The sequence below is a fragment of the Ursus arctos genome, unplaced genomic scaffold (genome assembly GCF_023065955.2).
Source record: "Ursus arctos isolate Adak ecotype North America unplaced genomic scaffold, UrsArc2.0 scaffold_27, whole genome shotgun sequence".
NCBI lineage: Eukaryota > Metazoa > Chordata > Mammalia > Carnivora > Ursidae > Ursus > Ursus arctos.
In genome coordinates, this window is record NW_026622952.1 from 27,653,032 (window position 1) to 27,725,120 (window position 72,089).

The 72,089-nt window shown below is 41.3% G+C and overlaps 4 protein-coding genes across 4 annotated transcripts; 3 read left to right on the forward strand and 1 right to left on the reverse strand.

The window, feature by feature from the left end:
* Positions 1-10,233: 10,233 nt before the first annotated feature.
* On the forward strand, positions 10,234-11,181 carry LOC113262044 (olfactory receptor 11A1). Its single transcript, XM_026508283.3, has one exon. The coding sequence runs from the start codon at positions 10,234-10,236 to the stop codon at positions 11,179-11,181; it is 948 nt and encodes a 315-aa protein (XP_026364068.2).
* An 8,353-nt stretch (positions 11,182-19,534) lies between these two features.
* Positions 19,535-20,497, reverse strand: LOC113262045 (olfactory receptor 12D2-like). Its single transcript, XM_026508284.3, has one exon. It carries the CDS (start codon positions 20,495-20,497, stop codon positions 19,535-19,537), a length of 963 nt encoding a protein of 320 aa, XP_026364069.2.
* Positions 20,498-30,150: 9,653 nt separating this feature from the next.
* On the forward strand, positions 30,151-31,080 carry LOC113262013 (olfactory receptor 12D3-like). The gene has a single exon (XM_026508268.1). The coding sequence runs from the start codon at positions 30,151-30,153 to the stop codon at positions 31,078-31,080; it is 930 nt and encodes a 309-aa protein (XP_026364053.1).
* Positions 31,081-48,580: 17,500 nt separating this feature from the next.
* Positions 48,581-49,579, forward strand: LOC113262046 (olfactory receptor 12D3-like). Its single transcript, XM_026508286.3, has one exon. It carries the CDS (start codon positions 48,581-48,583, stop codon positions 49,577-49,579), a length of 999 nt encoding a protein of 332 aa, XP_026364071.2.
* The last annotated feature ends 22,510 nt before the right edge of the window (positions 49,580-72,089 follow it).

The window sequence follows — 72,089 nt, forward strand, 5'->3', positions numbered from 1 at the left end:
AGAATAATATAGTGTCCTTCTGTATTTCTAACTACAGTCTTTAGTTTATAATCTAATCTGTCTGATATGAGAATTGCTACTTCAGCTTCTTTTGCAGTCCATTGGCATGAGAAATGGTTTTCCATCCCTTTACTCTCAGTCTGGATGTATCTTTATGTTCAAAATGAGTCTCTTGTAGACAGCATATGGATGGGTCATGTCTTTTTATCCAATTTGCAACCCTGTGACATTTTATGGGAGCATTTAGGACACTCATATTGAGAGTGATTATTGAGAGGTATGATTTTAATGATGTCATGTTGCCTGTGAAGTCTTTGTTTCTATAGATTGTAAATTTCTGTTCTGTATCACTCTTGGGGTCTTTTTACTTTTATAGAACCCCCCCCCCAATATTTCTTATAGGGCTGGCTTGGTGGTCACATATTCTTTCAGTTTCTGCTGGTCTTCGAAGGTCCTTGTCTCTCCATCCATTCTGAATGACAGCCTTGCTGGGTAAAGGATCCTTGGCTGCATGTTCTTCTCAGAGCTCTGAATATGCCTTGCCAACCTTTCCTGACTTGCCAGGTCTCTGTAGACAGGTCTGACGTTATTCTGATGTTCTTCCCTCTGTAGGTTAGGATTTTGTTCCCCCTGGCTGCTTTCGAGATTGTATCCTTGGATCTAATATTTGCGAATTACGCTATCATGTGACGTGGTGTAGGTCTGTTCTCATTGATCTTGGGAGGGATCCTCTCTGCCTCTTGGACACGCATGCTTGTTTTCTTTGCCAGATTAGGGAAGTTCTCAGCTACAATTTGTTCGAATATCTCTTCTAGACCTCTCTCATTCTCCATTCCCTCGGGGATGCCGATGATTCTGGCATTGGAACGTTTCATTGAGTCAGTAATCTCCTGTAATCTACATTCTTGAGATTGGATTTTTTTGAGCGAAGTTTCTGTTTTTTTCCTTCTTTTCTATCATCCCATCTTCCAATTCACTAATTTGTTCTTCTGCCTCATTTACCCTGGCCGTCAGAGCAACAAGTTTAGAGTGCATTTGATTCATAGCATTTTTAATTTCTGCCACATTCATTCTCATTTCCACCCTTAGAGATTCTATATTCTTGTTAATATTTTCATTACTATTTTTTTCAAGCCTACACATCATCTTAACCATTGTTACTCTGAACTCCATTTCTGACAATTTGATTACATCCATATCCATCAGTTCTGTGGCAGAGGCCACAGTCTCTGTGTCCTTTCTTTGCCGAGGGTTCCTCCTTATCATCATTCTGATGAGAAGAGGTTGCAGGGATGCCCAGAGCCGAAATTATTGACCAGGACCCAGGCAGTGTGCACTTGTTTTATAGGGACCTTAGGGATGTGGGCTTCTTGATTTTTCAGCCTGCCTTCTGGGGGAGGGGCCTGCCACACTGATACTCAGGCAACCCTGTTTGGGTAGAGTCTCCCTGTCCCCTACGAGGGGGTGGGGTGGAGATGGGCACACTGTGAGCTGGTATTTCCAGGGTTTTGTTCTCTGGCGGCTTTCCCTGGTGGTTTTCTGTGCCTCTTCTGAGAGTCAGAACAGCAGTGGCTGAATCCTAGCCTCTGTCTCAGAACAGAGAGATCGCAGTCCACTCTCCGCTGAGCTCTCCTGGCCACTTTAACTCTGTTTCTGTCGGTGCTGCTAAAAACCCCACAGCGTCCCGGGTTGTGTGCCCCACAGCTGGTGTCGCAGCCCTCACTTCCAGGGTGGGCACGTCTCTGTCCTTTGTGCTTCTAACACCGCCAGCCACCCCTGGTTCCTGCATGCGCTCCCGAGCTCCTGTTTCAGTGTGGTTCTCGCATGCTCCGGAGAGCTGGTTTTCAGTCTGGTTGCGCACGCGCTCCCGAGCTCCCGGTATCAGTCTGCTTTCCCACGAGTCAGCCCGCTCCCCAGTGCAGGTGGCTAGTTCTTCCCGGCGCCCAAGCTCGGCAGCTCCCTCCCCCTTCCATTTATCTTCCAATATCTGTGCACAGATTCACAGCTCACTGCTTTGTACCTCAATACTCAGATCCGGAGATGTTCGTTTGTAGAGATCCGGATGTATCTTCCTACGTCTTGGGCTGATTCCGTGGGTGTTCAGGATGGTCTGGTAGATATCCAGCTCAGTTCAGGGGACCAGCTGTAAAAAGGTCCCCTACTCCTCTGCCATCTTTTTCCGACCCTTGGGGTCATTTTAAACTGTGGTGTTTTATTTCCATTTGATACTGTTTAATACATTTTGAGAAGGCCGGGGATTATGAATCAAATGATGATTTTTATTCATTCATTCATGTCTTCATGTATTTCTATTATGTTTTCACTAAGCTTTCATGAAACAGCTATAATGTGCATGGGAAGGAAAGGTGAACAACATATACTACCTGCCCTGGCCACTATTTACTTCCAGCCTGTGGTCTAGTAAAGAAGAAATCTAAACGCAAGACGGTGTAAATCCTTAAATAGAAACCATAAAGGCTATGATTTATCTTGATACATCTTGCTGGATAGAATCCCATCTCTTTTGTAGGAAAATGAATTGCTAATCCTCAAGAAACCTTGGAAGATATGGGGTAAGACAATATTTTGAATTAGGTCCAAGAGACACTGTTGTTAAAGGCTCCTTGGATGAAAGTTGTGTAAGGTGCCCCAGACAGGTTTGGAAGCTAACACTCAGCTAATGACACTGCACTCTCGCTTGTGAAGTATCCTAACAACATGAGAGCCTGTGGGAATGTGTGCTTCTCTTTCAAGTGGAATTACTGATACAAAGTGGGGCGTATATGTGACCCAAACAACAATGATATAGATGGTCATCAGGCTTGAGCTTGACATTAGTCCCCCTGAACTGTCCCATAGTCAGTTCTGAGAATTGGCAAGGTGCGTTCAAGAATGGGCTTCCCTGGTCCTTCCTGCCCAGTGTCCTCCTTGTGCCTTCATGATCCTGCTCTGTGACAGTGCCAACTGCTTCCCTCTGCTTCGCCATTGTTTGCATGGTTGTCACCTCTTTCCCTACCTTGGCTGTGAGGAAGGTGACTGCTGGCCCCCGTAACTGCTTTTTGTAAGCAAGGGAACAGGCCATTCCAGAATCCCACTTTGTGCCACTTAGATCAAGTTGTAGTTTATGGGCGAATCTGCTGTAGCCTTAGTTTAATGGGAGATAAAGACGATGCAGATTACTATGTGCTCTCATACTGTCCCCCATGTACCTGAATGTCTTTGCCCGTGGTAATTTGCCTGGTCACGTAATTTGCCTTATATACCCATCTCATCTGGGACTGCTCATGATCTTTTCACACCTCCCAGTCTAGGCCAAACTGACCCCAGCACACCAAGGAAGGTAGAAATATATTTTTCCTGCTAATACCACACCGTATTTTGGAGGCCTCATTTTCTGGCCCAAGATTAATCGCTTTCCAGGATGATTAGCAGTATATCTACTGCCCACAAATGATCTTTGCTTCCCACCATGGAGTTTTAGTCTGGACCTGTGGCTTCAACAAGACAATAAAAACTATTTTTTTTAAAAGATTTTCTTTATTTATTTGACAGAGAGAGAGAGACAGCCAGCGAGAGAGGGAACACAAGCAGGGGGAGTGGAAGAGGAAGAAGCAGGCTCATAGCAGAGGTGTCTGATGTGGGGCTCGATCCCAGAACACCGGGATCACGCCCTGAGCTGAAGGCAGATGCTTAATGACTGAGCCACCCAGGCGCCCCAATAAAAACTATTTTGACAAAAATGTTTGTCAAATATCTCTCAAAGTTAAGGAGATTAAGACTTTCTATGGTAAACTTGACTCATCTCTGAAGTGGTGTGTCCCCATCAGTTTCATGTCTGGAACAACCTTGCTGCAAGTCAGGGTCATGAAATGAGTGTCAGCAATCTTGAACTTCCTTTGGTTTGGATGATGTCCAAGTTGTTTTGCTCAAGACGGTTAGTGTCCCTTATGTCAACCACAAAACAGTTGTGAGAAAAAACAGAATATGTGAAATTGATGAGAGAGTACAAAATATCCAAACATGTGTTCCCCAACCCAGATGTTGACGAGACTCCTCATCAGTGTGTTGTGTGGGGGTAAGGTGGAGTCTTGCTCACCTTAGGCTTGTGGGGAAGCCCACCCTCCAGGTTCTCAGATGTGGAGAATTCTCCTAGGTGCTGAAATTTTAACATGGTAGCTTGCATGTCCCAAATTGCTTCTCTGCTATTCCCAAATATACCCATTTTAGCTGGTGAAAATAACTTTAATTTTAAGGTTAACAACATTTATTATACATCTTGGGTGTGTACTACTTACAAAGCAGTAGATGCACTGGGCAGACGTCCCACTCAGAGAATATTGAAAGGCCATATAACCATTTATATTATGGACAGACAACCATTTCCCAACTCAGGTTCAACTGCTCGCCACTTGAAAATCAATACTCAGAGACAAGTATCCGTGGGAAAGGAAAGCCAGCAATCTGGGAATATGGTGACTAATGTCTCAAAGACCATCTTTCCTGTCCAGGTGAGGCCAGGAGCTATAAAGGGGAAGCCATGGAGAAAGGGAGGGGGCTATATGAGGGAGGAGCAGGTGCCCAGCCCATGACTCATATGTGGACATGACCCTGAACAGATTTGCTGGACTCTGTGGCAGCTGTTTTCAAATGCAGTCAGGCCTTATCTTCTGGGAAAGCCTGGTTCTTCGCTCCTAAAAGGCAGGTGATCTGCAAATCTCAAGGAAAGTAGGTTATTTCTGCTACAGACTTCGGTCAGCAAGCAAGAAGCACATAAGCTTGAAGCCAGTTAACCCTTAAGACAGGTTGTATTGCTGTGACATTTGGACATTGTAGCAACATGCCAGCTTTCCTCCCCTAAAAGCAGGCCCAGTGCTGGCAAGCTCTGACCATCCACATAAAACGTTGTCTCTATAGAAATACAGTTAACTCTTGATGGAGCCACTTACATGCAGACTTTTTTTTTTGACAAATACAGTCCAGTACTGTAAATGTGTTTTCTCTTCCTTATGACTTTCTTAAAATTTTTCTTTCCTCTAGCTTACTTTATTATAAGAAAACAGTGTATAATACACATAACATGCAGAATATGTGCTGATAAACTGTTTATGTTACCAGTAAAGCTTCCAGTAGCAGTAGGCTATTAGTAGTTAAGTTTCTGGGGAGTCAAAGTTATACATGGGTTTTCGGCTACATGGGGGTTGGTGCTCCTAACCCCCACATCGTCCAAGGGTCAGCTGTATTGTCTGGCATGGTGATTGAGCATAGAGGCAGCATGATAGGGAGTGAGGGTTCAAAGCAGTCTTCTGGGAGGACCACTTTCAATGGTGGTGGAGGGATACTTCAGATAACTCTGGGGAGTTTTGTGATGAGTTCTGTGGAAGAGACTGGGGATTGCGGATGAGCTGCTGTGGGCAGTGCATCAGTCCCTGTGTGGATGGAAAGGCAGGTTCCCATTTGATTCTTGGTTTCTGCTTCATTTCTGGTCAAGCCAACAGCTCAGAAACCTCCTCTGGAAAGAGACAAGTGTCTCAGGAGGCTGGTTTTTCTTATGTATTTAGGGCTTCTCTCCAGAAAATCTATAATTGGCTCTCAGGGGCTTGCCTCTCTCCTTTGGGCAATTGTCAGCTTCCCTGTGATAAAGGAAGGGCCTACAAGAAAAGGACACAGGAGTTCAGGTGCTAACAGAGGAGATGGAGAGTGGAGGAGAGAATGGATCTGGGGCACTGAGAGTCACTGGCGAGCTGTTGCTAATCAGTGCCCTGCATGATTTCAGCTTGAGCTCCCAGACGGAGGGCACTGAAGGCAGGAAATGTCAATATTCTGAAGCCCTCAGCCCACCTTAGCACATATTCACCTCCTTACGGTTTTCCTTTAGAATTGCTATTTCAGGTGAGTTTCCTGTTTTTGTATAATTCTTTGCAGCTTAGTTCACAGATCCTTTTAGAATGGTAAAGAATTGGTCTTTGCAGAGTTTTCTTTGCTAATCAGTAACACATTTCCTTTAACTCAGAGTCAAAAAGTCTCTTTTTTCAAAGACCTTTAAGGATATTCTACAGTCTTCCTCCAGAATCCTGTTGTTGCCACTTCTATCACTGAGACCTCAAGAAGCTGGTTTTCAATCTCCTTCTGCATCCTGCTCATTTCCTTTTCTCCTGGAGGTGAACCATAGATCTTCCTGAGGACAGCCTCAGTTGGAGTACAACACCTTCACGCCAATTTCCTTCAGAATGGAGATTTATCCTCTTTCTCATGGGATAACAGATCTGGGATATGCCAATGTCATGATGTTATTTTAAAAAATTTTAGTATATTTTCTACTTTATTACAGAGTAAATGCCAAAGAGGACCAAAGAGAGTTAAATTAAGAATTCAAAATAAAAGAAAATTTATTTACTGTTTGTTTTCTGTTTATAAAAATAACAGGTTTACCATATATTGCAAAATATATGGGAATAAATTTTCTTCATTTTCCAAAGAAAAATTAAAATTCACAGTTTGCATTTCCATAAATGGCAATAGTTTTAACTGAGGACCCTCTGCTATGAATTTTACCTGTACAGGATTGAGCCTGTGATTGGGTGTTTTTCAGAAAATGGATATTTTGCACTATTTTCATTTCCTTCACTGTTAGAATGGAATCATCAAGCACAAAATTCCGCTCCTTCCCTACTCAATGGCCCCTCTCTGCTTCTAGGGGATGGTGGCCTCTCCTCCAGTGGCCCTGCACACACACCATACCTCTTTGCTTTCCTTTTGCCCCTCACTTCTTGAGAAACAGGTCTGGGGTGCAGTGGTCTGAAAAGGTCAGGGTTATCTTACAATATAAGACTAGTTTTCATAAGAATGAACTTTTTAAAAACTCCCAAGAACAATCTGATTTGGGAGATAGAATACAACCATATTTCCAGAAATTCTGCTAGTGGATTCTGCGACCACATGCACACTTATTGAAGTTACATATTCCACTGGGGATGGAAAGTGAGGTTGACTAGCTCATGAATAGGTGGATTACACCACCTTGGCCTTTTGGAAATGGCTTAATACTCCAGGCTCCCCTAACATTTTATTTCACCCTTTGTTTCTATTCTTGTCTCTTGTTTTCTGACCACATCCGTGGATAGGTCGGCATTGTTTAGCATTTATTCAGTGGCATAATGAAGGTCAATGGTGTCAGGGACATCGTAATGTGTTTGTTCTCCTCATATTGTGTGTGTGCTGGGGGGGGGGCTGGGTTTTGCTAAGACCCAGGTATTAATGGTGCCCTAGAGATTGCCATCCAGGGACATATGCCTCTGATGGCTGATGCTCTTGCACTTGGAGGTCAATGGGACTTCCTTTCCTTTGGTTCCCCTGACTTGCTCTCATTCTCACTCTGTGTTCCCCAAAACATGTTCCCTGAAATCCTGGTTCCTCTCCAGGATAGTTGGAGTGAGGGAAATAAAACATTGCTCCTTTGAACAAAGTCATGAAATGGATTTCAATAGGCACACATGAATTTCACAACAAAATCACTGAATTTATGTTCATCCTCATCATGCTTTTCTCCACTGCACCTCTTTCTGGTTTCAGCCAGCTGAGTGCTGCCACAGGAAAGAAGGATCCCCCTTCATTTATGACCTGGAGAGTGAATGAGTAGAATCTATAGGGATGAAAATCTTGGTTCACTACAGGGATAAATGGCTGTGTTGTTATGATCCACTTTTGAAAACTGATTCCTGGGGTGGTTGTGAGCTATTTATGACCAGAGGTTCTAGACTGGTTTGAATGCTTACCTTTCCTGGGAGAGCAATGGTGTAGAAAGGACCCAATCCTCAGATTGGGTTTGGGTTGCATAAATGATCTAGGGGCTACAGGAGGTCCTCAGAGGAAAGCCAAATTCATACCACAAGGAAGAACACCGAAGTATAGGACATGGAATAAGACAGTAACAGAACTTCTGGGATTTCTAGGTCCATGGAGTGCATAATCCCCACTGATCATTTCACATGGGCTTTGGTCGTGGGACAGGTGGTTTTAAACCAAATCAGTGTTCATTGAGGCTTCATCTTTGTTTAGAACTTTATTGAGTGTGGTAGATATAAATTGTAATCTCTGTGATAGAGAAACTAGCAGTCTTTCCAAGGAGTAGAAAGTGCAAACAACAGAATAATGAATGATCACTTCAAGGCAGTGCACCTGTTCCCCAGGTTCCAGCCAGGTGGAATCTTCCTTCTTCCATTCTGGTTACTTTAGGCCCAGCTTCCTCAATACCATCCAAGTGCAAGTGGACCCCATCACCCCAGTTTCTAAAAGCCTCAGGATAGAGTTCCAGTTCCTCCTTGTGACAGGACAGGACCCCTATGCTCTGGTCCTGGACCACCTCTCCATCCTTACCTTCCATGTCCTTTGCCTCAATCCTAATGCTTCTCCAGAAGTGAAATTCTTTTAACTGTCCTTGGCTACCTTCCCCCTGACACCCTGTTCCCCTCATCACATTCTATGTAGTTTCTGGTCTCAGTTTCTGCTGCTCATTTTCCTTTTACCTGAAATGTCCTCACCTCCATACCTTCTGTTCTCCACAGCCATCACATCAGTCCAGGATCACTTTCTCCCATGAGTGATTCTTACAGGTTAGATTCATGAACTCTCTTTTAGTGTATTGCAATTATTTGTTGATGTGTCCATATTCTGCATAAGATAGTAAGCTCCCTGAGCATATGGACTGGTTTCATTTGACCTAGAATACTCAGTGCCTGGCATAATATCTTCTATACACTATATACTTAGTGCAGGATTGCTCAAGAAATAAAGGGCTCCACTAGTCAAGGAGGTTTTATGGAGGAGATGAAACATAAACTTTTGACCTTCGAATATTTAATAGTCAGAGAAGGCAGGAGAATGGGGCACTGGATTCTATGCAAAAGGCAGATATGGCCTTGGGCATGAAGTACAAAATAGCATGAAGTGAAGTCTCCCACCCACCCTTGGCTCTCAGCCATCCAGGTCCACCTCTTAGGCAACTGATGTTTTAGCCTCACTGTATTAAAGAGAACTTATATTTTGTGTGATAATAAACAGAATATATGCCTATTAATCCTGCAGCCTAAAAAATAACATTGTTAGGATTTGGTATGCATATATGCATGTGTGTGTGAATGTAAATGAATATTTGGGGTTTGTTTCTGTATCTTTCCATTATGCTCCCAATCATTTGATGTACTTTCTTTGTTTTCAATATAAAACCCCACACATCCCTTTGCATAGCATAGGAGATTTTCCTTGTATGTACACAGACCCATTTTTAGATCTTCAAACCTCAATGACATATCTTTGCTTTCGTGGATGCCTCCCTTGCTTGGAATGCTCTGCCCACTCTCCTGCCTGTTGCCTGGCCAGCTCTTCCCTGTCCTGCAAAACTGAGCCTACAGATTCCCTTCCCTGACAAGATTCTCACACCTCCTCCACTCCTCTGTATTTGGTCTCTGTGTTCCCACAGCACCAATACTTCCTGCACTGTCGATCACATTTCCACTATAAAATCTTGAATGATTTGATGAAACCAGCATTTAAAGAAGATTGTCTTGCTAAGGGAGAGGGAAAACTGGGTACTAGCACGTCACACAGAGGTAAATGTGCTGAGATGGTCATGAAGGGGCTGTAAGGTCAGTGGTGTGTAGTGAGGAGAGAATGTGTGAGGGATGTCACTGATTGGGGGTGGGGAACGGGAGAGGACATTCAGATGAAAATGACTATTATATGGTAAGCTCAGTATCAAGGCAGAATTTTGTACCACTCACCTGTTTGGTTGTGGTTGGGAAGGATAGAGGAATTTGTGTTTGATCATGCGGATTTGGAGCTGAGGGTGGGGCGTGTCTAGCAGGCATTTGGAGGGTGTTGTTCAGGGGGAGGACTGTGTGGCTGGTTCTACAGATTAGGATCATGGACTCACTGTGTCAAGAAACACTGGGTTGAATTAGTAGGGTGGAGGGCTCTGAAGACTGCACTGGTGTTTGGATGAACTCTCTGGAGCCATGGCAAACATGCACAGTTAGGGACAGCCTCAGGAACAGGAGTTGGACAAGGGGTAAGCCACTACAAAGAGGGAAAGGTGAAGAAGTGCAAGGGACTTTTGTTTTGGAGACTCACACTCATTGTTTTCATTTTAGCCCTACTTATCTAGGAGCTGGTGTAGGAGAAGAGATGCACTAGAATTTCTCCGTTAATCTCTGCCAGAGATCAGCTTGGATGATCCCCATGGAAGCGGTCACTCTAGAAAACCAAACTATCACAGAATTTGTCCTCCTTGGTTTCCATGACGTAGCTGAGCTGCGTCTCCTTTTCTTTATCGTGTTCACTGTCATCTATGTCTCCACTGTCGCGGGGAATGTGCTAATCATTGTGGCGGTGGTTAGCTCACAGAGGCTCCACACACCCATGTATTTCTTCCTGGCTAACCTGTCCTTCCTGGAGATCCTCTACACCTCCACAGTGGTCCCAAAAATGCTGCAGGGCTTCTTGCAGGAGGCAGCCATCTCTGTGGCCGGATGCCTGCTCCAGTTCTTTATCTTCGGCTCTCTAGCCACGGCTGAATGCTTCATGCTGGCCATCATGGCCTATGATCGCTACCTGGCAATCTGCTATCCACTCTGCTACCCTCTCCTGATGGGGCCCAGAGGATGCTTGGGGCTGGTGCTCATTGCTTGGCTCTCTGGCTTTATGGTAGATGGACTGGTTGTAGCCCTAATGGGCCAACTGACATTCTGTGGCCCCAGCCACATTGACCACTTCTACTGTGACTTCACGCCTTTGATGGGCCTGGTCTGCTCTGATCCCCGCGTCACTCAGATGACAACATTCATTCTCTCTGTGGTCTGCCTCACTGTCCCCTTTGGACTGATTCTGACATCCTATGCCCGGATCGTGGTAGTTGTGCTCAGAGTCCCTGCGGGGGCCCAGAGGCGAAAGGCTTTCTCCACCTGCTCCTCCCACCTGGCAGTAGTGTCCACCTTCTATGGAACCCTCATGGTCTTGTACATTGCACCCTCTGCTGTCCACTCCCAGCTCCTCTCCAAGGTCTTTGCCCTGCTCTACACTGTGGTCACCCCTCTTCTCAATCCTGTGATCTACACCCTGAGGAATAAGGAGGTTCATTATGCATTGCAGAGGCTTCTGTATATTAAGCACACTGAAACATGTGATTGAAGGAGGATGGTGATTAAGATTTTATTTGGACTTTGGATGTCTCCATTAGGGTGTCTTTCAGGACTGGCTGGGGAGGAAGAACTTTGTTCTATTTTGACATTTCCCTTTGTAAAATGTTCTACAGTTACTCTAAAAAAGATCAACAATTTTCAAGTGCTAACTTAAAATTTACTTTTATCTTTTATTATTCTTTTTAAAAAGGCTATGCATATTTAATAGAGAAAATAGATACACAAAAGTAGCAACAGAAAGCAGACCTGGAAATATTGGCTACTAGTATTGTGTGTGGATTGTGAAAATTGGTAATCTGGTTTTCCACTGGGCCCTGTGTCTTAAACATCTTTCTATTTCAATAAGTATGTACTTATATATTCTTCTGGGTTTTTTAGAATGGCTAAACATGATTTACATCCAGACTTTACTATAATAAATCTTTAGAACTTCAATTGCCTGTTCTAAGAATTTACAATATTTTTTAAAACTTAAAGATGAATGCATTTTATTTATTTCTTTTTAATTTTTTTATTGTAGACAATTTCAAACATATGAAAGTGGAGATCAGAAGGGGGAATGAAACATGAAAGACTATGGACTATGAGAAACAAACTGAGGGCCTCAGAGGGGAGGGGGGTGGGGGAATGGGATAGACTGGTGATGGGTAGTAAGGAGGGCACGTATTGCATGGTGCACTGGGTGTTATACGCAACTAATGAATCATCGAACTTTACATCGAAAACCGGGGATGTACTGTATGATGATTAACATAATATAATAAAAAATCATTAAAAAATTAAAATAAAATTGTATTAAGGATCAAGCAAAAAAAAAAAAAAAAAGAAAAGAAAAGAAAATTTAGCAACCCCATGTAGCAATCACACAGCATCAGTATCTGCATTTGCCAACCCTGTTTCAATGACCTATACCTCCTTTTATTCTGCAAAATTTTAGGGCAGATTAAGATGTGTACATTGTGTAAGTACATATTCCACATGCAAATATTTGCTGTGCTCTATGACTGGTAAAGACATTTTTAATTAAGTTTTAATTTTAATACCAGTATAGTTAACATATGGTGTAATATTAGTTTCAGGTGTACAATATAGTGATTCATCACTTCCGTAGATCACCCTGTGCTCCTCATGACCAAGGGCACTCCTTAATCCCCATCACCTGGTCCACCCATTCCCCCCCCCCCCCCCGTGACCATCAGTTTGTTCTCTATAGTTATGAGTCTGTTTCACGCGCACCTGAGTGGCTCAGTTTGTTAAGCATCTGCCTTAGGCTCAGGTCATAATCCCGGAGTCTGGGGATGGAGCCCCGTGTCAGGCTCCCTGCTCAGCTGGGAGTCTGTTTCTTCCTCTCCCCCTGCTCCTCCCCCCACTAGCACGCACTCTCTTGATCACTCTCTCAAATAAATGAATAAAATCTTTAAAAAAGAGTCTGTTTCTTGTTTGTTTCTTTTTCCCTTTGGCTTACTCCTTTTGTTTCTTAAACTCCACATATGAGTGAAATCATATGGTATTCGTCTTTCTCTGACTTATTTCACTTAGCATAATACCTTCTAGTTCCATCCATGTCATTGCAAATGGCAAGGTTTCATTTTTTTGATGGTTGAGTAATATTCCATTGTATATATACACTACAGATTCTTGATCCATTCGTCTGTTGATGGACAATTAGTCTGTTCCCATCTTGGCTATTGTAGATAATGCTGCTATAAACATCAGGATGCATGAATTCTTTGAATTAGTGTTTTTGTATTTTTTAGGTAAATACCCACTAGTGTGATTACTGGATCATAAGGTAGTTCTATTTTTAATGTCTTGAGGAACCTCTATACTGTTTTCCAGAGTGGCTGACCTAGTTTGCATTCCCACCAACAGTGTAAGAGGGCTTCCCTTTCTCTGCATCTTTGCTAACATCTGTTGTTTCCTGAGTTTTTAAATTTAGCCATTCTGACCAGTGTGAGGTAATATATCATTGTGGTTTTGTTTTTTATTTTTATAATAATGTTTTTTTATTATATTATGTTAGTCACCATACAGTACAACCCTGGTTTCTGATGTAAAGTTCGATGATTCATTAGTTGCGTGTAACACCCAGTGCACCATGCAATACGTGCCCTCCTTACTACCCATCACCAGCCTATCCCATTCCCCCAACCCCCTCCCCTCTGAAGCCCTCAGTTTGTTTCTCAGAGTCCATAGTCTCTCATGCTTCATTCCCCCTTCTGATTACCCCCCCTTTCTTTATCCCTTTCTTCTCCTACCGATCTTCCTAGTTCTTATGTTCCATAGATGAGAGAAACCATATGAGAATTGTCTTTCTCTGCTTGACTTATTTCACTTAGCATTATCTCCTCCAGTGCCGTCCATGTTGCTGCAAATGTTGAGAAATAGTTCTTTTTGATAGCTGAGTAATATTCCATTGTATATATGGACCACAACTTCTTAATCCAGTCATCTGTTGAAGGTCATCTCGTCTCCTTCTACGATTTAGCTATTGTGGACAATGCTGCTATGAACATTGGGGTGCATATGGCCCTTCTCTTCACTACGTCTGTCTCTTTGGGGTAAATACCCAGTAGTGCAATGGCTGGATAGCTCAATTTTTAACTTTCAATTTTAATTTTTAACTTCTTAAGGGACCTCCACACTGTTTTCCAGAGTGGCTGTACCAACTTGCATTCCCACCAACAATGTAGGGGGGATCCCCTTCCTCCACATCCTCTCCAACAATTGTTGTTCCTTGCCTTGTCAATTTTTGCCATTCTAACTGGTGTAAGGTGATATCTCAGTGTGGTTTTGATTTGAATTTCCCTAATGGCTAGTGATGTTGAACACTTTTTTGTGTGCCTGTTAGCCATTTGTTTGTCTTCTTTGGAGAACTATCTGTTCATGTCTTCTGTCCATTTCTTGACTTGATTATTTGTTTTTTGGGTGTTGAATTTGAGATGTTCTTTATAGATCTTGGATACCAGCCCTTTATTTGTAGTGTCATTTGCAAATATCTTCTCCCATTCCGTGGGTTGCCTCTTAGTTTTGTTGACTGTTTCCTTTGCTGTACAGAAGCCTTTTATCTTGATGAAGTCCCAAAGTTCATTTTTGCTTTTGTTTCCCTTGCCTCTGGAGACGTGTCATGAAAGAAGTTGCTGTGGCAGATGTCGAAGAGGTTCTTTTCTGTGATTTTGATGGATCCCTGTTTCACATTGAGGTCTTTCATCCATTTTGAGTTTATCTTTGTGTGTGGTGTAAGAGAATGGTCCAGCTTCATTCTTCTGCATGTGGCTGTCCAGTTTCCCTGACAGCATTTATTGAAGAGACTTTTTTTCCATTGGATGTTCTTTCCTGCTTTGTTGAAGATAGTTGACCATACATTTAAGGGTCCATTTCTGGACTCTCTATTCTGTTCCATTGATCTATGTGTCTGTTTTTGTGCCAGTACCATGCTGTCTTGATGATCACATTTGTAATGTAGCTTGAAGTCAGACATTGTGATGCCCTAGCTTTGATTTTCTTTTTCAACATTCCCCTGGTGATTCAGGATCTTTTCTGGTTCCAAGCAAATTTTAGGATTGTCTGTTCCAGCTCTCTGAAAAATGTCCTTAGAATTTTGATAGGGATGGCATTGAAAGTGTAGATTGCTCTGGGCAGCATAGACATTTTCACAATGTTTATTCTTCCAATCCATGAGCATGGAATGTTTTTCCATCTCTTTGTGTCTTCCTCCAATTCTTTCATCAGTGTTCTCCAGTTTCTAGAGTATAGATCCTTTACCTCTTTGGTTAGGTTTATTCCTAGGTATCTTATGGTTTTTGGTTCTATTATAAATGGAATTGATTCCTTAATTTCTCTTTCTACAGTTACATTGTTAGTGTATAGAAATGGAACTGGTTTCTGTGCATTGATTTTGTATCCTGCCATGTTGTGGAATTTCTGTATGAAGTCTAGTAATTTGGGGGTGGTCTTTGGGTTTTCCACATGAAGTATCATGTCATCTGCGAAGAGAGAGCGCTTGACTTCTTCTTTGCCAATTTGAATGCATTTATTTCTTTTTGTTGTCTGATTGCTGAGGCTGAGACTTGTAGTACTATGTTGAACACTAACAGTGAGAGTGGGCATCCCTGTTGTGTCCTGACCTTAAGGGAAAGGGTCTCAGCTTTCCCCCATTGAGAATGATATTTGCTGTGTGCTTTTCATTGATGGTTTTCATTATATTGAGGAATGTTCCTTCTATCACTATATTTTGAGGAATTTTAAACAAGAAAGGATGTTGTATTTTGTTCAATGCTTTTTCTGCATCAATCGAGAGGATCATATTATTCTTGTCTTCTCTTTTATTAATGTGCTCTGTCAGGCTGATTGATTTCTGAATGTTGAATCACTCTTGCACCCGAGGAAGAAATCCCACCTGGTCATGGTGAATTATCCTTTTAATGTGCTGTTGGCTTCTATTGGCTAGAATCCTGTTGAGTATTTTGGCATCCATATTCATCAGGGATAATGGTCTGTAATTCTCCTTTTGGATGGGGTATTTGCCTGGTTTTGGGATCAGGGTAATACTGGCCTCATAGAACGAGTTTGGAAGTTTCCCTTCTATTTCTATTTTGTGAACCAGCTTCAGTGGAATAGGTATTATTTCTTTCTTAAATGTTTGGTATGATTCCCCTGGGAAGCTATCTGGCCATAGACTTTTGTTTTTTGGGAGGTTTTTGATTACTGCTTCAATTTCCTAAATGCATCTTGTTTTAATGTTTCTTAGTCTCTTATTTCATAGCAGTCCCCTCCTCTCTGATTACATGTCCTGTGGATGGTCCATTTTCTGAACCAGACTTACTGCTTATGCATGGTTTTGTGTAACTTCTATTCCCATATCCTATGTAGACTTGTTTTGGTAAGTCTCAGCCTATTGAATGTGATGCTGGGGGCTAGGGATGGCTGGGATGCTCTCGTGGGTCTGCACACACAGTTTCCTGATGGGAGTCAATGTTGTGGCTAAACTGCTCCTTGTGGTTCTTATTATGATTGCAAGACACACCCCAGCAATAACCATCAGGTAAATTTGAGAAGACAAGTTTTATTACTCATAGTCCTGGGGGTACACAGCACACCTGGGGCCACATGGTTTTGGGTGAAGAGAGAGAGAGAGCATGGCCTGGGGCTCTGCCTTAATTGGGATCAAGGGCGGAGTGTCTAGGGCATTGTGGGTTCACTCTTCATTGTTGAATTTAAAGCATAAGAACAGGAATTAAAGCACAAGAAGGGCAAAGAAGGGTCACTCAAGTGGCCAGCTATTTATGTAACCAGGTCTTTCTAAAAGGGGAACTTTGTGGGTGGGGTGGCCTGCTCCTTATGTAGTTGTGTGGTTGGCAGTACATTTATTGCAGGAGGCTATCTTTGAAATGGATGTCTCAGCAATGAAAAGGTTAATGTCAGGCACCTACTTTACAATAAAAAAAGCTAATTGTTAGGCACTTACACTATAAAACTGATAGTGAGATACAAGCTCGATTAGATCTTTGTTAACTTTCAGGCAGAGTATCTCAAAGTTGCTGTTATTTCTGTTGTATCATCTCATGAGACTGTGTTTGTTGTCCCACTTACAGTGACGCTATTTCTGCTTTTGACCAGTGGGTTCAGGTGGTGTCAGTATGCTCCACATATTATTCAATTTCCAATCAACCTTTCACCTAATAATTTTCACATCCATTCATGATTTTTTTTTTTTTTTGAGAGAGAGAGAGCATGAACGGGGTGGGGGGAGGGACAGAAGGAAAAAGAGAAAGAGAATCACAAGCAGGTCCACACTCAGCATGGAGTCTAATGTGGAGGCTCGATCTCATGACCCTGAGATCATGACCTGAGCCAAAATTGAGAGTTGGACACTTCACCAGCTGAGCCACCCGGGTGCCTCATATTTTCCTTTATAAAAATTAAGAATAATTAACACACAGTGTTATATTAGTCTCAAGGGTACAATATAGTGATTCAACAGTTCTATACATTTCTCAGTGTTCATCAGATAAGTGTCCTCTTAATCCTCTTCACCCACATCCCCCATCGCCCGCTCACCTCCTCTTTGACTATGACCAGTGTGTTCTCTGTAAGTAAGAGTTGTTTTTTCTTTTCTTTTTTCTCTTTTTATTCATTTGTATTGTTTCTTAAATTTCAAATATAAGTGAAATAATTTGTCTTCTCTGTCTGACTTATTTCATTTAGTATTATACCCTCAAGGTTCATCCACATTGTCACAAATGGCAAGATTTTCTTTTTTTTCATGAGTAAAAAGTACTCCGTTATATACCTAATTCTATGTTTATATCTACCTATGGTGATAACTTGACCATTTAGTTCAGTAAGAAACCATACTCGAGGAATCATACCCAACAAACCCATCTGTACTTTGATCTGATGTGGGAGAAAAGATGTAGACTTTGAACTGATGCTATAATGGGTTGAGATATTGGGACTATTTGGAAGGAGAGTAAGTGTGCTTTGTATGTGGGAACAGTGTTAATTATTAGTAGTCATAGTTGCAACTATGATGGATTGAGGATGTCCACAAAAGTTTTGATGTTCTTTCCAGTGAAAAGTAGGGATTTCCTCTCTGTGACGTTTGGTTGGCCTGTGACTATTTTGACCAAGAGAGTACGGTAACAGTGATGTTAATACTAGTCCTTGTGTTTGTCCCTGAGACGACCGGCAGATGTTGCCCTGGTCTGTTGGCTCCCATGTGGAGAGTCAACCCTGAGACATCTGTGCTACAAAAGCACAGGACAGCCACAAGGAGAAACTGGAGAGAGAGAGGCACAGAGTTTGCGAGCTCTTGGCTATCCACACCGAGATGCTCAAGTGGGCCCAGCCTCAGCCTGAGGCATTATCACGCAGAACCAACACTTCCCCGCTGTGTTCTTCCCAATTTCTGAGCCTCGGGATAATGCAGGTTAGTTAAAGAAGTGTTCGAAGCTTCTGTGTTTGGGGATGCTAGTGTGTGGGTGCAGCACTAGATACCCAGATAATGCTGTGCTCCTCTCTGGTTCACAGCCTCCGTGTAGGCTGGATTATGTAAAAAAATTCTGATCAAGAGAAATGATGGCTTGAGAGAGTTCAGGGTAGAAGGTGTCTTCTGTCTGTCTGTCTGTCTCTCTCTCTCTATATATACACAGACACAGACACATACACACTAGAATTAAGGGACCAGAAAGAGTAAAAGGGGAAGATAAAACCAGCATAGGAGTGAGATCCGAACCACATTGTTTTGGATTCATGAAGGTGAAAGTGGAGAATTTGAACAATCAGCTCATGAAAGCCTGTCACCGTCTTTATCTGGTCTCTAAATAGTCATAAATGCTGGCCCCCACCATCCTGCAAGCCCAGCAGCTGCTCCCTGGCACTTAGAAAGTAAGGCACATAGTGCCTCTTGCAATGAGCTCCCGAAATGCCTCAGGCATTATGCTGTAGTAGCTTCACCTCCATGTGAGTCAGTGACAAGTAAGGAAAACAAGACAGGATTTTGTCAAATTCTGCACATTCGCCAGTATTACATCGTATTACATCACATTACAATTTGTGAAATAAGTATAGAAATAAGAAAACAAAACAAAAATTAGGAAGGGTTTTGAAACTCGTCATTTTCTGTGACCAAAGCCTGAGGGGAAAATGATGTACTAATGAGCTTGAGAGGGATTCCTGAGATTTTTTCCCCCAGTTTCCTTCCACTTTCAATGATATTTCATAGTAATCCTTTACAGTTTGTCAGGTTGGCATTAAAACATTTCTGGGGATAGAGTTTCCAGAACTCTCTAGATAAACCATTGGCTATTTTATCCCTGTTCATTAGTGCTTAAATTATTTGTTTTAATTATTTACTTTCCTCCCTGCCTTGAGAAAAAGAAGTCATGACACACGGCTTAAAAATTCCTCTTAACTCATTTGTGAATTACCATTTCGTATCCAATTGAGTAACTGTGGCTCAAAATTCAAATCCTGAGACTATAAAGCATATTAATTATATTGCTCACATTAAAATATGTTAACTTAGGAGGACCACACAGATCAGCAGCCCCAAGTACTATTCAACTACGCAATAGCTGGGTAATACAGGCATATTTCTATACCTGGTTTCATTAAAGAATACATAACCAATCAATTTGATCAGCTGATATCCCAGAAACAAATTCAACATTCCGACGCCATGGCTGGCATCTCGTGTTCACACTTCCCTTATGCTACCTCGAATGCGATCAGGCTGGCCCTTCCCATTTACCTTTCCTTAGCTGCTTCCCTCTATTATACATATTGTACACGATCTGAGAAGCAATATAACCTCATACCTCAACTTTTTCATTGCCTGGTTATTTATGTCTTAAAAGAGCTCTAGATTTGTTCAGGTCGCCCCTCCTTCTGAGCACAGTACTCAAGGCCCCCTTCACGTCCTTGTTCCTCAAAGTATAGATCAGCGGGTTTAGGACAGGAGTGACTGCACTGTACATGATAGCAGTGACCAGGTCCTGTTGCATGGCGCTGCGTGAGGCAGGGCGGGTGTAAGTGTAGAGAACAGGAACATAGAAAAGAATGACCACTGTGAAGTGAGAGGCACATGTGGACAGTGCTTTGTGGAGCGCGCTGCAAGAATGGCACTTGGAGAAAAGAGAAATGATAATGTAGAAGTAGGAGACAAGTGTTAGGAAGAAGGGGCCCGTGGCAATGGTCCCTGTAACTGTATTGAGAAGCCACTGGTTGAGCTCAGTGTTCCCACAGGCCAACTCCAGCAAAGGTTTGACATCACAGAAGAAGTGTTGGATCTGATTAGAACGACAGAAGTTCAAGCGAGAGGTCATTATGGAGTGCAGCAGGGCGTGGAAAAAACCAATGGTCCAGACGGTGACAGCCATCTGGGTACAGAGCTGATAATTCATGACGACAGAGTAATGCAGTGGCCTGCAGATAGCCACAAAGCGGTCAAAGGCCATCACGGCCAACAGCAGGGACTCTGTGGTGCCCAGGAAGTGGAAGAAGTGAAGTTGGCTTATGCATCCCAAGAAGGAAATTGCCTTGTGTGTAGAGAAGAAGTTCTCCAGCATCTTTGGCAGTGTCACCGTGGAGTAGCAGATGTCTAGACATGACAGATTTCCCAGGAAGAAATACATGGGTAAATGAAGTCTTGGATCAGAGATGACAAGCGTCAGGACAGCTCCATTCCCAACCACACTGACAGCGTAGATTGCAAGGAAAAGCACGAAGAGATAAGGCTGCAGTGCTCGGATGTCTGTTATTCCCAGGAGGAGAAATTCAGTGACTGAGGTTTGATTCAGCATTGCTTAAAAGAGAAGATGAAATATTATATAGAATGCTACCTGTGATGAGATCAGAGTCTTTGCAGCTGAGGATTTGCCCACCTACACAACAAATTTTGAGGGAAAGCATTGCTGTTTTACATAGTTCTAAGATCAGACAATGTACAAGATTTGGACCATTAGACTATTGAGTATTAAGGTGACATGTTGGTTATGGGCCATGACTGAACTGTTTTTTTCCTTATTAGATTTGTCATTAATACTTTTCTTTCTCCAGAGACTCAGAGCATATTGCCAGCCTACCATCTTCTCTGGTTCTGAATATCTACTTTCTTTAAAAAAATTTTTTTTAAAGATTTTATTTATTCATTTGATGCAGAGAGAGAGTGAGCACAAGCAGGGGGAGTGGCAGACAGAGGGAGAGGGAGGAGCAGACTCCCTGCTGAGGAGGGAGCTGATGTGGGGCTCGATCCCAGGACTCTGGGACCACGAGCTGAGCTGAAGGCAGACACTTAACCAACTGAGCTACCCAGGTGTCCTGAACGTCTACTTTCTGATACAACTTTCCTTTAATCTTCCTAAGTCAGCTCTAACAGGGACAAATTTCTAAGTGTTCCCCCACAGTGCTACCTCTGAGCCTAGTATAAAACCAGCTGACAGGTTTTTACTTAAGAAAAACAGACAAAGAGGGGCGCCTGGGTGGCACAGCGGTTAAGCGCCTGCCTTCGGCTCAGGGCGTGATCCTGGCGTTCCGGGATCGAGCCCCACATCAGGCTCCTCCGCTATGAGCCTGCTTCTTCCTCTCCCACTCCCCCTGCTTGTGTTCCCTCTCTCGCTGGCTGTCTCTATCTCTGTCAAATAAATAAATAAAATCTTTAAAAAAAAAAAAAAAAAGAAAAACTGACAAAGATACAGACATAGTGAAGAGAAGGACCATATGCACCCCAATGTTCATAGCAGCATTGTCCACAATAGCTAAATAGTGGAAGGAGCCTAGATGCCCTTCAACAGATGACTGGATTAAGAAGTTGTGGTCCATGTATACAATGGAATATTACTCAGCTATCAGAAAGAACAATTTCTCAACATTTGCAGCAACATGGATGGGACTGGAGGAGATTATGCTAAGTGAAATAAATCAAGCAGAGAAAGACAATTATCAGATGGTTTCACTCATTTATGGAACATAAGGAGTATGAAGATCGGTAGGAGAAGAAAGGGAAGAAGAAAGGGGGGGTGAACAGAAGGCGGAATGAAGCATGAGAGACTACGGACTCTGGGAAACAAACTGAGGGCTTCAGAGGGGAGGGGGCTGGGGGGATGGGCTGGCCCGGTGATGGGTAGTAAGGAGGGCACGTATTGCATGGAGCACTGGGTGTTATACGCAAGTGATGAATCATCGAACTTTACATCAAAAACTAGGGATGTACTGTATGGTGACTAACACAATATAATAAACAATTATTAAAAAAAAAAGAAATGCAAATGCTCGCATCAAAAAAAAAAAAAAAAAGAAAAGAAAAACAGACAAGGAGAGAATGCTAAGAATGATAAGGAAGTCCGAATCAAGATTGCAGACACTGGAGTGCCTCCTGAAAAAGAGGACTCTTTCTACGTTTGGGAAATCCCCGAGAGGAGAATAGAAAGATTTGATGTGAATGGAATAAAGAGCGGGTTGATGAGGGAACACTTTTCGGTGACCCATGGGATTCTTGGCGATATAGCTGGAAGAGATTTTGAGCAATTATCCAGTCTATGCTGTAGATGCATGAAAGGCTGGCTTCAGGCGGTTCAGAATAGCTTTCTTTGAGAGCCACGTGTGTTTTACACACTGGTAAAACCTACCACTCCTGTTTAACATAAAATGATATGCCAAGTATCAGTTTTGGTTCTCTGATTCATAAAAGTAAATTGTATCAAAAATTTATTTGGGGGAAGAAATCATTTTCTAACATTTAAAGAAAATTAGCAATCAGACTCATCTGTACTGAATGATTTATTTCATTGCAATTTTAAGACTCAGAGATTACACACTTACTTGAGAGAGTAATAGAGAAGCAGGCATGCTGAACTGAGAATGAGATAGGGCAATGGAAATGTATAAAGAGCCTTCACAATCCACAGATGCAAAGAGGAATCCATCATGAGCTAGGAAACCAGCTCTGAATCCTGGGCATTTGACTTGAATATGAGCCAGCCCACAGAAAATACAGGCCCCTCTCCAGCCTGTCTCCTGTGGCATTCTCTTACCTGATCGAGTGCTCCAATTCACAGTCTGGGAAGCTTTTCAGGTGTAGGCTCCCAGGGATTATAAAGAGTAGGAAGATATTTGAAGCGACTGTTCATATTGGGACGGCAGCATGAGCTCTTCATCATCAGAAACCTCTTCGTCTCTTTCTGAAATTTCTCCTTCCTCCGATAAGCCCCAGACTTTAGACATATAAATACGGAGACACTGTGTCTTCTGGGTCTGAGCAGGAGCCCTGTGAGAATAAACAGGATACTTCCCCACACCTGCAATTCAAGAAAATCCCTCTTGGGGAATTCCTATCTTGAGTTCCATTTTTTCCCCCTTACTATGTTTCTTCCTTAGTTGGAGAATTCTGGACGGATCTATTCCCAGTGTCCTCCTATATTTTCTTAGTGCAATTACCTTTTATTCCTTTCTCACCTTGGGGACTTCCCTGGAAAAACTTTGTGAAGAAAAGGAAAAATTTGGCAATGAGTGTTAATGAATGGGGGACAGTCATTGTCTGCTGATTCTGCCATCTGAGTTATCTTGGGCTGACCTCAGTTGGTCACTTTTTCCTTTTGAAGTGAATCATAGTTTCCCAGGATTTATATGTGACATAATTCTGAATTGTATTGGGCGTCCTGTGAGTGTGATGCGTGGAGACTGGTTTCTGTTATACTTCTTGCCCGTGTGTCTGTACGTCAGCATTAGCCAGAAAATAACTTGCTAGTGCTCCAGTTGCAAACTTGGTTTCTTAGGTGGCAACTCCAGTCCCATTTTGGTTCTTTTTATCAGAAACTGAGCTACTTTTCGAGCCTCCCCTCTGTCAGAAATTTGGACAGAGTTGTCCAAAGATTTAGGGTTTCCTAGATTTCTCCCTTGATTTTCTATGATTGGTGTCTCAAGCTCTGCCCTTTCATTCTCTGAGCCAGAAAATGTGTGGGTTTTCTATCAAGTCTTAGCATGTGGACCCAACAGTGTCCTTCTCTCTTCTTAGAAGCCATAAAAACTGGAAAACCATCCAACAGCTTCTTTTTCTAATCTATGACTCCCCCCTAAATCTGCCTACAGAGATCATTGTTCAGATTGTCCAGACTGTTCCCTTTTTCTTTGGTTTTGCATTCTATCTATTCCTTTAAGGTGGGTTGGCCTGGTAGGAACTTACATAACTCCCCTTTGTAAAGGATTCTGAAAGGGGAATAGGTTAATTTTTGAAAACTAAATTATCTAAAAGCCACTTACCTGAGAGTCCTTTTATTGAGTTTTATTCTGTAACTAATCTGTGTATTATACTGACAGTCTTTGACTGTTATCCTGAAATAACAAGGATCATTTTGAAACCAAAATTTTGGCCATGTTCCTAATAAATCATAAAATTGATCTTATTGGTTTTTAGTGAATTGACATAGCAACCAGGAAATATATCATTTTTCTCTTCACCTTCAGAAAGGGGGTTTATCATCATAATAAAACAGTGTCTTTAGATTCTTTGAAGTATTTCAACACATCCCCTACAGAGAAGGTCTTTATTCTCTAACTTCTTCCTAGAGTCCCTATAACACTTAACTCTTAAATGTAAGTCAAACAGATTCACCTTCACTGTTGTTCTTCCCTGTCTGACCATCATTTTCCCAGATCTTTCTCTTCTTTATTTGTAGAACTCAGGGTATAATTTATCATTTTTAGTTTCCATCATACTGCTCGAAGTGCAAACACTTTTTGCATTTACTAGATAGTAGGCTTTTTTTTTTCATGACCAACAAAGTGCTCTACTCAAAATTTATTATTATTTTTTTAAAAAATCAATGTAGTGCCTTCATAAGAACGCCAAGAAAAATAGCATAAATTGATACTTCTGGGAAGAGAAATATGGAGAGAATAAGTCTTTGGAGAGAAAATTCCCAAGACATTAATGCCCAGGATGACCCTGGGGAGCTTTTCTAGGACTTAGTCTTGTTTGTTCTCTGGTCAGAATGAGCGATGAGATTTCCTGAGATTCAATCTTACTTTTAGGTATAAGCTGTTTGTAATAAAAATGTATATAAGAAGTTTTGAGCAGCCAGAGTGATCCCTGATAACTTTACCTAGGAAGACAATAAAGACATCTGGATCTCTGATTTCTGGGTATCCTTTGTGAGCAGATGTTATTTCATTGTAAGTTATGTGCAGAGGCAAGTACAATTTTCTGATGACAGGAGTCAAGACTGCTGCAGGGCCTGAGTGGGAAATAACCGGGGAAGCTCTTTGAATCCAGGCTGTGAAAATGGCAGAGCTGAACACCAGGTGGCTCCTGGCACAAGTCATCAGCAGGGAAGCTTCAAACTTCCTAATATCTTTGTGTGTGCATTTTGTTTTCTTTTTGTGCTATAGTTTGTTTCAGAGTAGATTCCCTTTGTGGTCAAGTTTAGGTGTATGTTTGGACTGAATGTGTCAGTGCGTGTGTTACAGAGGGATAGAGGAAGATAAGGGAAGAAGGAAGTGAGGGAGAGAGAAAAGGATTAGTGGAGTAATGTCTCAATATATGTGAAATTGGTATTCATGAAAGTAGCAGGTCCCAGTTCTAGCAGTAGACAGTGTGCTACATTGCCTCTCGTGTCAAATAATTACATGCGGTAGTATTTTGAGTGGAAGAGGGTGATGGGATCATGCAGGAAAAAGGAAAATAATTTCAGAACTGTAGTATCATGTGTTTTCACATGAGGACATCCAAATCCCTGCTGTATGCACTGGTTACAATGTCTTTCAATTACATTTGTGATTCTTGAGATGAACCTTCTTCCCTTTGCTACCGATAATTCCAATTAGAATATTTCTTCTATTATCCACATCCATGGAACACAACTCCTGGACTTTTCACCTATCATGTAATTACCTAAGTTTTAAATACTGATTACTGATGCGAATTAATCACTAAGAATCATTAACGTTCTTGAAGTCTGTTTGTGACAAAAGTGAATTGCTCAAACAACTGGCCCCATATGGTTGAAAACCATTTACTTGCTTGCAGATATGCATTGCTCACTTTCTATGTTCTGGGTGCTCCGATAAAGCGGAAGAGTCCTTTGTGACTTAACGTCACAGTCAGGGGAATATTGCAGATAGGCTGTAGATTACAGGGCTTAGTAAAGCCAAATCTGACCTCTTGGGGGTAGTTTTAGTAGTTGACAAACACTGAACTGGTAATAATAATCCACTCAGTAATTGAATCAATATAGAGATAGCACCAAAAAAAAAAAAAAAAAAAAAAAAGAAAAGAAAAGAAAAAGAAAAAGAGTTCTAGACAGTTTTAGATGCTGGGGGTGCAGTAGTGAATAAAATGGACAATAGCTTTGTTTGTTTCTGGGGCCTACAGTTAAGATGAAAGACAACAGGTGTGATAAAATCCAATACACCAGATCGAGATAAGTGCCCTTGGTAACACCATAGCAGGTAAGAATGACACAGTATGCTTTTCTCATTTTTTGGTAAATTAACATAGGGCAATCAGAGCAATTCACAATGAGGGAGTGGCCGTAGGGCAAAGACTTAAAAGAGATGTGGGAATTAGTCATGCACACTTCACAAGTGTACAAGTGCCCAGGCAGCAGAAAGCCGTGCCCAGAGGGACCCGAAGCAGGCTGTGATGGGTGTGTTGCAGGAAGAGCAGCGAGGCCGGGTGGCTGGGCGCTCACGGGGGCAGTGGAAGTAGACCCAGGAAGGAAGCAGAAGCCTCATGTAGTGCTGTTACTGTGCTGACTTTGAATTTTGACTCTGAGTAAGATGGGAATCACTTAGCGTAGGGCGTTAGGCTTCTATTTAGCAGAACGATCCTGGATGCTGCAGAGAATGGTGGTTGGGCAAAAGTGGAAAGACCTGCAACAATCCGGAGGAGTGGTGACCATGGCTTGCATGCCCAGAATCATGCAGCAGACAGGAAAAAACAGATTCTGCATGTGTGTTCATGAAACAGAGCAGTTTGGAATTTCTTTTCTGTTCAGTCCTTTTCAAAGTGTTGATATACAAAGTTAAGCTGCCTTAGAAAAGAAGTCGAGGTGTTTCCCCCTTTTCTTTTTTGGAAGAACCCGTGTAAGTTGCTATTATTTCTTCTTCTAACTATTTGGTAGAATTCACCCATGCAATCTGGACTTGGTGTTTCCTTTTGGGGCAGATTTTAAATAGCAGCTCCAGCTTCCTATATAGTTATCCAACAAATTAAATTTTCCCTCATTTACTGGCAGTTTTTGTCGTCAACTTTTGGTTTGCATTAATTTGTAAATTTTGCCTGAATTGTTGAGTTCATTGGCGGGAAGCTGCTCACGATGACCTCTTACAGCTTTTGACAATGATGGCATCTGTAGTGACGCGACCTTTTAAATTGGTACCTCAAGTTTCCTCTCTGTCCTCCTGGGCGTTATTATCACTTTCACTAATCTTTTCAAATTACCAGATTTTTACTTCATTGACTTCGCTCTATTGTCCTCTTATCGCTCTATTGTCCATTAAAATATTGTCTATTTTAATGATTCTCGTTATAATTTTTCTTCTTCCTTTCCTCCTCCTTTCCTCAGGCTTGGCTTGCTGCTTTCTGTCCTTCCTTCATCTGGCTTCTTGAAATGAAAATGTAAGGTATTGATTCTCAACATTTTTTCCCTAACATGTGAATTTAAGGCCAAAAATTTTCCTGTTTCTTCCTTTAGCTGCGGACCAAGAGCTTCAACATAACTCATTTCATTATCATTCAAAAATCTTTTCTAATATTTATTTCTCCTTTTATCTGTGAATTACTTAGGTGTGTGTTGCCTAACTTCAAGCATTTAATGAGTTTCTAGGTATCTTTTTAGTGTTTTCTAATTCAACCATGTTCAAATAACATTCTTTGAATGGTTCCATCATTTGAAATTTTTGAAGCTATTTTTTTTTTTAAGTTTGTTTTAAGCAATCTCTCCACCCAATGTGGGGCTTGAACTCACAACCCTGAGATCAAGAGTCACATGCTCCCCTGACTGAGGCAGCCAGGCACCCCATAGGCTGTTGTTGTTGTTTTAAAGATTTTATTTATTTATTTGACAGAGATAGAGACAGCCAGCGAGAGAGGGAACACAAGCGGGGGGAGTGGGAGAGGAAGAAGCAGGCTTCCAGCGGAGGAGCCCAATGTGGGGCTCGATCCCAGAACACTGGGATCACACCCTGAGCCAAAGACAGACACTTAACGACTGCGCCATCCAGGCGCCCCCATGTTTGTTTGTTTTTTTTAAATAAAGACCCAACCTACACTGATTCTTTCTTTCTTTCTTTTTTTTTTTTAAAGATTTAATTTGTTTATTCAACAGAGATAGAGACAGTCAGCGAGAGAGGGAACACAAGCAGGGCGAGTGGGAGAGGAAGAAGCAGGCTCCCAGCAGAGGAGCCTGATGTGGGGCTCGATCCCACAACGCCAGGATCACGCCCTGAGCCGAAGGCAGACGCTTAACCGCTGTGCCACCCAGGCGCCCCTGATTCTTTAAATGTTCAATGTGCACTTGAAAATAATATGAATTCTTTTCCTGTTTTTCTTTCATGCACTGTACACTAAATAGTCTTAACATCCACGAGTCATCATCATCATGGCTTTGTATCCTTACCAGTATCTCACCTTCCTGGAGTCTGCTTTCCTTTGTGTGTGCCCAGTTGTGTACCCATTCTGAGGCTCTCCGTCTCTGCATTTCCATTCTTCTGCTTAGGATCCTTTCCTTCTGCCTCAAGAACTACCTTTATGGTGTATCTAGTGTCATGACATATTCTCTTGGTTTGTGTTTTCTCTTTGTGTGTGTGTAAATTTTTTTCTTGTTCTATATATGTGAACCAAACCTGTAAATTATCTTGTTCAGATGTTGATATTCTTACTAACTTCTTGGCTGCTTTTTCTTTTCTTTTTTTTTTTTTTTAAAGATTTTATTTATTTATTTGACAGAGATAGAGACAGCCAGCGAGAGAGGGAACACAAGCAGGGGGAGTGGGAGAGGAAGAAGCAGGCTCCCAGCAGAGGAGCCTGATGTGGGGCTCGATCCCAGATTGCCGGGATCACACCCTGAGCCGAAGGCAGGCGCTTAACCGCTGTGCCACCCAGGCGCCCCTCTTGGCTGCTTTTTCTATCAGTATATAGAGAGATATGTTAAAGCTTCTTTTTATGATGGTGGATTTGATTATGTTTTCATTATTTCTGTCAGCTTTTGAAGTTATTTTATTGGGAGCTTACATTGCAATATGCTATTTTGGACCAATTATTAGCTGGGAAATCTTAGTATAGGTGGATGAGAGAGAGTATCAGTTTTTCTAGTTCCTTAGTTGCAGGGCTTCCCCTTTGGTCGACAGGATGGTGATTATTAGATTTTACAAATAGCAAGGCTTTCTTTGTTCTTATATTTACTATACCTTTTCTATCTCCCTCAGAATTTATGCCTTGCCTTCTTTCAATTTTTTTTTCCCTTGTAAGTGTGGGGCACTCTCAAGGGCTAAAAACTTTGGGGTGTTTTCACAGTTCTCCTACTGTTAGGACTTCTCACTATTTCAAGTTTTTCTCAACTATAGCCACAGCCCCATTGCCGGCCTGCAATCTTGTGACTGCTGATGTTAATTTTGTGTTTTTATCCTTTACTCATGTAATATTTGAAGTTTCCGGGTTTTATGTCTCTTAATTTTCCTGAAGGTTTTGGTGGTCAGGGAGGATGTGCTAGTTTCCTGTGGGTTTGATGTTTCTTAGGAGAGGAAGGGAAATCCTCACAAGGTTAGATCTGTGCTGCTGCCAGAACCTAGAATCATAAGCTGAACAACAGTTTCCCTGAGTTACATGTGTTAAATTTGCCCAATCTTGAACTCTAATGCCTAATGTGAGGTTATGGTCATGTCCCACATTTCCTACTTTTAAAAAGTCCCCATTATCTATATTTGATTTCTTCATAACGTGCTGCTTTGACTAGTCTCATATCATTTTACCAGTTCAGAATTTACGAGGTACATTTTTCTTCCCTAATTTTGTTGCAAGTAAATTTAGCTTTACCACTCCTAAATATTCTTTACATTGTAGTTCACTCCTAGGTTCTTCCAAATAGTAAACTTGCTTTAACACCCACTATGTAAAATAGAAAATTCAGGGCGCGCCTCACTGTCTTAGTCGGTGAGCGGGTGACTCTTTGATTTTGAGGTTCTAAGTTCAAGGCTTATGTCGGGTGTAGAGAATACTTAAAAATAAAATCTTTACGCAATACGTGCCCTTCTTAATACCACACAATGAATCACGGAACACTACATCAAAAACTAATGATGTACTGTATGGTGACTCACATAACATAATAAAAATTTTTTTTAAAAACTTGATTGCTGCTGCACTATGAATGATAGAGCAAGGGAAAAAATAAAAAAAAAATCTTTAAACCAAATTCAGAAAAGTTAACTCATTATTATTGTCACATTTCCGCCCCAAGCAATGGAGAATGTCACGACCGTGAATGAATTTCTCTTACTTGGACTGACCAGTGTTCAGGAGCTGCAGCCCTTCTTCTTTGTGATTTTCCTCGTCCTTTACTTGATAAGCTTGGTTGGAAATGGAGCTATATTGGTGATTGTGACTTCGGAGCCCAAACTCCACTCCCCTATGTATTTTTTCCTGGGAAACCTCTCTTGTCTGGATATCTGCTATTCTTCGGTGACGCTGCCCAAGGTGCTAATAACCCTCCTCTCCACTCACAGGACCATATCCTTCCTAGGCTGCATCACGCAGCTACACTTCTTCCACTTTCTGGGCTGCTCTGAGGCCACCTTGCTGGCTATGATGGCCTTTGACCGATTCGTGGCCATCTGCTACCCACTTCGCTACACTGTCATCATGAGCCCCCAGGTGTGCGTCCTCTTGGCAGCCGTGGCCTGGCTCACCAGCTTCTTTTACGCTCTGATGCATTCTGTCATGACCGCACGCCTGAGCTTCTGCCACTCTCTGAAGCTCAATCACTTCTTCTGCGATGTGAAGCCCCTCCTGGAGCTGGCCTGTAGTAACACACTGCTCAATCAGTGGCTTCTCACCATTGTCACAGGCAGCATTGCCATGGGCGCTTTCTTCCTGACTCTTCTCTCCTACCTCTATGTCGTTGGCTTCCTTCTGTTCGAGCATCGGTCCTACAGAATGCTCCACAAGGCCCTGTCCACGTGTGCCTCCCACCTCATGGTGGTGTGTCTTTTCTATGGACCCGTGGGCTTCACATACATCCGTCCAGCCTCAGCCACCTCCATGACTCAGGACCGGATGGTGGCTGTTATCTACAGTGCAGTCACACCAGTGATGAACCCACTGATATACACTCTTAGGAATAAAGAAGTGAGGTTGGCTCTGAAGAAGATCTTTGGGAGGAAGTTTTGCTGAAAGACTGCCAGAAGCACCTCTGGGACTAATGGGACTGACATCTGATGTCCATTGAGGCAGTCGTCCCTTCCTTGTAATGAATGGTCTACTCGATTTCTATTTTTCTCTCAGGCATCTGTAGCCCTTGTCACTATGTTCTGCGCTCATTAATGTATAATCATTATTGGGTCAGTGTTTATTCATCCAGTCATTTATTTAAGAGATAGTCATTGAGCATATATTATGTCAGACAGTGTAGTAGGGACAGGAAACATAGTAGTGAGACAAATTCCACAGTCTCATGAAGCTTCAAGTTTGGTGTAACAATAAGCAAATCCGTAAGTACACATTTGACAGAGAACTAAAAGGAGGTAGGAAGGATGGGGAGAGATGAGGACAGGCACCTACAACAGAATAAAGAATTTATCTGGTCTCTGTCCTGGGTTTCTGAAATAGAGCTTCTAAAACTCTCAGAATTCCCCAAGTGACATGGTGTCTTTGTTATTCGTGAGCCACTTGGATCACACCTGGGCTTATGCTCATACGGTGACTCGTTTGGCCCCAAGACAGCTTCAGGATGGGGCTGGTCCTGCTAGAAATACCAGCCATGTGGTTAGAGGTTTGAGGCTTTGAGTTATGCTGATAGCAGCCTGATCTCTAGAGAGGAGGGAGGTTGGAGGGTGAGCTCAGCCCCATGGCAATGACTCTGTCAATCCCACCTGTGCAACAAAATTTAATGAAAACTCTGGACGCCGAGGCTCCAGCAAGCTTCCTTGGTTGGCACTGCACATTCTGAACATTGTGATGGTCAGTTTTTTTAAATAAAGATTTTATTTATTTATTTGCCAGAGAGAGAGAGAGTGCACAAGAAGGGGAGTGGCAGGCAGAGGGAGAAGCAGACTGTCCACTGAGCAAGGAGCCTGATGCAGGACTCAATTCCAGGACCCTGGGATCATGACCTGAGCTGAAGGCAGATGCTTAACGAATGAACCACCCAGGTGTCCATGTGATGGTTAATTTTTTGTGTCAACTTGACTGGGATGTTCTCTGGGCTAAAGGATGCCCAGAGAGCTAGTAAAACATTATTGCTCTGTGTGTGCGTGCGTGCGTGTGTGTGTGTGTGCACGCAAACGCTTGCTTCTGAAAGAGATTAGCATTTGAGTTGGTGAACTGAATAACTAGTAAAGAAGGTCCCCCTCGTGAATTGCAGGGGGCATCACACAACCCACCAAAGTCCCAAGTAGAATAAAAATATAGAAGATGGACATCGATCTTCTCCTACCCTTGGGCATTGGTGATCCTGGTGGCCATTATGCTCAGACTGAATTATTCCACCATCTTCCTTGGTTCTCCAGCTTGCAGTTGGAAGATCATGGGACTTACTGGTCTCTATAAGTGAATGAGCCATTCCTATAATAAATATCCCCAGATAGATAGATTAGATAGTGATATATTCTGATGATTCTGCTTTTCTGGAGGGTCCTGCATAATGCAAACATCAATATGCCAGGAAGGTAACACATTTTGAGGACAAGGAATCTTTGCATTTGGGACCCTCCCAGAGTTTGTTCTATGTATCTCTCCTTCTGGCTTGTTCTGATTTGTATCCTTTTCTATGATAAAATTCTAATCATAAGTATAGTTTCCTGAGTTCTATGAGTCATTCCAGCAAATTATTACACCTAAGGATGTAGTAACCTCCAAATTTGTAGCCAGATAGTCAGAAGCAGGGGTCTGGTGACTCCCAAACTTGTGGCTAGTCTGGAGGGAGGACACTCTTGTGGAGTTTGGTCTAATTCCAGGTCGTTGGTATTAGAAGTCATTATACTCTGTCTTGGTGTCCCTCTTTTACACACACACACACACACACACACACACACACAAACACACACACTAAATCCTTCTGTAATTCACAGCCTTAAGTAATTCTGATAGTGTGTTGATGTTAGCCGATTATAACTAAACAATTCTTGGTACATTTCCTCAGAGATGTGATTAACAGAATGTCTGTCAGACAAAATAGATGAACTTATTATACCAGGCAGCAAGGTTGAAATGAACATTAGGGGATCTTGACTTGCATGAACCGATGGTACTGGAAAATATATCATAAGAAAATTTCTACACAAACAACAAAGATATTGGTTGCTTGTTATGTATCAAGAATGGGTGAGTGGAAGGCTGATATAAGCCATCTTAATGGAAAATTATGATTTCTCATTCAGTTTCCAGATCTGAACCCATTCTCAAAGCCTGTCAATTCAAGGAGATGTAGGGTCCCCTTCAGGAAAGTCCTGCCATGTCATAGAAAGTTTATATGGTGGCAGTTTTCCTAGTTCTCATTCGAGAGAGACCTATGACCCTTTATCTCACTAATTACATGTTTTGGAAAGGGAAACATGCTCATCTTTTAAGAGGTTTTGGATAGACAGTCTAAACTAACATGAGAACAAGTAATTCCAAATATGATGATTCTCTGTTAGACTCGGGGGTGCTGTATAAAGGGCAGACGACAAAAGGGTCATTGGTCTAAGTCCATCCCACAGTGAATTCTGTGTTCTCACAGGACCACCCACTCATCATTTTGAGGTCTCTGATTATGTAACTGAGTTGGCTACACCAGGCAACTGTGGTTAGTGATTTGCATGAAGTTCAATAATCATTAGTAAGGAGAATCAGAAATACTTGGTCTTCACTTGACATTACCAACAGCACACATTCATGGTCTTGTTTTGGGGCTATATTAGTTCTCTAATTCTTGTTTTTTCAAGATTTTATTTTTAAGTAGTCTCTACACCCAATGTGGGGCTCAAACCCACACCCCGAGATCAAGACTTGCACACCCCACCAACTGAGCCAACCAGGCACCCCTACTTCTCTAATTCTGTCACAAAATAGTCCAAAGGGATCTTGGCCGTCTGATAATTATGCAGAAAGTATCTCTTGTATACCAATAACACTGTGTTAATTGCATCTACTGAGCAGGAAGTAGTGAGAGGCTCTGATAAGACTCACGTGCTTCAGAGGCAGGGACATGAACTCTCAAAGATCCATAGGCTTTCTGAACTGAGAAGGCTTTTATAAGTCTAGGGGTCTGGAGCACATGAATACCCACTTCAATGAAAAGGACATATTATTGAGTCTTGTATCTCCTATTCTTAACTAAGATGCAATATTCTTAGCCTTCTTGGGTTTTGGAATGAGCATAAGTCAGATTTGGGGATATTCCTCAAATATTTCTTTTTCTGTTCCAGCAGTGCATTAGTTTGTTTCTAAAAGGTAAGACTGACAGTTAAGGGAAGCTTCTACAAGAAACTTCCTGAGCTCAGGGGGTCAGGCTGGTGATGATATGATCCAGAAGATACTATGGTGTTAGACGTGCCTGTGCAGATAAAAATTCTTTAGGATATCCAATAGGAGAGCTTCAGTACAAGCTCCTTGGGGCTCTAGAGTGAACTATGTCATTGGCAGCCTAGAACTGATTATGATTTCTAAAGCAGCTCCCACTGTGCTACAGCCTGAGGAGCTGGTCACAGAATCGAGCAACTACATGAAGAAAATTTCCCTCCACAAGCTGGCTGCTCTCGGACCCATCAGGTCATAAGTCTGCATAAGTACAAAGCAACCTTTTATTCAAGAAAGTGGTATATCTGGAATAAGTTTTCTCCCCCTTACATTGATTGATTGATTATGTTCAATTAGCCAACATATAATACATCATTAGTTTTTGATATAGTGGTCCATGATTCATTAGTTGCATATAACACCCAGTGCTCATCACAACATGTGCTCTCCTCGATACCCAGTGGGGTAGCTGGGTGATGGAATAAGTTTAGAGCATGTCCAGGGCCCAATAAGTATGTGAACATGTTGCCAAGACCACCCTCCCAACCTGAGTCAATTTCTTCAGTTGTACCAAAAACTGTACCTAAACTCATGACTTCACATGAGGTCTCCCTTGTGCACGTGCAGAGGAAAAAACACATTGACTCAGTTCATGGTTGAAATGCCCTGATTTGGGACACTTGTGTCATTTAGTCAGTTAAGCGGCTGCCTTTGGCTCAGGTCATGATGGGTCCTGGGATCAAGTCCCACATCGGGCTCCCTTCCCAGCAGGGAGCCTGCTTCTCCCTCCGCCTGCCACTACCCCTGCTTGTGCACACCCTCTCTCTCTCTGTCAGCTAAATAAATAAAATCTTAAAAAAAAAAAAAGCCCTGATTTTATTTTGAACTGAAAGCGAATTGCTACTGCACTAAAGTTCCCATTAGGGGAGTTTCTGAAAATAGTGGTGAGGGGCCATATCTCAAATGGGCAAAGATCCATACAAGGCATCTGGTCATTATTTGTCTGGAGACCATCATGGCCCCAAGTAAGTGCTTACACAGACGCACAGGCAGCAAAGATCTTGACTGGCTGTTCATGGGATCGGAAGGGTCAGTATTGAAGGATGGGAGCCACAGGGTTCTGGAGGACACATGGTGATGGACGTACAGGAGTGTACGTGAAGTACGTGAATCTCTATGCTGAGCCTTAGTGCTCAGCGCAGCACGCGCTCCAGAGGAGAACCAAACAAGCATATTAACAGCCTAACTCCTCTGCAGGTGTCAGGCAGCTGCTGTTCCTGTGCTCAGACACTGAGTAGCTGTGGCTGCAGAGAATGAAGCTATACACAGGCCGGTGTGAGTGTTGGCTTCTCTCACCAACGTGGATATCATTACCACCCCTGCTAGTGAATGTCTGATCTCAAGCAGTGGAGCACAGCCCTAGCCGCTGGCATGGTGCCCAACCTTTAAGGGGGCAGATCAGTCTCTAGGCAGCAAGTCAGATACACTGGACTCTTTCCTGCAGGGTTCCCTCAGCACTGATATCTGACGGCTTGTAGAGGGTCTGATTAATTTCATGCGGAAGATGTGTAACACTGCCTCACGCCAAGGAAGCCACTCCACAGCACGTCTTCTGCGCCTATGATGTGTTGCCCCAGCTTCTGAGATAGGTGTCCACAGAGGGTATTTTGTGGTGGAGGAGAGGGTCCAGTCACGGGCGGGGGGGTGGAAGCATCGCCTCTCATGATCACTTGGGTGTGTTGTGTCACTGTCTCATAATTTTGAGCGCAGTGGAGCTAGGGTGCCTTTTTCCAAGGAGGGTGTGATGCTTCCCCCCGGGAGATACAAGCCACAAGCTATGGCTGCTACCTCGTCATTTGTCACTCTTCACGTGATTTATCAGTCGGCGGTAGTGACAACTGCCTTTGATCTTCACCAGTGGTCAGAGCTCCTGCTGCATAATGGGTTCCAGAGGCAGTATGTCTGGAATTCAGGGGACCCTGTGGGACGTCTCTGGTGCCCTCATGACAGATTTTAACCAAGAGTGGGAAGAATTAGTAGCCATAGGCTGACAAAGTCATAACCAGAGGCTCAGGGCCCTCAGATTAAAACACTACAAAACCCAGATGAGTGGAAGTACTGGCCAAGGGTTAAGGGGATTTAGAATAGTGGTAGAGGAAGGAAATGATAAATATCAATTATGACATAAGGCTCAGCTACAGTAGTGGGGACCATATTTCATCCCATATATCCTTCTTTTGTTATTATATTTCCCCTAGAAATTGGTGCCTCGCTTATATTCTGAAGCATAACTGGAGAGGAGTTGAAGTGAGAAGCTTACGACAGTGGGGCCAGGGCGCTGTGGCAGGTCCTGCAAGTTCTCTGCCCATGATCTTTCAGAAACCATTCCTATTTTGATGCACACCACCTTGCTGCTTTCTTTAACTCCCAATAGCCAGTTACTCCATCTTTTTGTTGGGAGATCAACCATAGACAGCCAGAACCTGCATATCCTGTGTGTTAATAGAATTAGAAACGTCAGGGAATTTGCATTCCACTGGGGGTAAGCATTAACCAAGGACTGACGGCTTTGGGAGTATAAACACTCCAGTTCCTTTGGTCCCTGACTGGGGTACCTCTGAGCTATGGCTCTCACTGACTCTGGAGGACATTTGTGGCACTGAAGCAAAACTCTATTCCTTAAGCTATTGCTTTATATCACACCTTTGATTAGTCTATTTTCCTGTGATATCTCTTTCCCACTCCCTTGAAAGTTTCCCGGGAGCGGTTACTGGTACATAGTACTTGTGATTACCATATTGTAATTACTAGTTTCAGTAATTACAGTGCTATACGATGCCGTTACCTCAATTTTACAGTAGTGAAAGCCAGACACTGCAGATGTTAAACAAGCAGCCCAAAGTGAATGAAGCCCATCATTCACTGGGGGTGATGGAGTTAGGATTTCAAACCCAGGCATCCTGACGGCAGATGCTGAGCTCTGTCTGAGGCATTATGCTGACGGCACCGTCTCTTGTGTCCAAACCCTGGAGAGTCCACAGAAGCTGGAAAGCATGGAATCATGCAACTTTGGAATTTCACTAGTTTAATCCAGACTGTTTAGTGACAGTGAAAAGGAAGGTCTTTAGCGCGGGAAGTCGGAAGCTCTCTCTGGGACAGGGGAGCTAGGAATCTGTTCAGGGGTATTCCCGTTGCAGCCACAGAGCCCAGCTGAGACCGGTTGTGTTGCAGGTTTTCATTTCCCGAGACATGAGCGGAGCTGCAGTGTGCTGATGAGGGCATCTGCGTTGTGCAGAGGGGCAGCGTTTTGCGGTTTCCATGCAACGGGATGGCTTGAGAGCAGGATGTTACCATCAGCCACAAGGCCTCATTAGAAAGAAAGCGAGTGATGCATCATACGATCAGGTATTACAAGGTCACGCTAGCACAAGGTCATCCTACTTAATTGTGTGCAGTGTTGAGACTACTTACTCTGAAGAGATCTGTAGCCACACTAAACTCGTCTCAAGACATTTTCCAAAAATTACAGCATTTCTAAAACTACCTTGTTGTTAAGAAAAGTCTGAATCCATTTCTGCTTCTGCGGGGAAGACTGCATAACAAGGAGCTTTGACACTTTTCAGGGGAAATCCTCCTAGAGAAATGGGTGAAGATTCAGACTTACAGTTACAAATAAGTCTGGGACGTCATGGACAGCATGTGACTACAGTTAACAATACTGTCCTGCTTACTTGAACATTGAAAAGAAAGTAATACTTAGAAGTTTTAAACACAAGAAAAAAAACTGGTAACTATGTGCAATATTGATAGTTAACTAAACTTATTTAAAAATTTATACCAATATCAAATCATTGTGTTGTATACTAAAAATAAAACACTGTTATATATCAATTATATGTCAGTAAAAATCCCAAGAATCTATGTAATATCAAGCAACTTATACATATTAATAATAACTGATAGAAGGGGCTTTCCATTCTTTTTTTTTTATTTAAGATTTTATTTATTTATTTGACAGAGAGAGAGACAGCCAGCGAGAGAGGGAACACAAGCAGGGGAGTGGGAGAGGAAGAAGCAGGCTCATAGCAGAGGAGCCTGATGTGGGGCTTGATCCCATAACGCCAGGATCACGCCCTGAGCCGAAGGCAGACGCTTAACCGCTGTGCCACCCAGGCGCCCCTGGGGGGCTTTCTATTCTTAGTATCCTGTCAAACCATCTGCTATAAACACAGGCACAGAGATCAGCAAGGAAACAAAATCTTCAATAAATGGTGCTGGAAAACTGGACAGCCACATGTAGAAGAATGAAACTAGGCCACTCTCTTACACCATAGACAAAGATAAACTCACAATGGATGAAAGACCTCAATGTGAGACAGGAATCCATCAAAATCCTAGAGGAGAACACAGGCAGCAACCTCTTCGACCTATGCTGTGGGAACTTCTTGCTAGACACGTCTCCAAAGGCAAGGGAAACAAAAGCAAAAGTGAAGTATTGGGATTTCATCAAGATAAAAAGCTTCTGCACAGCCAAGGAAACAGTCAACAAAACTAAAAGGCAACCTACGGAATGGGGGAAGATATTTACAAATGACATATCAGATAAAGGACTAGATTTCAAGATCTATAAAGAACTTATCAAACTCATTAAGGAGGGCACATGATGTGATGAGCCCTGGGCGTTATATGCAACCAATGAAGTGTTGAACATTACATCAAAAACTAATGATGTACTATATGTTGGCTAATGGAACATAAAAAAAGAACTTACCAAACTCAACACCCAAAAAACAAAGAATCTAGTCAAGAGATGGGCAGAAGATATGAACAGACATTTCTCCAAAGAAGACACACAAATGGCCAACAGACACATGAGTAAATGCTCCACATCACTTGGCATCAGGGAAATACAAATCGAAACCACAATGAGATCCACTTTGGTGGGGAGGAGGCAAGATGGTGGGCAAGGAGGGCACCCCATTTCAACTGGTCCCTTGAATTTAGCTGGATATCTACGAAATCATTTTGAACTCCCACAAAATCAGCCTGAGATGTAAGAATATATATCTGGATCTCTGCAAGCAGAAAAACTACTGTTTTATGCGATAGGACATGCAGAGTTGTGACTCTATGGGGAGCTATCAGAAGATAAACAGAAGGGGGAGGAGCCTCCATAAGCCAGAGCCTGGAAACGGATATAACATCAGAGCACAAAATTGGAACCCTGAGAAATCTGCTCTAGGGAAAGACATCCCTCTCTGAAAGGGGCTCTGGAAATGGAAAGCCAGAATTCTATGTAGTGCATTATGGTCTTGGGATACAAGGAGCTGCAGAGTGAAAGGGGGTCCCTGAACCAGTAGAGTACACGAGCACTGGAGCCAGGAAGCAGGTTATGGTCAGTGAGCCCAGGAATGGACTCTCAGCCTGGATTGCCACAAACCTCCAGCGGGGCTGGTGGATAATCCCTCTTCTCTTGGGCAGCCTGAAAAAATCTGGAACCTACACCTGTGACGGGGCAAAAACTCGCAGAGCAGTAGTTGCCCAGGAAGGGCTTAAGAGTGGCGCTCAGACTTGATCAAGGAGCTTCGGGTGCATACGTGAGCCTGTGGCTGCTGGAGGCTTTAGAATCACAAAGGGCCGAGACTCTCCCAGGCCCGAAAACACTTCTGAGAGGATTGCTGTGGGCACACACAGCCACGAGGCTGTGGTTTTCAGCGTTGCAGGCAGAAGTGGAGACTGTTTGCCCTGGAGGGTTTATGAAAGAGGGCAGACTGAGATTTTTCTGCTCTGGGCCTGAGGTTTGGCTGTGGCCATTTATGCTCTGACCCTCTGAAGAGGAGCAGAAAGCCCCCAGGGAACAAGAGCCACACAGAAAGCCAGTTTCCACTGAGCCCCTCCTCCTGACAGGGGCGGGCCAACCCCGCCCAGGCAGGGTTAACTGAGAAACAGGGGGCAGGCCCCTCCCCCAGAAGACAGGTTGGAAGAATAGGTGGATGACAATCCTATGGATCCCATAAGACTGTAAAATCCCAACACCAGGGGAAAATTGTATATTGAGCTCCAGGTGTGGCCTCATGACTTGTTTATTTTTCATATAAAATTCTCCTTTTCTTTTTATTTTTTCTATTTTTCTTTTTCTTATGCTTTTTCTCGATTTTTTCCTTTTACCTTCTCAATTCAACTAGATATTTATTATATAAACTTATATTTCATAGCACAATATCTTGTATTTTTCACACCTATATTTTTATAGATACATTCTTTATTGTAGTCCTTTTTTCACTATTCGATTTTACCTTCACATATATACAAGTTTTACTTTATGATTTTTAAAAAAGATTTTATTTATTTATTTGACAGAGATAGAGACAGCCAGCGGGAGAGGGAACACAGCAGGGAGAGAGGGAGAGAAAGAAGCAGGCTCCCAGCGGAGGAGCCTGATGTGGGGCTGGATCCCAGAACGCTGGGATCACGCCCTGAGCCGAAGGCAGATACTTAACCGCTGTGCCACCCAGGCGCCCCTACTTTCCTTATGATTTTTGAACGTAGTGTCCTGTAACACACAGACCAAAATACACCCAGGAACAACTGAAACACCCTATTTTGTCCATACAGAGATTATAGCCCCTTAGAAAGGGGCTTTCTAAATTTTTAAAAAAATTTTAAATGTTATTCTTGCACTTCATTTTTCAGTGGGGGCTTCGGACCACTCTGGATTTTGCTAGTGTGCATCTTGCTTTGGTTGTGGTTGATATTTTGGACTCTGCTCATGCACTCAACCATCCCTTGACAGAATGACTAGGAGGAGGAACTCTCAACAAAGAAAAGAAACAAAGACAATATCTTATGCCACAAAACTAATGGATATGAATATAAGCAAGATGTCAGAGATAGAATTCAGCATAGCAATCGTAAAGTCAAGAGCTAGGCTTGAAAAAAAACATTAGTGAAAAGATAGGATCTCTAAGAGCAGAAATGAGAACTAATCAGGATGAACTAAAAAAATGCTATGAATGAGATGCAGTCTAAACTGGATATTCTAACTGCCAAAGTAAAGGAGGCAGAAGAGAAAATTGGTGATCTAGAAGATAAGCTGATGAAAAGGAAGGAAGTTGAGGAAAACAGAGATAGGCTGCTAGTAGCACATGAAGAAAGGATTGGAGAGATTAATGATACCATGAAACATTCCAATATCAGAATTATTGGGATCCCTGAGGAGGTGGAGAGAGGGCTAGAAGGTATATTTGAGCAAGTCATAGCTGAAAACTTCCCTAATCTGGGGAAGGAAAGAAGCATTCGAGTCCAAGAAACAGAGAGGACCCCTCCCAAAATCAATAAAAATAGATCAACACTCAGACATATAATAGTGAAGCTTACAAATTTTTCAGCCAAAGAAACTATCCTGAGAATAGCCGGGGAGAAGACGTTCCTTACATATGGAGGGAGGAACATCAGAATCACATCAGACCTGTCCACAGAAACCTGGCAAGCCAGAAAGGGCTGGCAAGACATATTCAGGGTACTAAATGAAAATGACATGCATCCAAGAATATTTTATCCAGCAAGGCTGTCATTCAGAATGGATGGAGAGAAGAAGAACTTCCAGGACAGGCAGAAACTGAACGAATATGTGACCAGCAAGCCAGCCCTGCAAGAAATATTAAGGGGGATACTGTAAGTAAAGAAAGACTCCAGGAGTCACATAGACCAGAAAGAAATAGAGACAATCTATAGAAACAGAGACTTTATAGGCAATATAATGGCACTAAATTCATATCTTTCAATAGTTACTCTGAATGTAAATGGGATGAATGCTCCCACAAAAAGACACAGAGGGGCAGATTGGGTAAAAAAGCAGGGCCACATATGCTGTCTACGAGAGACTCATTTTGAGCCTAAAGACACCTCAAGATTGAAAGTGAGGGGATGGAAAACCATTTACCACCCAAATGGACCTCAAATGAAAGCCAGTGTAGCAATCCTCATATCAGACAAATTAGATTTTAAACCAAAGACCATAGTAAGAGATACAGAGGGACGCTATATCATACTTAAAGGGTCTATCCAATAAGAAGATCTAACAACTGTAAATCTATGCCCCCCACAGGGGAGCATCCAATTATATAAACCAATTAATAACCAAGAGAAAGAAATATATTGATAATAATACATTAGTAGTAGGAGACCTTAACATTCCACTCACAGCAATGGACAGAACATCCAAGCAGAAGACCAACAAAGAAACAAGAGCTTGGAATGATGCATTGAACCAGATGGACTTCATAGATATATACAGAACAATCCACCCTAAAATAACAGAATTCTCATTCTTCTCAAGTGCACACGGAACATTCTCCAGAATAGACCACATACTGGGTCACAAATCAGGTCTTAACTGATTTAAGGTGATCTCAAAAGATTGAGATGATTCCCTGCATATTTTCAGACCACAATGCTTTGAAACTGGAACTCAATCACAAGAAAAAAATTGGAAGGAACTCAAAGACTTGGAAGTTAAAGAGCACCCTGCTAGAGAACGAATGGGTCAACCAAGAAATTAAAGAAGAACTTAAAGAATTCATGGAAACCAGTGAGAATGAAAGCACAATTTGTCCAAAACCTATGGGATACTGCAAAGGCAGTCATAAGAGGAAAATCCAAGCCTCTCTAAAAAAAATTAGAAAAATCCCAAATGCACAAGCTAATCCAACACCATTTATTAAAGAGAGTGCTTTCTCCATTGTGTATTCTTGGCTCCTTTGTCATAAATGAATTTATCATATTTGCATGGGTTTATTTCTGGACTCTCCATTCTATTCCATTGATTTGTGTGCTTGTGTTTATGCTAATATCATACTGTTTCTCTAACTTTGTAGTATACTTTGAAATCGAGATGTGTTGTTGTCCAGCTTTGTTCTTTTTTATTAAGATTGCTTTGGCCATTTAGGGTCTTCTGCAGTTCCACAAGAATTTTAGAGTTGCTTGTTCTATTGTGAAAAATGCCACTGGAATTTTGGTATTTGAGAGATATGATATTACATACCAGGGGCGGCTATGTAGGGGAAAGCTGATGCTAGAAGAATTGACTGCTATTTAATTAAAAAATAAAAATGAATTAAAAACTCATTATTTCATATCATCTCTCTTCTCATAAAGATGACAAATATATGTAGACATGAATGTAAAAAGTAAGTTTTAAATATTTGGAAGGATCTTTAGGAGAATATATTCGTGGTACTAGAAAATCAAAATCAATGAGGAAAAGTGGCTATCTTTGGACCACTTGCAGTTAAGGGAAAAATGTGTATGAAAGAGACATTATTAATAAAGGTGAAAATAAGACAAAATAAGAAAAGATATTTACTGTACATACAGCCAAAAAGGTAAAATTAGCATCCAGAAAATACAAAACATTCTTTCTAATTCAAAGGAAATTACATATGGCTTTTTTTATGTTGAGGTACATTCCCTCAATATCCATTTTTCTGAGAGTTTTTATTATAAGTAGATGTTGACTCTTGTCAAGTGCTTTTTCTGTGTCGGTTGAGATGGTCACATGATTTTTGTTTTTTAAAGACTTTATTTCTTTGTTTGACAGAGACAGACAGCAAGACAGGGAACACAAGCAGGGGGACAACTAAGAAGTTGTTATTTTTGTTGTTGTTGTTGTTGTTTCTTTCTTTTTAACTGCAATTCAATTAGCCAACATATAGTACATAGTGTCAGATGTAGGGTTTAGTCATATCACATGCTCATCACCCAGTTACCCCATCCCCCCACCCACCTCTCCTTCCACAATCCTCAGTTTGTTTCCTAGAGTCAAGAGTTTCTCATGGTTTGTCTCCCTCTCTGATTTCTTCCCATTCAGTTTTCCATCCTTTCCTCTAAGATCCTTTGCACTGGTTCTTATATTCCACATGAGTGAAACCATATGATAATTGTCTTTCTCTGTTTGACTTATTTCACTCAGCATAGTACCCTCCAGTTCCATCCATGTCGATGTAAATGGTAGGATTTCATCCTTTCTGATGGTGGAGTAATAATCAATTGTATATATAGATATATGCCACATCTTTTTTTATCCATTCATCTGTCGATAGACACCTGGGCTCTTTCACAGTTTGGCTTTTGTGGACATTGCTGCTATAAACATTGGGGTGCAGATGCTCCTTCGGATCACTATAGTTGAATCTTTGGGGTATATACCAGCTAGTACAATTGCTGGGTCATAGGGTGGCTCATTTTTAACATCTTGAGGAACCTCCAAACTGTTTTCCAGAGTGGCTGTACCAGCTTGCATTCCCATCAACAGTGTAAGACTGTTCCCCTTTCTCCACATCCTTGCCAACATTTATTGTTTCCTGACTTGTTCATTTTAGCCATTCTGACTGGTGTGAGGTGGTATCTCACTGTGATTTTGATTTGTATTTCCCGGATGCTGAGTGATGTGGAGCATTTTCTTATTTGTCTTTGGCCAATTTGTATCTTCTTTGGAGAAATGTCTGTTCATGTCTTCTGCCCATTTCTTGACTGGATTCTTTGCTTTTTGGGTGTTGAGTTTGATAAGTTGTTTATAGATCTTGGATTCTAGCCCTTTATCCATAATGTCATTTGCAGATATCTTCTCCCATTCTGTGGTTTGCCTCTTAGTTTTGTTGACTGTTTCCTCTGCTGCTCAAAAGCTTTCCACCTTGATGAAGCCCCAATAGTACATTTTGGTTGTTTCTCTTTTCCATTTGACATTTCTTAAGTTAAATCATGCACACTTTCTGTATCCAAATGGCTCAGTTTAAACTTTATCATCCTTTGGTTTCTTAATATATTTCTCTAAATGATGACACAATTTGTATCCATTCACTGTTAGAATTTTTAAGGATATGAGTTGTGTCTTATTATGTATTTTCTTTTCTTTACTTTTTTAGTGAACATCACAGGCTCTGCCACAACTTTTATTTCACATTAGACGTAGCAAAATGGTCTCATAAGTACACCAACAAAATGAAAATAATTATTTATTGAAAGAGAAAAATAGAATAATCCTTTGAGAGGAGTTCCCAAGACATCTGTGCCTGAGACCTCACTAGGGGGAGTCAGAGGGGATTCAGCTTGTTTGTTTTGTGGTCAGAAAGGGAAGGAGGGCAAAGTCTCTTGTGATGTATTCTACACTTAGATATGAGATGTTTGTCATATAAGACTTTGAGCAGCGAAAGCTTTTTGCTTATTTTATTCAAAGAGATAATCAATATATTACAGCACTGATTCTTGGATTTCCTTATGCTCCAAAAATACATATTTAATTCAAGGTGTGTATAGAAGAGAGTAAAGAGTAGGGTGAATTCACAGTTAGAATGTAGAATGAAAGAGATTAGATTAGGAGTTTGTTTTTTGTTTTTGTTTTTTTTTTTTAACAGAAAGGGATTGAGACCATCAGAAAGAGTGAGTGGGAGAAACTGGGAAATCTCTTCGAATTTAGATTGTTAAAATGACAGAAAGGAACAAGCAGGCTTGTGGAACAAATCTTTTGCTGGAAAAGCTTCAAATTTTTTGATTTGTTTAATTATTAATTTTTTGTTTAAGGGCATATACCTGCATATATGCATTTACCCTGTGTGTTTGTGAGTGTGTGTGTGTGTGTGTAAATGACTAAGTACAGTGCATAGAGGGCTGCCTTGTTTAATTTAACATTCCCATGTACTTAAAATTATTTAACTAGTCGCCTTTGGTCATTTAGCTGGTCTGTGGTCTTGTAATGCTTAAATGAATATAATGTTTGGCATTTGCAGACACATCTGAAGAGCAGTCTAGGAAGTGGAAGTGCTAGTTGAGAGTCTGTGAGATTTTTGTATTTGATAGTTTTTGCCAAATTGTCTCAGATGTTAAATCAATTGGCATTCCTACCTGGTGTATCTGTGCCACCCTCAAGCAAATATGTCTTGACAAACATTTTGATTTTTGTCAAAGTTGCATATCATTGTATTTTCATTTAAATTTCTGTTTAACATATTTGTATATTTTTTGCCGATTAAAACATTCTGTTATGGTTTCAGTTGCTTCCATTAGGAACAGTACAGAATAACTTTCCTATTTTTCACTACAAACACTTTTTCAGATGACATATATTCTGTTGAGAAAACTTGATTTTCTTTTTTTTTTCTGTGTTGTTTTCTTTTCTTCTTTTTAGTGTGTTCAGTTGGCCACTGTATAGTACATTGTTTGTTTTTGATGTAGTGTCCGGTGATTCATTAGTTGTGTATAATGCCCAGTGCTCATCACAACACGTGCCCTCCTTAATACCCATCACCTGGTTACCCCATCCCCCACCCCCTCACCTCTGAAACCTTCAGTTCGTTTCCCACGGTCCATAGTCTCTCATAGTTCCTCTCCCTCTCTGATTTCTCCCCCTTCAGATTTCCCTCCCTTCCCCTGTGGTCCTCTGTGTTCTTGCTTAAGTTTCACGTATGAGTGAAACCATCTGGCTTGTTTTCTTACTGTACTGTCATGTGGCTGCAGACGTTTCCCTACTTATTGTTCACATATGAGTAAATTGGATTTGGGGGGAACAAGTTACCTGCAGGTGGTTTGTATGGAAAAAGGGAAGGGACCCCTTCCCCAGGTGCCTGGCTCACTGGTCCCCCTTCTGCCACACTTGTAATGTCCATGCACTAACATGCTTTCCCCTTCACTTTGATACTGTCTGCACCCCCAGCTTGCCCTTTCTGAAGCTCCCAAGAAAGTCACAGTCAGTGTGAGGCACTGCCTTTTTGAGACTGATTATTTCTGCTGTTTTCAACGTTCTGCTACTAAGACTTCTCAGTGCAGTGGGGTTTCCACCCTGCCGCTGGGATGCCCTGGTGACCGCTGATTCATATGCCCTCTGCCTGCACACTATTTGAAGTTTGTGGCTTTTTAAAAATGTCTTCTAGTTTCATGGAGGTTTAGGTTGTGGGGAACTTTATTATTATTATTTTAGAATACACTGAGGAGAGTCAAGTCTATTGCCGTGCTTCTACCAGTACCCAGAAATATTTCAGTTCTTACAAATATGGCAGATGGACCCATCAGATATATTAATTTTAATGCTATCAATGAAGCTGACATTGAGTCCCGTTCTCTCTCTCTCTCTTTTTTATTATGTTATGTTAGTCACCATACAGCACATCCTTAGTTTTTGATGTAGTGTTCCATGATTCATTGTTTGCGTATAACACCCAGGGCTCCGTGTGAAACGTGCCCTCCTTAAAACCCATCACTGGGCTAGCCCATCCCCCACCCCCCTCCTCTCTGAAACCCTCAATTTGTTTCCCAGAGTCCATAGTCTTTCATGGTTTACCTCCCCCTCTGATTTCTCCCATTCGTTTTTGCCTTTCTTCTCCTAACGTCCTCCATGCTATTGCTTATGTTCCACATGTAAGTGAAACCATATGATAATTGTCTTTCTTTGCTTGACTTATTTCACTTAGCATAATCCTCTCCAGTTCCATCCATGTCAGTGCAAATGGTGGGTATTCATCCTTTCTGATGGCTGAGTAATATTCCTTTGTATATATGGACCACATCTTTATCCATTCATCTGTTGAAGGGCATCTCAGCTCCTTCTACAGTTTGGCTATTGTGGACATTGCTGCTATGAACATTGGGGTGCATGTGGCCCTTCTTTTCACTACATCTGTATCTTTGGGGTAAATACCTAGTAGTGCAATTGCTGGGTCGTAGGGTAGCTCTATTTTTAATGTCCTGAGGAACTTCCATATTGTTTTCCAGAGTGGCGGCCCCAGCCTACATTCCCACCAACAGTGTAAGATGGATCCCCTTTCTCTACATCCTCACCAACATCTGTTGTTTCCTGACTTGTTAATTTTTGCCATATCTTACTTTTTAAAAATGTATTCATTAGATATCTGCATTTCTTCCATATGGGCTGTTCTTTGGGTTCGGCTTAGCATTCTGAATATGCTTCTTACTTCTGTATACTACATACATCACAGTGACCAGACTTTCTCACATATTGCTGTCTTCCTTAATTATGTTGCAAATGAATTCAATTTTAACATTGCTAAGCATTTTTCTCACCACAGATGACCCTTATAAACTTGCAGACAAAAAAAATTGTTTCATTTAACCCATACATTGTATGGAACAGTTTTGCTAATTATCAGCTATTTTTCTCCTTAAAGCCATGGAGAACATCACTGCAGTGAATGAGTTTATTTTGCTGGAACTGACCTCCGTGCGAGAGCTACAGCCTGTAATCTTTATGACTTTCCTCATTCTGTACATGACTGATCTTCTTGGAAATGGGTCCATATTAGTGATTGTCATCTCAGAGCCAAGACTCCACTCCCCTATGTATTTTTTCCTGGGAAACCTCGCTTGTCTGGATATCTGCTATTCTTCGGTGACACTGCCGAAGCTAATGTCAACCCTCCTCTCCACTCGCAGGACCATATCTTTCCTAGGCTGCATCACGCAGCTGCACTTCTTCCACTTTCTGGGCTGCACTGAAGCCATCTTGCTGGCCATTATGGGCTTTGATCGATTCGTGGCCATCTGCTACCCACTTCGCTACACTGTCATCATGAGCCCCCAGGTGTGCGTCCTCTTGGCAGCCGTGGCCTGGCTCACCAGCTTCTTTTACGCTCTGATGCATTCTGTCATGACCGCACGCCTGAGCTTCTGCCATTCTCTGAAGCTCAACTACTTCTTCTGTGATGTGAAGCCACTCTTAGAATTGGCTTGTGGTGACATACAGCTCAATCAGTGGCTCATTTTCATGGTCACTTGCAGCTTAGCTATGGCGGCATGCTTCCTCACGCTCCTGTCCTATTTCTACATCATTGGCTTTCTTCTGCTCAAGAGCCAGAACTGCGGGGTGCTCCGCAAGGCTCTGACCACCTGTGGCTCCCACTTCATGGTGGTGTCTCTCTTTTATGGAACCGTGGGGTTCACCTACATTCCCCCGACCTCCGCGGGCTCCGTAATACAGGAACGGTTTGCAGCTGTCACACACACTACTGTCACCCCGGCTCTGAATCCACTGATATACACCCTTAGGAACAAGGAGGTGGCTTTGGCTCTGAGGAGATTGTTTGGGAGGAAGCTGAAGAAAGTCACTGACAACACTAGAAGAAGCCAAAATTGTATGTTATTCTTATTACGTTTATTTTCTCATCCGTAATCAACTGATACATTTCTTGAATTTTATTTTCCTTCCAGTAATTTGTGCCATTGGTAGCTATGTTCTTCATGTATATGATTCCAATTACTCTTTACGTAGTCATTCATTCACTTGAAATATTTTGCGGAAGATTTTACGGTGGAAAAGACCCATGAATACGTGAAATGAGGATGTGGATCTTGGTTCAGTTGAGGGGCCGACAATGCAAAGATGAATAAGTAAATGCACCTCTCTTTCAGAAAGTAAAACATGGGAAATGAGGAAGAATCAGCTCACCAAGGTGAGCATTCCGTGGAGTGGCTGGGTCAATGAAAGTTTCGCTAAGAAATGACATTTGAGCAGAATGTAGAAGGAAGTGAGGAAGAGTGATGTGGGTGCATGAGGACGTAGCATTGTATTCAGAAACAATAGCAAGTGAGGGGCCCCTGGGTGGCTCAGTTGTTAAGTATCTGCCTTCGGCTCAGGACATGATCCCGGCGTTATGGGATCGAGCCCCGCATCAGGCTCCTCCGCTATGAGCCTGCTTCTTCCCCTCCCACTCCCCCTGCTTGTGTTCCCTCTCTCGCTGGCTGTGTCTATCTCTGTCAAATAAATAATCTTAAAAAAAAAAAAAAAGAAACAATAGCAAGTGAAAAAACGTTGGTGTACGGGGTGCTTCCTGTATGTGAGGGACAGCAAGACGCCCAGGGTGCCTGGTGCTGTCCGGGAAATGAGGGTAGCGAGGTGTAGGTAGCCATGCCATGGGCATCATGTCGGCCATCTGAAGGCTTCAGCACACACTCTGGGTGATACAGCATCTGAAGGAAAACAGACTTGAACTAACTTGGGTGGTGAAAGAGCACAATGTCCAGAACACAGAACGGGGGTCAAGGAGTCAGGTAGGATTCCCATATAATCCTTTGCGTAAGAGCTGCCAGCAAGTTAAGTTAACTTCTACATACATTTTGAACACAAAACCTTCAGTATTTGCTGGTAGCTTAGATGTGTAGTGTGAAGAGGCATCAAGTATGGTTACCAGTTGTTATTTATCTATGTGAACGCCAAGGAATGCTGGGAGTATAGATAAATTGGGCTAGGAGCATAACAAGGTGTGATAAAGGTTTTGATTTGCTTTTCTCATGGTGGGAGTGGCTGGAATTGTTTTCCTTCCCTTAATTAGTCCTCTTTACAAATTAGAAATGAAGCACAGAAAGTATTTGTCTGAAGTAGAAGCCATATTTTATCAGATATACTTGATGTGATTATCACAAAGGTATAACAGTCTGTGTGCTGGCCCACGAGATACTACTGATGTAAAAATCATCATTAAAGTTAAGAGAAGTGAAAAATTCTTAAATATTTTCTTTTGATCTTTTTTTCTTTCAGTTTTATTTAGATATAATTGACATACAGCACTGTGTAAGTGTAAGCTGTGCAGTATAATGACTTGACATACATATATTGTGAAGGGATTATCATAATAAGTTTATTGGTATCCATCATGTTATATAAATTTCTTTCTATGAATAAAATAAATATTCTTTTCCTTGTGATGAATATTTTTAGAATCTACTCTCTTAGCACCCTTCAAATAAACCACCCAGCAGTGGTAGCTATAGTCATAGTGTTCTGTATTACAACCCCAGTACTTATTTATCTAAATAGTTGAAGTTTGTACCCTTTGTCCACCTTCACCCAATTCACTCACCCTATCCCCCACCTCTGGTAACACATATCTGATCTATTCTTATGAGTTTGATTTTTAAATTTTAGATTCCACATATAAATGAAATCATGCAGTATATGTCCTCTGTGTGACTTACTTCACTGAGCATAATACCATCAAAGTCCACCCATGTTGTTGCAAATGGCAGGATTGCCTTCTTCTTTATGACTGAATATCATTCCATTGTGTGTATACACCATGTATTCTTTATCCATCATCTGTTGATGGACACCTAGGTTGTTTCCATCTCTTGGCTGTTGTGAATAATGCTGCTATGAAAATGGGGATGTGGACATCTCTTTAACCTAGTGATTTTGTTCCCTTCGGGTATATACTCAGAAATGGAATTGCTATTGCTGGGTGACAGGGCAGTTCTATTTTTAATTTCAATTTAATTAAGTTTTAAAATATTTATTTTATTTTAGAAAGAGATTGAGAGGGGGTGCAGAGGGAGAGGGACAAGCAGACTCCACACTAAGCATGGAGCCTGATTCAGGGCTTCATCCCAAAACCCTGAGATCATGACCTGAGCCAAAATCAAGAGTTGGATGCTTAACCAACTCTGCCAACCAGATGCCCCATTTTTTAAAAAGATTTATTTATTTATTTGAGAGAGAGAGAGAGAGAGAGAGAGAGAGAGAGAAGTTCTATTTTTAATTTTTTAAAGAACCTCAATGCTATTTTCTGCAGTGGCTGCACTGATTTATATTTCTACTGACAGTGAATTAGAATTCTCTTTTGTCCACATCCTGGCCAGCATTTGTTATTTCTTGTCTTTTTTGATGATAGCCGTTCTGATAGACGTATGGTTTTGGTTTGCATTTTCCTAATGATTAGCAAAGTTTACACCTTTTTATGTTTACAGCAAAATGATGATATCTTTTTATACACCTGCTGGCCATTTATATATCTTCTTTGGAAAAATGTGTGTTCAGGTCTTTTGCCCATTTTTTTGGGGGGGAACATTTGGGTTTTTGATATTTTGTTGTATGAGTTCTTTATACATTTTGGATAGCTTATCAGAAATATGCAGAGAAGTGGCAGGTGGCATTGCAGTCCCAAGGATATCAGATCAAAGTGGGGACACAGGACACAGGGGGTGATTGCAGACCAATAACAGCATGGCCCCAGGGATCATAGGTCAAAGGCCCAAATCAGGACCCAGGGGGTGAGGTACAGCCTAGCAACAGCCTGGACACCACAGATAGCAAGACTCTGTGGCAACCTGAAGCCAGAGAGCAGGAACAGCAGTGAATGGGTCCCTGGGGGTAACGGTTCCCTGTGGAGGAGACACAGTGGTGGGAGCCAAGGAAGCACTGTCAGCTAGCGTTGACACTAGGTGAAGGCTGAGCGTTGAGGAAGACTGTGGATCTTTTTAGTAGCAAAAGCTGCAGATATTCATGGTGGTGACAAGAAGTTCTGGGGTTCTTCTCTTCCCCAGATGGTGAAACCTCTCAGGTGAGCCTTTTTGGCACTAAGCCACTCTGGGCTACGTAATGGGATGAGGCAGGTATGCTTTTCTATGTTGGTACCTCTGAGCCCCATGTTATCCAAGGGTCAACTGTGAGTGACAGAGGTTAGTAAGAGAATATAAAAGTCATCAAAACAGCTTTGGGTTTTTGAAAAAACAAAGAAAATTGGGAAACCTTTACCTAGACTAACCAGGAAGAAGGGTGAGAGAGGATTCAAATACAATTATAAATGAACATGGTGACAAGACTGAAACCACAAAAATACAAAGAGACTGCTATGAACAGTTACTCATTAGCACATTGGATAACCTAGAAAAAAATGAAACAAAATCCTAAAAACATACAACCTACCAACACTCAATCATGAAGAAATAAGAAATCTAATAATCTGGACAGACCAATGATGAGTGAGGAGATTACAGCAGGAATGAAAATACCTCCCAGGAGAGAAAAGCTAAAGACCAGTCAGCTCCACAGATGATTTATATCAAATATTTAAATAAGAATTAAGGTCATTCCTTCTCAAATCCTTCCAAGAGGAGGGACAATTCAAAATTCATATCGCAGGGCAAACATTATCCTCAACCAAAGCCAGACAAGGTACAGGCCAATATGCCTGATAAATACTGATGCAAAATCCACAATAAAATACTAGAAAACTATATTCAACAGCATTTTGAAAGGATCACGAATCACAGTTTTAAGTGGGATTAATCTCTGGATTGAAAGGATGGTACAAAATAGACAAATCAGTAAATGCGATGTATCACATTAACAGAATGAAGGGTAAAAATCATATTATCACCTCAAAAAATACAAAGCAAAATTGACAAAACATAACACCTTCTCAAGATAAAAACTCTCAGTAAGTTAGGTATGAAAGACTGCCGCTCAAGACAATGAAGTCCACATATGACAAGACCACAGCTAGCATTATACTAAATGGTGAAACGCTGAAACTTCCCCTTTAAGACAGGAACAAGTGGAGACTGATGATTCCTTCCTTCTATCCAACATATGCTTGAGGTTCTAGCTAGAGCAGGTACAAAAGGAAAAAAATTAAATGCTCCAAATCAGAAAGAAGGAGTAAAGTTGTAGATGGTATAATTATATATATGGAAAACCCAAAAGAATCCAGACAAAACAGCAAGAACGAATAAATTCAGTGAAATTCAGGAAACTCTATCAATACACAGATATACATTAATAACAAACAATCCAAAAAAAATAAGAAAACAACACCATATACAATTTCATCAAAAGATAAAATGCTTAGGAATGAATTTATCCAAGGAGGTGAAAGATCTGGGAGTGAAAGCTGTCAGATATTGCTAAAAAAAAAATTGAAGAAGACACTGACAAATGGAAACATATTACATGCTTGTGGATTGGAAGAATTAATATTGTTAAAATGTCCATACTACCCAAAGCAATCTGCAGATTCAGTGCAATCTCTATCAAAAGTACAATGTCATTTTTCATAGAAATAGGAAAAGCAGTCATAAAATTGAGATGAAATCGTTAAAGACCACAAATAACAAAAGCAATCTTAGGGAAGAAGAACAGAGCCAGAGGCATCACATGTCCTGATTTCAAAGTATATTACAAAGCGATTGTGATCAAAACAATATCATACTAACGTAAAAATAGACACATAGACCATGGGACAAAGTAAGGAGCCTAGAAATAAATCAAAATGTACACAAATAATCTTTGACAAAGGCCCCAAGAATACACAATGGGGAAAGAAGAGTCTCTTCAGTAAATAGTGTTGGGAAAACTGGATATCCACATTAAAAAGAATGAAATTGAACAGGTGCACAAAATGGTGATACACTTGGTCCTAGGTGTATTTTGGTCTGTTTGTTACAAGACACTAGATCCCAAAACTGTGAAGAAAGAAAAACATATATAGATATAGATATAGATATATAGATATACAAAAATAAAATTGAATACAGTGAAAGAAAGCCAAATATGAAGAATATATCTATAAAATGTAAATGTAAAAATGAAAATTAATAAAAAGACTTAAAAAAAGTTGATAAAATAAGAAACTAATTGAAAAGGGGAAAAAAGAAAAAAAATTAAACTGAAAGACTAATGAAACATGAGAAAACACCTCGAATTCTATATACTATTTTCCCCTAGCACAGGAGTTTTTCAGTTCTGTGTGATCCGTAAACTTGGTATTAGCCTGATGTTCCTGCTGCTCTTCTTCTTCTTTTTTTTTAATGTTTTTTTATTATTATGTTAGTCACCATACAGTACATCCCTGGTTTCTGATGTAAAGTTCGATGATTCATCAGTTACATTCCCATCAACCGTGTAAGAGGATTTCCCTTACTGGGAAAATGCTCTTCTGGAGGAGGGGCCTGTCGCACTGATTCTCAGGCATCTTTGCCTGGGTGGAGCTGCACTGCCACTTGCCAGGGAGCCCAGCTCAGTGGAAGCTGCTTCCAGGTGCTCTATGTGGCTTTTGTTTCCAGAAGGCTTTCTGTGCCATTTTAGAGGATGATCAAAAAATAAAAACAGTGATCTCCAGCCCTGGAGCTAAAAGATTGAGCCCCCCACATTTCAGTGCATCCTCAGGGAAAAGCTGTCAGTCCCTTTTGTGTGCTCCAAAGCCTGCAGACTCCAGTGGCACATACCTGAGCCAATCCTCCTGTGGGAAAGAGAAGCGTCTCAACGTGGTTCTGCCACTTGCTGGGCCCCTGACCTGGGAGTGATCACTGGATCGATTGTGCATGCGCCCATGCCATGATACTAGCCAATAGGATCCAACAGAACATTAAAAAGATTATTCACCACGACCAAGTGGAATTTATTCCTGGGATGCTAGGTGGTTCAACATCTGCAAATCAATCAACGTGATACATCATATTAATAAAAGAAAGGACAAGAACCATATGAACCTCTCAATTGATGTAGAAAAAGCACTTGACAAAATACAGGATCCTTTCTTGATTAAACTCTCCACAGTATAGGGATAGAGGGAACGTACCTCAATATCATAGAAGCCATCTACAAAAAGCCCACAGCAAATATCCTCAATGGAAAGCTTTCCCCCTAAGGTCAGGAACATGACAGGGATGCCCACTCTCACCACTGTTTTTCAACATAGTACTAGAAGTCCAAGCCCCAGCAATCAGACAACAAAAAGAAATAAAAGGTATTCAAATTGCCAAAGAAGTCAAACTCTCACTCTTCGCAGATGACATGATACTTTATGTGGAAAACCTAAAAGACCCCGCCCCCAAATTGCTAGAACTCATACAGCAATCCAGCACATTGGAAGGATATAAAAATCAATGCACAGAAGTCAGTTGCATTTCTACACACGAACAATCAGACAGAAGAAAGAGAAATTAAGGAATCAATCCCATTTTCAATTGCACCCCAAACCATAAGATACCTAGGAATAAACCTAACCAAAGAGGTAAAGGATCTGTACTCTAAAAACTATAGAACACTTATGAAAGAAATTGAGGAAGACACAAAGAGAAGGAAAAAATTCCATGCACATGGATTGGAAGAATATATATGTTAAAATCTCCATGCTGCCCAGAGCAGTTGACACATTCAATGCAATCCCTATCAATATACCATCAACATTTCTCACAGAGTTGGAACCAATAATTCTAATATTTGTATGGAACCAGAAAAGACCCCACACAGCCAAGGGAAAGTTGAAAAAGAAAATCAAAGCTGGGGGCATCACAATGCCTGCCTTCGAGCTCTATTACAAAGCTGTGATCATCAAGACAGCATGGTACTGGCACAAAAAGAGACACATAGATCAATGGAACAGAATAAGGAACGCAGAAATGGACCCTCAACTCTAGGTCAATTAATCTTCAACAAAGCTGGAAAGAATGTCCATTTGAAAAAGGACAGTCTCTTCAAGAAATGGTGCTGGAAAATTGGACAGCCACATGCAGAAGAATGAAACACCATACACAAAGATAAACTCAAAATGGATGAAAGACCTCGATGTGAGACAAGGATCCATCAAAATCCTAGAGGAGAACACAGGCAGCAACCTCTTTGACCTTGGCTGCAGGAACTTCTTGCTAGACACCTCTCCAAAGGTAAGGGAAACAAAAGCAAAAATGAACTTTTGGGACCTCATGAAGATAAAAATCTTCTGCACAGCAAAGGAAACAGTCAACAAAACCAAAAGACAACTGACAGAATGGGAGAAGATAGTTGCAAATGACATATCAGATAAAGGGCTGGTAACAAAGATCTATAAATAACTTCTCAAACTCAACAGCCAAAAAGCAAAGAATCTGATCAAGAAATGGGCAGAAGACACGAGTAGACATTTCTCCAAAGAAGACATATAAATGGCCAACAGACACATGAAAAAATGCTTCACATCACTTGGCATCAGGAAAATACAAATCAAAGCCACAATGGAATACCGCCATGCACCAGTCAGACTGGCTAACATTAAGAAGTCAAGAAACAACAGATGTTGGTGAGAATGTGGAGAAAGGGAAATCCTCTTACACTGTTGATGGGAATGTAAGTTGGTACAACCACTCTGAAAAACAGTATGGAGGTTCCTCAAGAAGCTAAAAATAGAGCTATCCTATATATATTGTATATATGTATCACATCTTTATCCATTCATCTGTCCATGGACATCCATGCTCTTCGTGATGTGATGAGCATTGTGTGTTATACGGAACTCATGAATTACTGAACTCTACATCTGAAACTAATGATGTTCTATATGTTGGTTATTTGAATTTAAATTAAAACAAATAAAAAAATAAAAAGAATGAAATTAACCTTTATCTTACACTATACACAAAATCAATACAATGGAATATTACTCAGCCGTCAGAAAGGATGATTACCCAACATTTGCATTAACATGAATGGAACTGGAGGAGATTATGCTAAGTGAAATAAGTCAAGCAGAGGAAGACAATTATCATATGGTTTCGCTTATTTGTGGAACATAAGGAATACCAGGGAAAACATTAGGAGAAGGAAGGGAAAAATGAAGGGATGGGGGAATGGGGGGGTGAACCATGAGAGACTATGGACTCTGGGAAACAAATTGAGGGTTTCAGAGGGGAGGGGGGTAGGGGGATGGGTGATGGGTATTAAGGAAGGCACGTATTACATGGAGCACTGGGTGTTATACACAAACGATGAATCATGGAACACTACATCAAAAACTAATGAAGTACTGTATGGTCACTAACATAACATAATAATAATAATAATAATAATAATAATAATAATAATAATAATAGATTAAATATTTAAATGTAAGATCTGAATCCATAATACTTCTAGAAGAAAACATAGGAAAAAAGCTCCTTGACATAGGTCTTGGCAATTTTTTTTGGATAAGATGCCAAAACCATAGGCTACAATAGAAAAGTAAACAAGTAGGATTATACCAAACTAAAAGCTTCTGTATCAAAAAGGAAGCAATCAAAAAAGGAAAGGGTATGGGAGAAAATATTTGTAAATCATATATATGATAAGAAGTTGATATCCAAAACATATATGGAATTCATACAATTCAATAGCAAAAACAAAAATAGAAACAAAACCCCACAATAAACCCAATTAAAAAATAGGCAGAGGAGCATTAAAGAGAGCATGTGATATGATGAGCATTGGATCATATACTCAACTAATTAATCATTGAACACTATATCAAAAACTAATGATGTACTATACTTTGGCTAATTGAATTTAAGTAAAAAAATTTAAAAAATGGGCAGAGGATGGATGTCTATTGACAGATGAATGGATAAAGAAGATGTGGAATATATTTACAATGGAATATTATTCAGTCATAAAAAAGAACACCATCTTGCCATTCACAACAACTTGAATGAACCTAGAGTATTATGCTAAGTGAAATAACTCAGACAGAGAAAGACAAATACCATATGAGTTCATTTATATGTGAAATATAAAAGACAAAACAAATGAACAAATGATGGAAACAAACTCAAAAATACAGAAAAGAAACTGATAGTTCCCAGAGGGGTGAAGGGGGGGGGTGAGCAAAATAGGTAAAGAAAATTAAGACATAGGAACTTCCAATTATAAAATAAATAATTAATGGAGACGAAAAATACAGCATAGGAAATATAGTCAATGATGTTGTAACACAAATTATGAGTCCCACCCTATTTGTTTTCTACAACTGTTTAACTGCAAATTCAGTGGCTTACGATAACAATCATTGTTAGCTCACAGTTCCACAGGTCAGAATTCCAGGTCTGGTGTGTCTGGGTGTTCTGCTAAGGTTGGTGAAAGGCTGAGATTGAGGTGTTGGCTACACTGCATTCCTGTCTGGAATCCATGGGAAAGAATCTGCTTCCAAACTCATTTGGGTGATCGGCCTAATTCAGTTCCTGGTAGTTGCACTGCTGAGAGCACTGTGTCCTTGCTGGCTCTTGGTCAGAGCTTCTCTGGACCATGAGAGGCTGCCTGCACTTGTCATGTGTCCCCTTCCCCCTTCGGTCAACACCCCTGACTGTTGCTTCTGCTTCGACTCTAACCTTTAGACCCAGGTTTAAAGGGCTCATGGAATGAGGTCAGGGCCACATGCGAAATCTACTATTTTTTTTATTGTTTAAATTTAATTAGTCAAAAAATAAATAAATAAAAAATAAATTCAGTTAGTCAAGGTATAGTATATCATTGGCTTTTAATATAAAGTTCAATGATTCATCAGTTTAATATCACACCCAGTGCTCATCACATCATATGCCCTCCTTAATACCCATTACCCAGCTACCCCATTCCCTCAGCTATCTCCCTTTCTTCAACCCTCACTTTATTTCCTGGAGTCCAGAGTCTCTCATGGTTTGTCTCCCTTTTTGATTTCTTCCCATTCATTTTCACCTCCCTCATTGTCCTCTGCACTATTCCTTATGTTCCACATATGCTCCGTTTGATAATTGTCTTTTGCTGATTAACTTCCTCTGATTAATATTTCACTCAGCATAATATCCTCCAGTTCCATCCATGTCAACATAAATGGTGGGTGTTCATCCTTTCTGATGGCTGAGTAATATTCCATTGTATATATGGACCACATCTTTATCCATTCATTTGTTGAAGGGCATCTTGGCTCCTTCCACAGTTTGGCTATTGTGGACATTGTTGCTATGAACATTGGGGTACATGTGCCCCTTCTTTGCACTTCATCTGTAAATTTGGGATAAATACCTAGTAGTGCAATTGCTGGGTCATAGGATAGCTCTATTTTTAATGTCCTGAGGAACCTCCATACTGTTTTCCAGAGTGGCTGCCCCAGCTTGCATTTCCACCAGCAGTGTAAGAGGGTTCCCCTTTCTCCACATCCTTGCCAACACTTGTTTCCTCTTTTGTTAATTTTAGTGTAAGGTGGTATCTCATCGTGGTTTTGATTTGTATTTCCCTGATGGCAAGTGATGTGGAGCATTTTTTCCTGTCTGTTGGCCTTTGAGCAAGTTATTTATTGAGCTGAACTGGTTAGGTCCCAACATACTAGGAGAAATAACTTCAGGAGTTGTAGCCAGTGGTAGGCTGATAAATGTTTGACAACTGGTTTTCCAGGAAAAAAAATACACACACACACACACACACACACACACACACACGTTTATTATAAATTTCACCCATGGAAAGAATGTATAGTATACAATTTACAAATAATAGTGAAATAAACAAAACTTGTTATTGTCAATTCCATATAACCAACTGATGCTCACAGAATGCTCTTGTTGACTCCAAAACCAAACTATAGCTGAAATTCCACCGCTATTTGATCAAGTTAGACTGTGAATAAGTCCTTGAATACAATCTGATTTGACAAAGAAGTCTCTCCCATCACTGATGAATGCCATTAGTGGTTGATATTTTGTCTATATTAATAGGTAAGACAAAAATGGGTCCAAGAAGTGTGTCTGAATTTTGGTCACTTGTCAGTGATGTGAGTGACAATTTTCCTAAGGCAGATACCAGATTTCGAACATGGAGAGAACATTTCATCTTCTTTCCACGTTCTTCACAACATAAAGGCTGCAAACAGGACACACATAAGTATAATTGGCATCATTAACATTTTTCCACCAATTTCTTAAGCCTAGACAATCACCAAAACCATGAATCAAGCCCTAATTGATAGCATCTGCTGATTTCTGTGGCACAGATATTTCCATATGGCCTATTTCGAGTTATGGCTGATTCAGTGAGCACAAACAACGCTGAGAACAGGTGTGTGGTAGTTAGGACACCCCCCTTTGTGGCATCTCCATCATACAGATGCAGTAACAGTAATAATCCCCAAAGCACAGATCACGGGAACAAGTGAAACAATTAGGGAACGGTATTTTGTGTATTTGTTACCTCTGTTTTTTGGTTTAAAAAATATATATATATTTATGTATTTATTTATACATTTATTTAAGTAATTTCAACACCCAGTGTGGGGCTCAAATTCACAACCCTGAGATCAATGCTCTTCTGAGTGAGCCAGCCAGGTGCCCATGTTACCTCTGTTTTTAATACAGTTTATTTAATTGTATGTTTATGTGACTTCATTGTTAATAATGGCTGTGTGTAATAACTGGCTTGCAAGTTCCCACAAATTAACAGTGGGCCATTCTGAACCAGGAAACTCTCGGTCAATGCACCCTTGCTGCAGTGATTTGTAAAGCATACAGTGTAGGAACAACCTCACACAGTAAATGACAGATGGACTATGCATTTGTTCTCCATGAACAAAGAAGCTTCTTTCCTCTTACAGGGGTTTTCAATGGCCAGGGCTTGTTTATATCACCTGAATGTACAAGTCCCAGTCTGGATGTTCAGACCCTTGAATCGTAGGATCTGTGTGTTATGATTAACTGTAACTTTCATCTACATTTTATGGAACTACTCCCCAAACACAGTATCAATCTCTGGTACCACCATGTCTTTTTCTGCCATCTTCACCCTCTATAATATATAAAATGTGACTAATTCTATGTGTAATCTACAAATGTGAGCCTTCACTGCCTAGTTGATTGGCCCACTAATGAGTGTATCTAATAAACCTCCAAATCATTGCAACCCCAGGAAGACAAAGCAGATGGGCCTTTCCTTCCTCTCATGAGACCTTATGGTACATGTGTTTTTGCTGGTTTATTCGAAAATTCGAAAATGCTTATAGGGTCTATTTTAAAGGATTTGGCCTGCAGAAGAAAGGCTGAATGTATTTTTTTTTTTTTTAGTTGTAATGTCTTCTTATTCATTTATTTATTTATTTTTATTATGTTCAGTTAGCCAGCATATAGTACATCATTAGTTTTTGATGTAGTGTTCAATGATTTATTAGTTGCGTATAACACCCAGTGCTCATCACAGCACATGCCCTCCTTAGTACCCATCACCCAGTTACCCCATCCTCCCACCCCCCTTCCCTCTGTAACCCTCAGTTTGTTTCCCAGTGTCCAGAGTCTCTCGTGGTTTGTCTTCCTCTCTGATTTCTTCCCATTCAGTTTTCCCTCCCTTCCCCTGTGGTCCTCTGTGCTGTTCCTTATGTTCCACATATGATTGAAACTATGTGATGATTGTCTTTCTCTGCTTGGCTTATTTAACTTAGCATAATACCCTTCAGGTCCATCTATGTTGACAGAAATGGTGGGTTTTCATCCTATCTGATGGCTGAGTAATATTCCATTGTATATATGAACCACATCTTCTTCATTCATCTGTTGAAGGACATCACAGCTCCTTCCATAGTTTCGTTATTGCGGACATTGCTGCTACATATCATGCAAATATTAACCAAAGGAAAACTCATGTGTCTATATTTATAGCAGAACAATTTTAGGATGGATGGTATTATCAGAATATGATGGTTATTTTTATGTGTCAACTTGACTGGCCATGGAGTTCCCAGATAGCTGGTGAGATATCCAGATATTCTGGATGTTTCTATGAGGGTGTATTTGTATGAGATTAGCATTTAAATTGGTAGACTGGTAAAGTAGATTGACCTCCATTATGTGAGTGAACCTCATTTAAGCAGTTGAAGGCCTGAACAGAACAGAAGGGTGACTTTTCCTAAGCAAGAGATTTACGCCTGATGGCCACTGAGTGTTGCCTGCTGGCCTTCAGATCTGAATTGGGACATCAACTCTGCAGCTTGTGGACTTGCTGGCCTCCAAAATCACATGAGACAATTCTTCATAAAAAATCTCTCTCTGTAGATAGATGATAGATGATAATAGATAGATAGATGATAGATAGATAGACATAAAGTAAGACACATACACATACACATTCTCTTGGTTCTGATTCTCTGGATAACCTTGATCAATACCAAGTGTTAAAGAGGATCACTAAAAAATCAGTGTGTTTGAATTTTCCCTGTAAGATGAAACAGTTCTAAAGTTGTTTTCAAGTGGCCTCAAAATGTATAAACAATTTACAAAGCCAAATTTAGAAATACATAGATTTATAATTATATGGTAAAATTGTTACACTTCACTCAGTAACTCTTAAAACAAGCAGACTAAAACCAATAAAGACAAATATTCGAACAACATTAAATTACAGTTGACCCAAGGTTCATCATAGGACATGAAATCCAATGATTCAGAGCCTGTGTTTTTCAAACCCCACATGGAATATTTGTAAAATTTGGGAGTTGGACCATTAAAAGTTTTAACAAATTCAAAGAATTGAAACCATTCAATATAATTAAGGTAGTCATCAACAACAAAAAATAAGGTAATATAGAAAGTCCCAAATTAATATATATATTTATTGGGAATTATGGACTACATTTCTAAATAATGCATGGGTTAATATAATATTGCATTAAAAATAAGGAAACATTTTGAAATGAGAGATAAATGACAACATTTCTAAGTTATTGGATGCTGTTATAGCTGTGTTCAAGAGGAAAAACATCCAGTGGAAAGAAGACAGTCTCTTCAATTAATGGTGCTGGGAAAATTGGACAGTTACATGCAAAAGAATGAAAATTGACCACTCTCTCACACCATACACAAAGATAAACTCCAAACGGATGAAAGACCTCGATGTGAGACAGGAATCCATCAAAATCCTAGAGGAGAACATAGGCAGCAACCTCTACGACATCAGTCATAGCAACTTTTTTCATGACACATCTCCAAAGGCAAGAGAAACAAAAGAAAAAATGAACTTGTGGGACTTCATTAAATTAAAAAGCTTCAGCACAGCCAAGGAAACAGTCAAAAAAACTAAGAGGCAGCCCACGGAATGGGAGAAGACATATGCAAATGATGCTACAGATAAAAGACTGATATCCAAGATCTACAAAGAACTTCTCAAACTCAATACAAGAAACAAATAAACAAATCATAAAATGGGCAGAAGATATGAACAGACACTCTTCTAATGAGGACATATAAATGGCTAACAGACACATGAAAAAATGTTCAAAATCATTAGCCATCAGGGAAATTCAAATCAAAACCACACTGAGATACCATCTTACGCCAGTTAGAATGGCAAAAATTGACAAGGCAGGAAACAACAATTGTTGGAGAGAATGTGGAGAAAGAGGATCCCTCCTACATTGTTGGTGGGAATGCAAGTTGGTACAGCCACTCTGGAAAACAGTGTGGAGGTCCCTTAAAAAGTTAAAAATTGAGCCACCCTATGATCCAGCCATTGCACTACTGGGTATTTACCCCAAAGATACAGACGTAGTGAAGAGAAGGGCCATATGCACCCCAATGTTCATAGCAGCATTGTCCACAATAGCTAAATTGTGGAAGGAGCCGAGATGCCCTTCAACAGATGACTGGATTAAGAAGTTGTGGTCCATATATACAATGAAATATTACTCAGCCATCAAAAAGAACGATTTCTCAACATTTGTTGCAACACGGACGGGACTGGAGGAGATAATGCTAAGCGAAATAAGTCAATCAGAGAAAGACAATTATCATATGGTTTCACTCATTTATGGAACATAAGAAGTAGGAAGATCAGTAGGAGAAGAAAGGGAAGAAGAAAGGGGGGGTAAACAGAAGAGGGAATGAACCATGAGAGACTATGGACTCTGAGAAACAAACTGAGGGCTTCAGAGGGGAGGGCGGTGGGGGAATGGGATAGGCTGGTGATGGGTATTAAGGAGGGCACATATTGCATGGTGCACTGGGTGTTGTATGCAAGCAATGAATCATGGAACTTTACATCAAAAACTAGGGATGTACTGTATAGTGACTAACATAATATAATAAAAAATAAAAATAAAAAAAGAGGAATTTATAGCCTAAACACATATGCTACAATTGAAAAAAACCCTAAAAATTTATGATGTAAATATCCATCTCAATTAAGTTTCACAGGGAGAGAATAACAAGCTTAAAGACAGCAGAAGATTTGAAAGAATAAATATAAAGACAGAAAATAATACAATACAAAACAGACATGATAGTAAGATTAACAACGTGAAGTGCTGGTTCTTTCAGGCTTCTAGGGTTGGAATGACTAAGTCACAGGAGTGACGGAAAGGCACAGCATCAGATGTGTAGTCTATGATACTGCGACAGTGATGTATGGACAGGTGGCAGCTGCACTCCTGCTGAGCACAGCAGGATGTTCGATCTGTCAATCACTATGTTGTACTCCTGACACTAATGGAACCCTGTGTATCAACTGTACTCAAAAAATAAAAAAGTTAATAAATTTACACACTCGGGCAAGATTGATCAATGATAGTGAGAGAAGGCACAGATACCCAGTATCAGGAATGAAGAAAGATCTGCACTGACGTGTCTGCTCACATGCTGACGTGCAGGTTGCTTCCAGGAGTCCCAGAGAAGCAAGGTGGCAAGTGATGTGTGTGACAGTAGCCAGGGGATGCCCCCAGCTCCTCAAAGCCCTGAGCAGGTCTGACTCCCTTCTGTGAGCGGGATGCCAGATCACAGAATCCGTCTCTCAGAAATGGCAACAGTGGGAATGGGGGCTTCCTTACATTCTCTCAGTTGGAACCCCCCGGAAGTGTAACCTACAATGAAAGAAATAAATGTATCACTGATTCACCAGAAATTTTACCATGATGATTATAAAAACAAAAGTTACAGAGAATGAAGACAAATCCACGAGGAATTGTGAGCTTTTTCACAAGGTCGATAATGGTCAGATGATGCCGAGGCAGAACCACATCACATACCGACAAACTCGGGGGAAACGCTACCGTCAGAAGAAGACGGTGAATTGTCAGAAAGGCAAAGATTGATGGAAATGGAAAAGTCCGTAATAAAGACTTAATAGAGATGATGATTTGACAATAAAGTACTTTCAACCTTGCATGCTGTTGTGCACGGCACGGGTGCAATTGGGGATAATAGTAGAAATTTGAAGATCAACTTTGTGCAACTTACAGTTTGTGAAGCTATTTTTGCTGTGTGCTAGCTTTACTGTGCTGTCAGAGAAGTCCCCTCTGAGTCGAGGTACATCCAGGCCAGGCGATTGTCATGATTCTCAGCATTAGCTTTAGCTTCCTAGAGTGATAACCTTTCTGATACATAATGATGGGACAGATGACAGAATGATGGTATTATAAAGTCATCATTGTCACATTAGGAACTAAATTGTTTTGAAAATGGCTTAAGGTCATAACATGTGGATCGGGAGGGAGAACACTCATGGTGACAGGAGAAGTGGTCTCCAGATATTTCTGTGCCTCCATCAATTTTATTGAAAAGCTTTTTAGCACCCACTACACTCTGTGTGTCTTCTGGGATGTTAAGACATATGTCTCTGTTTCAGCTGAGATCGCAAAGCCAACTAGCAAATCTACCAAAAGCAAGGTCCTGATCCAACTTATGCATAACCTGCAAAGAAGGGGATATTTAATGAACTCATTCAGTGGCTGAAGAGTTAATCTGTGCATGAACTTTCCTTGGTGAGACTCGGTGTGCTATATCAGCTTCCCCAGCTCCGGAAGGAAATGAGGATGCTTCTCCTTAAGTCAGCGGAGAAAAAGCCAGTTAGAGAGTTTGATTATATGCGGGGAATTTTAGAGTCTAAGGACGAATATACTGGCTGTGGCAGAGCAGGAAGAAACTAGTGAACTGCATCCCCTCTAATGGTGGGGAAAGGTTGCGAGATGTTTCTGAGCACTCAGCTGTGGGCCAAGAGGAGTGGTTCTGACTCCTGATGAGACTTCCTGAAGCAGAACTACAATGGTACCAGAGCCACTGGAGGACGGCTAGGTGCTCAGGAGCCGAGGCAGGAATTGGGGGAGCAAGTCTCAGGACCTGTGCCCGACGTCCCAAAGGTGTGTCTCCAAGGCCCTGGGAACAGCCCTGCAGGACGTGGGAATCATCTGCACTGAGAGGCGTCCTGGTGCCCACTCCAATCTGTGCACCTGCCTCCAGGGATCCAGGAGGCACTCAGGTAGAGAGCCCTCGTGCAAGTCTCCAGGGGCCATTATTATCTGCCACTTCCTTGTGCTCATAAAAGCAGTCCCGCATCAGGTTCTAAGAGTCTGAATGGTAATCTCTGCTCCTCTGGTATAGTTTCCATCACAGATGAGTAAGTATTTTCTAATTGCTCAGCTAGAGCTCCACTTCTCTTGGAGACATACTTTTCCCTGCCTTGCTCTGTGAGAGAGATGGGCGGGAAGGGGAGTGTGATTGTTACAGGATTGCTATTCCTTTGGTGCCCGAGGTTCCTGGGCACGCCACTTGGAAGAATGAAGAGATAGACCAGACCAGGAGTGGTGGGCAGCAAAGCAAAACTTATTGAGCCATAGTACAAAGCCTCTGGTGAAGGAAGGGACCCAAGAAGGTTGCCGTTTTGGTGTTTAAATCTAGGGGTTGTTATAAGCTCTTTTGTGGAACTATTTTAAGCAACCAGAGTGTGGGCTCCTGCAGATTGGCTGCTAAGGCATAGCCTGATCAGCACGGCTGCCGATCGGGTTAATGTTAGTGCTCGTGGTCTTTTTGATCTGACATATGCAGACTTAGGTCTTCACTAGTGATAGTGACAAATGTTTTATGGTTAATTGTTTTGTTTCAGGATCTTTTGCACAAGTCACTTCTGCAGAAGCTGCTAGACAGGATGCTACTGGGGTCTTGTCTTAGCTGTCCCGGCTCCCTGTTTTCTTGCTGGGGACCTGGCCCTGACTATCTGATTGTCCAACTAACTCCTAACATGATGACCCCAGGGAGGGAGGAATCAAACCGTCCCTGCTTTGGATGGAAGAGGCTGAATATGTGTGAGCCTGAGGCTTCCTTTATTTCTGGTAATTTGATACCACTCAGAGCATCCTTCTGCCGGTTATGCTGATTCTTTATGAAATAAAAGGCAATGTCTTTATTCTGCAAAAAAGAGGAGACGAGAATACCCTGCATTGTGGAGAACAACATCAGAAACACATATTGTGTGACTTTATCTTATGATAAAAAAAAAAACAAACAAACGTGGACCGGGTATAATTGCAGGCTAGTTTTTTATTTATGGAGCTCTTTTCTGGACTCACTCAGTTTATGTGTTTGCTATGTGATTTCAGATATAAGTAAGGGATTGGATAATGTACTTTAGAGATCCTTGCGATTTAAACATTCTGCATTCCTAACATTCCTTTTTTGAGAATTGTCTCTAATAAAGAGGCACCGAGTCCCTTGGAAGGAAGCAGGAAGTCAGGACTGAGAGGCTGGAAGGCACACTTTCTCAGGCATTTTCTGAGGGCAATTCTTGATGAATCCTTTGGGGTCATCCTTGAGATCTTCCTATGCTGTGAGTCCCTGGAAACATTTTTTTTTTCTTATATTAGACGAGATTTCCTGGTCTTGGATAAGAGAGGAAGGAGCCCTTTTCCTGTAAGTCTGTGAAATATCTGTGCTTCACACGGTGACATACGACACATAGTCTCTCCTGTAGGAGGGGCAGCTGTCACCTGTGTACCATGATTTCAGTACCACCTGGGGGACGCTGTTCCAGATTTGGAGATAGGATATTTTTTAAAAAATTCTGTTAACTATGTGAACTTAAAAGAGTCAGGTATCTTCTGTCACTTTTAATTTTTGAAACTGTAACTCATGATTGTATGAGCATAAGAAGATATGGTAGATGTGAAGCCTTTTTTCTAAGTGCTGCAGCATTCTGAATATGTAAGGAAGGGAAGAAGTTCCCCTCTCTCTCTCTCTCTTTTTTTTTTTTTAATTCTGCCGGCGTGCCTGACATTCAAACAGCCGCGATCCATTACCAAATGTTAAACCATTGTGTCTCTAAGAGATCTACTAGGAAATAGATGAGTAAGACAGGACAAGTATCCTCAAGGATTATGGGCAAAGAGGTGTAAATTGCACAAATACAAGTGCTGAGCGGTGCAGTGGAGCTCTGCAGTTTCCAGGAAGGAAGAAACGTAAGTTTCAGTTGAAGGAAACTGTATCATTGAGGCTGAGCTTTGAAACAATGAAGATCGACAGGTAGAAATGGGGAGAGGAAGAAAGACATCCAGGTTGAGTGGATACAAATGATCCTGAAAAACAAAGGAAAAGATACTCTAGTTTGGGGGCAGACAGGGGTCAGCAGGAGCACAGGGTAACCTATGTCATCCGGCCAGCGTGTGGCAGCTCACGGGCAGCGGGAACACGGGGAAAGTGTGGTGGATGTGAGCAGGACAATTGTGGGGCAGACAAGAGTGGGGGCCCAGGGGACAAGGCCACAGCATGAAGAGATACCCGGGAGAAAGTGAAAGAGTGGGAGACCCCGAGGAAGGAGGTGTGGCTGCCAGCACAGGGCTCCGTGAAACAAACCGTTTCCACGCTGATGCGTTACCAGCTTGCATCTCTAGGAGGACGGCCTCTCTGCTCGGGTCCAAATACCAAATGTTTATCTGACATCTTTTCTCGGGTATCTCAAAAATGCCTCAAACGTAACACGGCTAACACTGAACCCACCATCCTCTCCTGGAGCTGGGCCCCTTCCAGCTTTCCCTGTTTTCGTGACTCACCATGTCAATCACGTAGCTGCTTAAACCAGGGACGTAGGTCAGCACAGTGCGCCATCAACGTCACAAACTAAAATGTAGAAATTGGTGTCACCATGTCAGAGCTGTGTAATTTTTGGCAAATTATTTAATTTCTCTGAAGCTTATTTTAAAAAAGTTTATTGTAATATGGGTATGATATGCTGTTTCATAGGCTTGTGTGTTTTGGTGCGAGAATGGGCTGTTCTAAGGCTTGCAGAATGATCACACCATGTATGTCAGTTATGATTATTATCCCTAATCCACCCTCTTCCCACCTCCTACTAAGACTGTAAAAACTATGTCTCCTACTACCTGTCCCTCCACTGCCTCCATTTCCTCTGACTCAGACCTCACCACCCTAGTCTGAAATGCCATTATGCCCTGTCTGGATGAACTTGGTGGCTTGTTCTGTCCACTGCTATGCCTTCCATTCCATTGTCCATATAGTGGCCGGAAGGGCCTTTCTAGAGCATTTCTCAGGTCCCAGAAATATCGTCCTGTTGTTACTCTTGGATCCCAAAGGACTCCGACCCCACCAGAGCACCCTTTGTCCTTCCCTCTCATTCCAGCCTCCTGGGCTTCCTAGCCTCATGCTGCCTCTAGCCTCCAAAACCTGCACCTGCTCTTCTTCCTGTGAAGGTTCCTCACACCCAACTCACCTTCACCTACTTAACCTCTGTTCATGCTTGAGATTTCAATTCACATTTTCTCAAGGAAGCTATTGATGACTTCTCCAAAACAGGGTGGGCCCTATGTTGCTTTCCTTTAAAGCAATTATTACAGTTTTTACTATACGAAAAAACTATTTGGTAAATTTACAACCCCCAATGTGCATTCTCTGAATGTACTGTCAAATTCTGCTTTGTCTGTCATTTTATTTTTAGCACAAATCAACATGTCTAGCAAAGAGAAGTTTCACGAAATACGTTTGAATAAAATGAGCAGGATGGGTTAGCCTAGTGGATTGGTCTAATTTATCCTCAGAAGTAGGAGGAAGGGCTAAAAACTAAAAGTGTAAGCAGAGTTTAGGAATGACCAGGGTTTGGGGATTCTTTTGTTGATGGAAATACAGTTGTCCTGGAGAATTCATTTGTTTCTGGTAATGTGAAATATACACCAAGAGAATCTAAACCATTATCTGGCGTGTTCTCTCACCCTTCTGAATTTAGGGTTCAGATGCACACGTGGGCACAGGGCAGAGCAGTCAAGGAAGTGCTATTTGAGTAGAGACCCAGTACGCACCCTCATTTCGAAAAAGTTTTAGTTCTCTCTTTAGCTCCTATAATTTGCTTCAGATATCAAACTGCACAGTTCCTTCTTCTTGAATTGGAACTTGAGCATTTTGAACTAAGGGATTCTTTGTATAACCATTTTAATTTTATCAAGCATTTTTATTAACTGACTTAAAGTCTAGAGCAATATTCTTTTAATGACACAGACATGAAAATTCAAATTAATTTACATCCAGGCCAGGAAATAACAACTATACGGAGAATAAAGTGTTCAAATAAACATATTCAAGTAAAAGACCAGATGTTTAGTAACAGTTAGATTTAACTATCAAGATGCTACAGACATAGCCTAATTGCCATTAATAGAAATACAAGCCATAAAAAGTTTGAAACTAAAATAATCCAATTGTATGAATATAAACCGTATTGAAAGTATTTTTAAAGAGCATTCTGTTGCCATCAGTTAAGGAAAACTTAATTTTTAGACACCCAGTTGAAAGTCTATTAATTTGGGAGAGATAAAAGTATCTTTTTTGTTTCACCCAGTGGCTACATAACTCTGTTAAACGTTTATTTCACCGAGACTCAGTGTTTTCCACTAGAAATTGGAATGGCAACATTACTCAATGCCTCATCTCAGGGACTTCTGAAACGGGACGGAGTTAGTGAGAATCTGGTTAGAAAGTGCTCTGAAATTGTGAGTCCTCCTCCACACGGCACCCATGGTGACTACCCACACAGACACTGAATCCTGCATTAGCCAAATGGCTTTTCAAGCTTCCAGAGCATTGGGTCTCTAATTCATTGGGATGAGTGTCTTGAAAAGTTTATTAAAATACAAGTAACCTAACTCAAAATTCAGGGTTTCTAATTCAGTATGCTTATTACTGAAGCTTGTCATAACAGATTAAAGAAAACAATACAAATATCCATTAATAAGGGATATATGAAAAGTTTGCTGTATTCATATGAAGTCTGTACATAGCCCAACTATCGTGTTCTAGGAGAATACTTATGGCCATGAGAAATTATCACATGGTGCTTGAGGAAAAAACAGGTTAGAATGTGTACTTTCTGAGCCTTCTTTTAAATATTTATGCTGGGA

What these genes read in the sequence shown, in the direction of transcription:
- LOC113262044 (XM_026508283.3), top strand. Translation starts at nt 10,234, where the DNA reads ATGGAAGCGGTCACTCTAGAAAACCAAACTATCACAGAATTTGTCCTC.
- LOC113262045 (XM_026508284.3), bottom strand. Translation starts at nt 20,497, where the DNA reads ATGCTGAATCAAACCTCAGTCACTGAATTTCTCCTCCTGGGAATAACA.
- LOC113262013 (XM_026508268.1), top strand. Translation starts at nt 30,151, where the DNA reads ATGGAGAATGTCACGACCGTGAATGAATTTCTCTTACTTGGACTGACC.
- LOC113262046 (XM_026508286.3), top strand. Translation starts at nt 48,581, where the DNA reads ATGGAGAACATCACTGCAGTGAATGAGTTTATTTTGCTGGAACTGACC.